A 72,089-nucleotide genomic window follows, 5' to 3' on the forward strand; every position below is an offset into this window, starting at 1 on the left:
ACGGTAAGGATTACCCTACATCGACGCCGTACGTATGGAGGACGGTCACCACCATAGGAATCCAACCGCTCCCATAATCCCAATGCATTTCTCTATGAAATTTCTCAGTCAAAACACAGCACCAAAATCCACGAGCAGCCTCTTCTTTATGAGAAGTTCTTCAGTCCAACAGATTAGAGCATAAGTTACCATCCAGCCAGGGGATATATTCTACTCTGTCATCTTCATATAACATCCAAACCGTCCAATAGTTTGGTCCCACCATGATGATGACCTTAGAGAAGATTCAGAGTAATCCACTCATAATGTGGATAATAATTGAAATTTTCTATTTATTAATGGCTATATTTTATTTTCTGTAGACGAAGAGCATATCGGTCTAATTTCGGTATAAGAAGATACATCGTGGTGGGGCCAACCAAATGGACGAGTTGGATGTTACATATATATGATATGTTACAAGTTACCTGCTGTGTGGATGGAAGCTTTCGGTCCAACCGGTTGGACTTCGCCTTTTCTAGGGAGCTCCGCAAAACTACTTGATTTGATTAAAAGGGTGGTGTTTGGACTACAGTGAAAAATTGAATTTCTACTCTTAGTTAATTGTCTCTTTATCATAGGTGCAAGATCCAAGCCGTCAATCAAGAGAACCACAATAATTTAGTGCATCTTGCCGAAAAATTGGGTTGATCCGTTAATCGAGTAAGCCACACACGTGTACAAATAAAATGGACGGTTAAGAAAAAGAGCCCAGCGATCCAGGCCATCCATCAAGTGGGTCAGATTTTTAGCTTTGGAATGTCTCTTAAAGTGGGTTATTGCAAGGGAAGCAGCCACAGGAAGTGGGGTGGGAGGAACATGAGGTGGGCCCACTTCTCATCTTGTGGGCCAGTTGAGAGGCCTTTTGGAGGTGCTGGGAGTGTTGGAGTTGGGCTGATGCTCTCCATTCCTCAGCTTTTCTGTGGACGATTGCCATTCTCCTCATCTGCTTTTCTTCTAGATTTGATCTCATTTTCTGTATTTTTACCTGCATACATCGCACTAAAATTTAGAGAAGAAAGCCATAAATGTAAGCCTATCTGACCGTTAATCCGGTGGGACACCATACAGATGGGCCGCGGACCAAATCTCGCGGTGATTAGTGACAGAACCAACCATAGATTTTTTGTCCATTGATGAATGATTTGGAAAATGACGGGTTCCTATACTACTACTGTACAACAAGCTAATTCTACAAGTTTGTGCGTGGGCCCCACCTTGATGCGTGCATGACATCCACTCCGTCCATCATCTGAGCCCCATCATATTCTCACTGCTGCAGAAAAATCAGACTGATCTGAAACTTGGCTGGCCACAAATGAAAAATCATGTGGTGTGGCCCACCTGAGTGTTGGAATGCCTGATTTTTTTTGCGACCGTTCATCCTTGTGGGGACAGATTTCATGGAATATAACGATGCCGGTGGGCCCTAGTACAATCTGAAAGGTTTTAACGGTGGGCGTCCGCATCCCAACTGTTCCCTGTGGTGTGGCCCACCTGTGTTTTGGCTTGGGCTGCATGAAGTGGATGTGGGCGCCATGTCACAAGTGGGGTCCACCAAAATTTTTTATGATAAGCTTATTCAGGATTGTTCATTTGGCGTGACGTTGCCATGGATAAAAATCGAATCGAGATGCATGGATCGGATGATCCTAGCCATCTAGACAGTGGATTTTAAATCAACAGTGGGAAAGAAAAACAGTTAATGGTCAACATTAATTGCTGGAAAGTAATGAAAATTAATGGCTAATCTTCTGATAGGTATGATTTTCAAAACATATTCCATCCACAATGAGGTCCACTAGTTGGACGGTTCAGATTGACGGATAATCCTTCCACTTGCAACTTATCACCTCCCCATTTCATACCCATCATCAGGAATCTAGCAGCATTTTACAATTGGAAGTTTCAAAATTTTCAAAAGTCCATTTTGAAATGGGCGCTGAGATTCCCGCCAACATTTTATGGACGGTGGGAGATTGGTCCGCACCTGAACCTCGGTAACAACATGGCGCCAAAACGCCATTTGACTTTTGTAATAAAAAGCCAATAACAGTAATTAAAATTTTCAACGAATAACATTGAATATAGGGCCATCACATGGTCTCAGAACATGCCATCCGTACGTGGGACCAGACATTTCAAGTTGTGGGCCCCACTGTAGAGGAAGCACAGCACATGTACTGAGAAGACAAGCCTGACCGTTCATTTGGCGGGCCTCTATAAATTAAATGGTTGTAAACAAACGGTTGGCCACTCCAATTTCAAAAATAGTAAAAGGTCCACTGATCTAACGGTTACGTTCATTGGACTAGTGTTACTTTTGGGCAGGGGGCCTACATTTTCGACGGACCGGATCGATTACACGTCCACCACTCTGTACGGTAGATATATGTGCATGTGTATCACCATAGTTTGCCAATGTATCATTTTATTAATGGCATTACTAGCAGATATCCACTCCATCTAAACCGAACAAAATGTGGGCCCCGCTCTAGATGGGCCATAGCACAAAAATCAATCGGAACGGACGGTCCTAACCGCCTAGTCAATGGACATTAAATATATTGAATTTGGAAAGTTTCTGATCATATATCCATACCGTCAATTTATTTTGCATTGATATTCCTATGTCCAACCGACAGGAAGCTGATTGCGTGGTGGGCCACAGACCACCTACCTCCCTAATGTGTTAACGCGGTAAAGTTCTGTGGGCCCTACCATCATGTATATGTTATATCCATACCGTTCATTTATTTTGCAAGATCATTTTAGGACATGGGCCAAAAACTGAGTTAGATCCAAACCTCAGGTGGACCACACCACAGAAAGAAGTGGGGATTGAACGGCTACCATCGAAAACTTCCTGGGGCCACAAAAGTTTCGGATCAAGCTACCATTATTGGTGTTTTCCCTTCATCCATGTCTGTGGCCTCATGAACGGTATGGATATAGCACATGTACATCATGGTGGGGCCCACAACTTTGCCATGTCAACACACCAGGGAGACCAGGCAATCCACTTCCTCGACCATAACCTGTCAGACTGACAAATTCTCAAAATAGCAGACATGTGAGAGCTGAAGGAAACACTCCGGGGCTCGAGAGCATGGTTCTTCTGTCATTTAACGGAAAGACCATGGGTACTTTCGTCAATGCCGTGAAAAAAGGTGCCCAGCGAAAGGTCCTACCTGACTCGGCTGGCAGTGTACTTTCACACCGTCCATCCCGTTGAAAGCTCCTTTCAGGGCATGATCCCAAAAATGAAGAAATTCCAGATCACAGATGGACCATAGTACAGTAAACAGTGGTGATTGACCATTAAAAACTTCTTGTGGGCCACAAAAGCTCTGGATCAAGATGATATTTGTGTAGTCTCTTCATCTAGGTGTTTGTAACCTTATCAACAGGTTGGATGGCGAATAAACATTCCGGTGGAAGTTTTTAATGGTGGGGATTCAACCACGACTGTTTCCTATGGTGTGGTCCAACTGAGATTTGAGTCAGGTTTATTTTTTGAATCATGACCTAAAATGAGCTTTCAAAATGGTTGAACAGTGTGGATTTAAGGCATATACATTAGGTAGATCCAGGTCTCGCCTAATCCGCTCCCAAAAATCAAATCCTAGCCATCCAATTGGTGGCTGTCTAATGGGCCGTTATAAATCAATGGTCATATCGTGAAAGATGTCTTATCTAGGGCAGAATATGAGATCCGGTGTGACTGACATCAGATGGCTTAGATTGACCGACAAACTTAACTACTGGCAATGTTAATCCTGGAGAATCACATAATAGCTATATCATGGCAAATTAAAAAGTTTTCATTTCAAATTCATACTCTGGCTGTGTGATGGTTGATACACGTTAACTAAAAATATTGGACAAGTCACATAGGTTTACAACAATTAAACCGTCCAAATAGCAGGACCCACTGAAAATAGGCCACACTCCAAGCAGATTGATTGCACGACTCAACAAAAGATTAACAGGCATTTGTTAGTTGATTTTGGACCATTTACTATTTTCCAATCAGTTAGTAAAAGAAAGAAAATCAGTGGAATTTCTGGTTTATGACCCATCTAATAGGGGCCCACCGTTTGGATGGTTGGATACACACACACACACACATATATATAGAGAGAGAGAGAGAGAGAGAGAGGTTTGAATTGAAGTACCTCAAGCTTTCTTGATTGGGCCTCTGCTTTTGCACTCTGGAGGTTCACCCAAGCTTGAATTTTTGCTTCCTCTCTCTGATACCTGCAACCCGTTTTGATGGCGCAATTTCAGCAATACAACTAAAATTTCTCAGCTGAGGTTTGCTCTTGAGTGGCGTTTGGCAGACCCAATAAACAGAATTTGGAACCCAAATCATGATAGAAAACATTTCTACCCCCAAGAAGAAACATATTCTATCTTGATAAATGGGTAAATAGAGTGTACTTTACAATGAAAGAAAGAATCAGCATTTTCTAGATTGGGCCCCACACTTATGAGTAATTGAAACTGTTGATCTAGTGGTCCAATTGTGGGATGGGCCATGCCCCAGTCCATCAAATGAAAATGGATAATTGCTACTAATGATCCACACTGGAATCTGATCAGATGGTTAAGATGATCCTGCTCGACATAAGGTGGCCCCACATGTACAGTTGATGCTCAGATGGTTAGGATCATAGATTATGATCATCAGATGGGGACATTTTCAAGATCAATGGAACCCACATTTTCTAGATTGGGGCCACCTTTGAGTAACCAAAGACAATGATCTAGTGGTGGATTCTGGGGTGGGCCATGCTCCAGTATCCCCCCCGGTGAATGATCTTATCCATCAAAATGAAAATGGGCAATTACAACCAATGGTCCATGATGGAATCATCCAATCGAATTCCCCACATGTTGGGTTTGTTGGGCTGAGCAAAGGCTCCCTTGATTAGGATCATCAGATGGGGTCACTTTCAGGGAATATCCAAATCCACTATGGACCATCATATGAACGGTTTGGATCAAGAAGAGGTGGACCCCACAAGAAGAAATCAGTGAAGCTAGAAAATGCAATCCAATCCACAATCATAGAACTCCAGAATTCAATCACATTCACCTGACACAGCTCTTGGTCTTCTCCTCATCTTCCCAAACAGAAGCTCTAGACTCCGCGCCGCCCTTCCTGCAGCTCATTTCAAAATGCCTCAGGCTTTTTGATATATCCTCTTCTTCCTCCTCTCTCGAGCTCCAGTTTGACACAACTGAGTCGAACTGTGACCCGAGCTGAAGCTTTGCAAAGTGACAGTCCTGGAGCTCCGAGATATCGATGCTGGCGTTTGGGCCAACCAGAGGCCCGGACCTGTCGGCGGGTGTGTTGTGCCTGGCGGGTGAAGAGCTCTTGAATGGAGTGTGGCATCTTGATGTAGTTGAGCTGCCGAGTGGGGTCATCTCTGTCCCGATATCTCTGTGCCGAACCTCAGCCACAACTTCGGTCGCAGCATCTTTCATGGTATCACAGATTGAATTTCCAAACAGAAAGCCTTCCTTGGTTGGCTCAGAGTATCTGAAATTCGGGAAAGCCGGCTCTACATTGTCTGTAAATTTATCTGTAGAAAGACAATGCAAATGGGTATTAAAAAACATGAAAAAAAATAATAATAATAAATCAAATGGTACTGAAAAAACCAAAAAAAAAAAAAAAAAAAGGAAACTGAAGCCTATCTTCTCTGTAGATTCATGTGTACAAGGAGAATTCGAGCTGGTTTCTGTAATACCCATGAATTCGAAATCGATTCTACATTATATATGGTCTGTATCTGCATACAAGAAAGGTATATGGGTGTTGGATCAATGGCCATTAGGCCCTCTTAATCCTGACCATTCATGCTGGAGAGACCCAGGTAATCCCCAAAATGATTTGCTAATCAAAGCCTTTCGAAATCGTTTTCAATACTATTATTAACAAAAATAGCAGTTCCTTTTTCTAAAAGGCATTTTCAATAGTTCAAATCAAAGGGTTAATGTGGATTAATGGAAAATGGAAATTTTCAGGAAACTAAGGTCTGTCTTATCTGTAAATTCATGTGTATATGGAGAATTCAAGCAGGTCCTTCTAATACCTATGAAGTTGATTCTACATTGTATAAGGTCTGTATCTGCACGCAAGAAATGAATGAGGGTGATGGATCAAATGGCCATGAGGCGCTCTCGATCCTAACCATTCGTGGTGGAGACCCTGGTAATCCCTACAATGGTTTGCTAATCAAGGCCTCTTGAAATCGTTTTCAATACTACTATCATCGATCATCATAAATAGCACCTAGTTTTCTAAAATCTATTTGCAACTGATCGAATCAAATGGTTAATGTGGATTAGCATTTGCAAAGCATGAGGGAGGCGTTTCTCTTTGAGGCATTGAAGATCCGAACCATCAAAATGGTGGATTGGAGTCTATAAAACTGGATTAGCAACCCTGTTGCAATACACTGAAAGAAATTATAAGAAAAATCCAAGAAAACCCCTACTGTCTGGAAGAGCCCACTACCAAAGTGATCCCAGTCTCACGACACTTCTCTCCTCATTTTTGGATGTCAGTCGACGGTCCAATTGTAGAAGATTTCAATGGGAACTTTGAGAAATGCAAACCCCAATATCAAAATTCAAAAAATATATATTTAAAAAATCTGAAATCGTGGTAGAACCAACTTGGGTACTTTCAAAAACAAACAAACAAGATCAAACAGTCAAAAAATCCAAAGAGAAAGTTACTTGTTTATACAATATCTGGAAAAATAAAGCTTTCTGAATAAAGAAAACAGCATTTGGCATTTTGATAGATGTAAAGAACAAGATCAAACAGTTCATGAAAATTGAAATTTTCAAGCTAATGTGGGGCAAGAAGAACCCAAAGATCCCACCTTTTAGAAGTACTTCTGCTGAGACCCCAGGAAAAGCCGAGTTAGAAGACTCCAAAGACAAACAACCATTAAAGCTAGTAGCTTTTTCATCTGCAGTTCTCACTTTCTCTGAAAAGATATCAGCTTTGGGCTGAAGCGCCTCACTTTGATTAAGAGCCTTTAGAGGTTCTTGAGGTCTGATCAGATGGGCAGGAGATTCATGGCAGGAGCTGCTGCTGCTGATGAGCCATTTCTCTGCATCATCCCACTTTGAAGGGAAGCTCTTTCTAGAGAGATTCCCAACATTAAAGCTGAAAACAGCCCTGCCAGGGGTGGAAGGAGCTTCTAATCTCCTTTGCACAATGCCATTCCCTCCTCTCCTCCTCTGAGTGGAGCTGCTTTGAAGAAAAGTTCTGCTGTCTATGCTGCTGTTTCTGGACATTGGAAAGGCCTTGACAAAATCAGATGTTTCTTTGAGATTGAGCTTGCAGAGAGGATCTGGACAGGTGTCTGCAAATGGGTTGTCTTTGTTCTCGCTGTAGAAGCTTGGGTTCCCCTCCAATGGTGATTCCTGAAAGTCCCACCCAAAAAAAAAAAAATCAGTTTTTACACTTTGAGGTGAAAAGTAAAAATTAAAAATTGAAAACGAAAAAAATGAAGGAAAAAAAAGTAAAGTACTGGCTGGAGCAGTTCAAAAGGGGAAAAACAGGAAGGACAACGAAGAAAATTTTAAAATGTTAGAGCAGCAAAAGAGAAGAAATCCAGATTTCAAATATGAGACTTTTACACTATGAGAAGAGCAACAGAAGGAACAGAGCTCTTTGGAGCAGCTCCGAAGAAGAAACCCAGATGGGAAAATGTGATATTTTTGCACTGTCAGATGAAAAACACAAGAAAAGGGACTGTTTACAGAAGTTCAAAGAAAGAAATCCAACAAGGGGAAAATGATATTTTTACCATGAGAGATGTAAAACAGCAGAAAAAGCTCCAAGAGAAAATAACCCAGATGGGAAAAGATGAAATTTTTATACTGTGAGACGGAAAAAAAAAAAAGAAGAAAGAGGACCAGTGAGGCAGCTCAAGAGAAGAAACCCATGTAGGAAAAGATGAGATTTTTACATCATGAGATGACAAACAGAAAAGGAGACTAGATGAGAGAGAGAGAGAGAGAGCTGAAATTTTTTTAACCCAATAGCAAAAGTATGAGATTTTTACAATGTAAGATGAAAAATGGACGAAGCAGAACAGTTAAGAGCACTTCAAGAGAAGAAAAGCCAGATAGGAAAAGATCAGATTTTTACACTGTACGATTGAAAATAGGAGAAAAGGGACTAGTGAGGCCACTTCGAGAGAAGAAACTCAATAACAAAGAGATGAGATTTTTCCCATACTAAGCTGAAAAACAGAAAATGAAGAAACCCAGATAGAAGAAGACGAAAAACAGAAGAGAAGAGTTAGAGCAGTTCAAGAGACAAGAAACAGGTATGAAAAAGATGGGATTTTTACCGTTTGCGAAGGGAATAGAGAGGAAGGTTGCATGTATGTTGGGGTCTTGATGTCCATTACTGATATGGGGCTTGAAGAATCTCTTCCATCTGTAGCTAGTTTCCCTTGTTGAATCATTTTCATGCAAGAAGCTATGTTCTGAGAAAATGACAAGGTGTGGCAGATTAACAGAAAGTGCTTCGAGTTAAAGGAACAGGCAATGGCATTGACTGCTGCCAGCTCCGATCAGATCAAAAGGCTAGCTTTTGTTGCTTTTTTTTCAGCTTTTCCATAGCACCCGTTCGAGAAGAAAAAATTAAAATGAAAAACAGCTATGAAAATGCAAGGATAAGGACAGAAGAAGAAGAAAGGGGGGGTTTTGAAATGATGAAATGACTGTTTTTATGTTTTTATTTTTTTCCATGGGAAGCTTCTTGTGTTGATCCTCCGATAAATGTATGTATGGACGTGTCACTGGGCGTATGTATGCTGAGTACTCAGGCGCATGCACTGTATGTTTTCAGAGAAGAACTTTGATACTCTGGCAAAGTGTGATGGTTGATACTCACGCGCTTGAAATTATGGTCAGGTGGTTCCTTATGGCTCAGCTGGTAGTCGGAATGTGTTTCAACACTGAGGTCTCATGGGTTCTACTCATGTTACTTTTTTGAAAAAATAAATAAAAAATCATGGACCAAGTTTAGATGTATCATGAATTAAAGATTGAGGGCCTGTTTGGATTGTCAATTAGAGAAGTAATATGCTATGAGTGGATAATGATTATAATTATCATTGTATTTGGAAGTAAAACAAGGTATTTGAATGTACATTACACCACTCTTTCCAGTCCACTTCTAACTATAAAATGCAGGTAAACCATTGCCGCGGGAGTATACAAGTGTATATTATTATTATTTTACATGCGTTGCATCTATACACTCCATTCATTTTGCATTATCAATCAATCCATTCATTTTGCAATATCAATTTATATTGGGATTTTAATAGTAGAGCCTATTTATTTTACCCATTACCACTTTAATAAGGAAAATCTACAATGAATAGGAATTAATTTACTCATGAATATGAGACATTTTCTTTACATTATCAAAAAAATCGGTGAAACAAACATGGTGTTGGATCTTGAATTGGTGGTGTTGGGCTTTCTTTTGAGTTAGCTCTATTTAAAATTTTAAAAGATCTTTTCAATATAATTTCTTTCAGATTTATTAAAATTTCATTTATTGATTCTCTAATATGGTCTATCGTAGAGTATTTATATGGTACCATTTCAAAATTTGAGTAAAGCCCTTAGCATTTTGATATCTACCGTATCTATTTGGCCTTTCATAACTTTTATAAATGCAGCCAGAATGAATCGCCATAAGAATGACATGTATTACCAGTTCTTGAATCCACATTTCTACTATTGTGTTTTGAGTGTATAGGTAGCCTTAGTAAGAGTTTAAATTCAAGATTTTTGGCCAAACGACCTTCTTAAGAATTCAAATTCAAGATTTTTTTGCACCCAAGATATCACTCTATTATTTAAACTCGGTCGTTTGAATTTTCAGTCCAATAGAATTCAAAATCAATGTTTGACAATTTTAATTTTGAAAGTCATTTATACAGGAGACGGAGGCAGACAGCTATAACTATTGTAGAGTAATAAAAATTTAAAATTTTTATAATTCATCTTTTATTAAAGCCAGGTTTGTGTTTGTTTTTTTTTAAATACTTTTTTTTACTTATTTTAAAGATTTTCAATTGTAAACGCATTTTAATATCCATCAAATTTCATAGTGCCAAACACAACTTAGATTGAATATCCTAATGGCTCAAATCCATGCTGGTAACTTATTAAACATATTAAGGTTTGAGAAATAATTAATACATGTTTAATATGTAAAAAACCAGTTACGATCAATACTCAATTTTGATCTTCTTGAATCCCAGACCCACAAAAATCTGCTGAACAAGTAGCATTTTAGAGTCATGATGGGCCACGGAGCTACTGGCCAAGGTACTAAAAAAGCTTCATCCCCCCACAATGTATATATTTTATCCACATGGTCCATTCATTTTTCCATATATCATTTTAGTGCATTATTTTAAAAAATGAGATAAGTGAACACGTCACAATAAACAATAATGATTAAACCTTCACCATTAAAAACTTATCAAAGCCCGATTTAATATTTATGAAACACTTATCATTAGAAAATTCCTAAGATTCACTATGATATTTATTTTTTACCATCCAACCTTTTGATTGGATCATGTGAACTAAAATGAAGGAAAAACATAAATATCAACTTTATTTAAAACTTACAATAAATTTTTAATGGTAGGTATTTAATCAACCATGCACTTTTGAAGTCTTGTTTGTTGCATAATGTTGATTTAAAAATATATTTTAATAATAAAATGTAATATATATATATATTATAAAAATATTTTAAAAATATTTTTTTGTGGGTTTTGGGAATAGTTCCACATTGAAAAAGAAAAAAAGTTTTTTGGATTTAAATGAAAATAGTAGAGTACTATAATATTTGTTTACCTGATTTAAGGACTAAGGAGCTTGCGTATGCACTGGAATACCCACGCTCGGGGGCACGGTCTCAATCACAAGCTCGATGCAAGGGCATGGTCATGGGCATATGAGGCAATGTGGCAAGTAGCACACTCTATACTTGATGAATTAGACCCGTATCAAAATTTAGATGAATTTTCATATTTTACAAAAATTACAAATTTGTAATTTTTCAACATTTTCTATTTGAGATTTGTGCTTCTGCCTTATTTTTATTTTTATCATTATGCTAATGGGCTAAAAAGATAAAGCACTAAAAGGGGATGAATAATATAAATCACGGTGGGACCGAATCAAGTCCGTTAGTGAGGACCATGCTGGATTAATGTAACACTTGTGAAAGGTCATTTCAATCGATCCGTACATACAGACATTTGTACCTGAATTTCATCGGGAAAGTGGTGAAATTTTTAAATTTTTGTACTCAAAACAGACAAGGTCTGTTTGTAAAATGTACAAGTGCAGTTATTTGATATATTTATGGACTATGACGATAGTACTCGTGACCACTTATTTTGTATAATTGTGACATTACTACCATGATCTAAACCATTCAATTAATGGGACCCACTACAGATGGTGTATATATCCAAAATTAGAGTAATAAGACTCTCCCACCATCTCTTTAAAAAATGTTTTGTTTTTTTACTTATACATACCGTCCACTCGTTGGCCACCACTCCTTTGATTTTTGTCATGAATTTATTGTAAATTTTTTGTATGAGTCATCTGCAATCAACCCCACTACTTGAATGGCTTTGATTGGGCTAGATGTATGCCAGGTGTATGGGGATCAGTTATTCCTTCAAAAGAGCAAATGGATGGACGGACTCTGCCAAAAACTCTGATGAATGGACAGTTTCGCATTTGGCTGATGGAGAACGATTTGCTAGTCTGACAGAGTACGGAGTTGATATGCAGGAAACGGATTGGCTACTCCCCCTGCCACCAGCCAAGGGCTGGTGTTCGGTGCTCCGTGGGCCCCATCATGATGTTTGTATTTCATCCATTCCATTTATCTAGTTTTCTAGATCATTTTATGCTATTAGACCAAAATTGAGTTATATCCCAATCTCAATTGGACCACATTATAAGAAACAGTGTTTAATGAAGTTTGACCATTAAAATTTGTTTGAGGGCCATAAAAGCTTTGGATCAAGCTGATACTTGTTCTTACCCTTCATCTGGATCTTTATGACCTAAACAACAGATTGGATGCCAAATAAACAGTACAGAGGGCCTTAGGAGGAGTTTAATTTTGGATATCCAATCAATATTGTTTTCCTGTGGTGTGGTCCACCTGAGATTTATATTCCTCTCATTTTTGTGATCAAGCCCTAAAATGATCTTTAAAAATGGATGAACGGAATGGAGAAAAATATACATCATGGTGGGGCCCACAGAGCACAGACCACGAGCCACGGGGCTGGTGGCAGGGGGAGTAGCCAATCCGTTATGCAGGCGCTTGGAAATTGTACACGCGGCAGGCTTTTTAGCTATATGCGACCCACTATAAAAGGATCAAAGTTGAGAAATCATATTAGTTAAACATTTCTAATATCTAGTAGTGGACATATGTTTACTGAATACTAATTAACCATTAATTTTATTTTTATTTTCCATTCAACGGTCCATTTAATGTCCACAAATCAGTTAATTGAATAAGGTTTCTTTTCTGTTTTATAATCCATCTAAGTTGTCACCTGAAATTTGGATGGTTTTGTTTGATTTACACATATCCCACGTGCAAGATTTCTAGGTACCTGCATATGAAGTATTGTAGTCCCTCAGAGCATCAAAGCTTTTCTCTTTCTATAGTTTTGGGTGTTTGGGTTTCAATGATAGAGAAAGCAGTGTCAGTGGCCTTACATTCCTTTAAAGAGGGTTTGATGGTATGTTTCCTATCAGTAAGCTATTCCTCTGATGCACTTTTTTAACTTTTTTAGGTACACAGCAACACACCTCTTTTTCTTTGTTACATGATAGGTGGGCCACGTCTCAGAAATACACACATGATCAATGGTGGTGGAATTGGTATGAGATGGTCCAGTCCTGGGTGAGGCCCACCACTTTTTATCATTGAAAGTTTGCGCGATCAGACGGTCTACACGATACAGGACCTCCACAAAATTAAAGATGAACGGTCCAGATCTAGCGATCCACATAACTATTTCCGGAGCAGATGGGTCAAATTACCTCTTTGATTCTACGGTATAAATGACATCGGATTACAATTTATGACTTAAATGATCCCGGGGACAAATTAAATGGACAAATATCCATTAATCTCCTACTAATGATTGCCTACCGATGAATCCTACAAACAATTGGGATCTAGTTGTAATGATCTGGTTATATACAACGAGTCAACTCGTGTCAGTCAGGATGACTCAGCCTTGACTCAGGGTGCACCATTTCCGAGCAAGTTTGAACCCGGGTGCACCATTTCCGAGCTACTTCCAAACCAGCTATCTGACAGAAGAGCCCACCTCCATGAATGCATTATATGTCCAGGTGTGTTCCTCTCCACCCTTGGATAGACCATGCTCCAAAATCTCCTCAGTATGCCAACTATGTCTACTCCATGCAGGGTTTGGAAATAAACGAATTCATTTTTATTAATATTTATATCTTTTAATATTTCTACCAACCTTTTATCTTTCTATATATTTATATTTTTAAAAATAAATAAATTTATTTTTATTAATATCTATATCTTTTAAGATTTTTACCAACCTTTCATCTTTTTATGTATTTATATTTTTATTATTCCAATGAAAAAAAAAGTTATAATATTCTCAATATAGTCTTATGTAATTTAACAATGGAAATATAACAATAATATGTTAAGAGTATTCCAAAAGAAAACTTGAAATATTCACTACAAATGAGTTTGTGCTTACGAACTCCACACCTGTCATGCATATTTTTGTAGTTAGCATGATTATATGTACGTTGGGTCGATGCGCGCATGTGCTGATATTTTTAAGATAGTTCGCAATTATTGATATAGAGTACGGGTGAAAGAGGTCACCGACACTACCATCTCGGTGGATATATAAGCCATTTTCTTCTTCCAATCTATATGACATAGAATTGAAGAAAAAACCAAGCCAACACATTAAACTCTTAAAAAAAAAACCTCATAAATTTAGTGAAATGCACGTAACATACTCTACACTCAGTTGAGCAATGGCCTAAGACCAGTAGCTCTGATATTTCAACCATGTTGATCCACGACCCATAATCTAAATTACTAAACCACGGGCCTCTGCAAGTCGGACCAAATACCTTGCGATGGACCAAGCAACAGATCCAGTCAGTCGCAAGTACGTGATTTTGGCATAATATCCTTGGGTAAAAGATCTTACAAATGAATGCACATTTGCACTGAAAGCATGGCAGAAAGATCACAATGTTGTGGGTAGGCCCATTTACTAAACGGTCTAAGAATTTTGCCCCAACCCAACTTGATCCGACCCATTGAATTTTAAGTGGGTTGGACTCAACTGAACTTGCTTAAATAGGACTAAGCATGAGGGCGTTTGGCAGATGGGTTTAAATGAGATTCAATGGGAGTGGGTTTTAAGATCCCCATGGATCATTGCAACGTTTGTTTGGGACTCACATAAGGTATGTGTAGTGAAGCTCCTTTTTGGAATCAGCGTCGGGGAAAGGGTTTCCGTAATCCTACTTTGAGTTTCTTATAGCTAGTGGTCGGTGCTATGTGGACCCCACCATGATGTATGTGTTTTATCCATGCCGTCCATCCATTTTAAAATATAATTTTTGGGCTTGATCCCAAAAATGAGATAGATATAAATCTCAGGTGGACCACACCATGGGAAAATAGTAGTGAATGAATTACACCATTAAAAACCTCTTAGGGCCAACTGTGCGGTCCACTTGAGATTTGGATCGAACTCGATTTTTGGCTCATACCATAAAATGACATGGAAGAATGGGTGGACGGCATGGATGAAATGCATACATCATGGGGGGGCCCACAGATTACAGATTGACAGTGGCAAGATGAGTAGCCAATCCGTTTCCCAAACATGAAGTGGAATGGTCTCCCAGCCATGGGATTAGACATCAATCATGACACAGTGTAATCATTACATTTTGGTAATTCCATCCCACTTACACCCATCTAATCCATGCTCCAAACAAGGGTGCAGTTAGTTGCACCAGGTACCATGAAATTTGATTGTATTTAATGAAATTTTGGTGTAACCAAACATGCCATAAACTAATATTTTAATTTGGATTTCTGTAGGGTGGTCCACGGCAAGTCATCTCGTGCGACCCATTGATAACCTATCTGGGCAAGTCCTATGGGGTGGGGTTCATCTCTAGCCCGGCCCACTTGCTTCGACAGGACTCATATTCGACCCGAGTCCAACCCAATACCCATTTAGCATGGCTCGGAGGGTTGGGCCATTTAGACCCATGGGCCAACTCGGCACACTCCCAGCCCTAAGAATCCCATTTAGGTTGGGAATGGGCTGGGTGGGGCCAGGCTCGGCTCGAGTCCTCAGCACCTTGGGCTAGGTTTGGGCTGAGCTTTGAGAGTCATGGGTTGGACCCGGGCCCGAATTTTGGGCCCGATTCTCAACCCGCTAGATGTTGGCTTGCCTTCATATTGGGCCAGTAGTTAGGTCCGGTTATTAGTGTGCTAATGGGCCCATATTCCATGGGCTGGACTTGGACGTGCGTCAGCCCGGCCCATTTTCGTACGTAATAACATTATTGGTAGTTTATATGATACTCAGGCGGCGCATGACACTTGATACACAGGCACCAAAAACTTGTACACGTGACATACATCACTTAATTAAACGGAAAAACTATGGAACCCACCGTCGATAAGACATGGTTCCAAAATCAGGTTGGTATAAAAATCCTAACCTCTTATTCACAGACACATTTGAAAATTTTCATTTTAACCGTCCAATAAATGTCAACCAATCCGATGGTCAGATCATTAAATAAGAGTAATTTTTTGTTCACAATACATCGAAACTGGAAAATATAATTTGTACAGAAGAATATGACTTACTTGTATGCCACGTATGCAATTTCGAAGTGACTGCATATCATCCATCACGCCTTGCCGGAGTATATGTTTCCTTTAAACTCGACTCACATCTAAAAGAGTGGACTTCTTACGGCAAGGTCTGGAAAAGAAGTATCGTGTCCAACCGGTTGCACCACAAAATACCGTCCAACCAATCAATAAATTTCAATATATTACATTTGTATGAAATCCAAGTAGTCCAATTGATCGGTCCCATATTAGAAATATTTTTTTTTACTGATACTAATATCAGTCCGATCCTTATCCATCACACTATAGAAAGTAGTTTATAACCGCTGATAAATAATAAAAAATAGTGTCGTCCAATAATAATTTTATTTGAATAAATATTTATTTAAGTAAATCTCATGGTGGACCCAAACTATTAGATAGATTGGATCAAAATTATAAGCTAAATGTTGGAAGTTATCCACTGGGTGAACAATATCTTGTAGTTCAACCGATTGGACTTGAGAGCTTACTATGAATAATGAAAAGGGGTAGTTATTTGATACTCTGGCTGGTATGACGATTGATACGCAGGCACTTAGAACTAGTACATGTTGTATATATTAGTTCAAAGTCAATTGACTAAATTTTAAGGCCCACTGTAAGTTTCAGGTTGAACTATCCAAATCTGATTCTTGGACAGTTGTTGTTGAAATAAGACCATTGGATTTTTATTTTTATTTTCAACCGTCTAATAAGTGTCCATCATCTGATAGTGAGATAATCAAATGAGTTAAACTGTTTGTTCATGATATATCTAAGCGTGTATACACAACATGAACAGTTTAATATTAATTATTTATATGACACGTGTATAATTTTAAAGTAATTTCTAAGTGCCTGTGTATCATCTATCACACTTTAACAGAGTATCAATTTTTTCTTATAAAATAATATCCTTTGATAAAATTGAGAGAGAATGATGGTACATACAAGAAATATGAATAGACCCACCAACCAATGGCCCACATACAACCATCACACCCGTAGAAAAAGAAAATCATAAAAAATTGCATGTCCCAAAGATCTCTCCAACGGATGGTGAGATCTAAGGTTCTGAGTCCCCCAGGACATCTACAGTGTCCAGAGAGGTTTATTTGTCCAAGTGGGGCCCATTTTTAGGCGATCCAAACCGTTGAGCAGATGAGAGCCGTTATCGATAGATCATACTAAAATCACCCTGATCGGACCATCCTAGCCGTTTCGATCAGTTGACTTCAAGCAAATTGCCGAGAGAAAATACGCCAACCGTCCACAGAGAATTGTAAATTTTGGGTGGGCCAGGCACTCCAATAAGGAAGGCTTGTTAGATATAATCCATCAAAGGTGTGGATCATCAAATCAACGGTCTAGATCACCACACCGCAGGCCGCACTTGTGTAGAGCGATCCTTATTTGATCAGTTTTTGGCAGGCCCACTAACCCATACTTTCCACGCACTGACGCTCGCATAAGACAACGGCTCCTTCTTTTAAAATAACAAGATGGTGAATGATCACATCCGTCCGAATGTATAGTAGGTAGCTACAGTACATTCGAGTTCTATGGACCCTACACATGATGTGTATGTAGAATCCAAGCTGTACATTTGATGAAACTTATCATGGAAACCATACTCATAAAAAATTATCCCTGTAAAAAACTCAGTTAGGACACACCACAAGCAGCCATATACAATCGTGCCTCAGCTTATATATTCGCTATTTGTAGACCATTTAAAATTTTGAATGGCTTGATTTTTGGTGTCCTTTATTCCTGGTGGGGCTCACCAGATGATAGGTTTGGATGAAATCTACACAACAAGGTGGACCCCACATTCCATTTTGAAGTTTCTATGGTGGGCATTCCCTCCCCAATGCTCCTATTGTTTCCATTGATGTGGTCAACCTGAGTTGCGGATCAGCTGCATTTTCGAGGTATAAACTAAAATTGGAATGCAACATATAAAGGACGGGATGGATGGCACTCACACATCACGGTGGGCCCCACACATCTGGAACGTATGGGATCATTCCCCCCAACCCTTCATTTCTCTTTAATTAATCTCTCGACCTAAAGATGAGAAACCTTCCAACGAAAACATTATTCTAACCGTTCCGTTCCATCAAAACACCTGAAAATCCTAACCATTCATTTCTTTCAGTCTCCTCCTTCCTCTTCTTCTTCTCCATTCAATGGCAATTAGATGTTCTTTTCCTTGTCTTGGGATTCCATGCAGCAGTGATATGAACAAGAATCACGTGACCAAGGTCTCCATGGCCCACCAAAGTCACGTGCCACCCAAGAGAACATCTACCACCATCATCAGATCCTTCAAAATAAAAAACAAGGTATGAATTTTCCATTTGAAGATTTTTCTGAGAGTTTTGATCTTTTCTTTTAAGAATTTTGTTTTTGTTTTGTTTTTTTTCAAGGAACAACTTCATTAGCACAACCATGTGGACGATCCAAATGGAAACATGGACAGTTCAATCAGTCAATCTGAACCTTCCCTTATGGTCATCTTACTACCATGAAAAATAAATAAATAAATAAATAAAACCGATCGGACGATTCTAGCCATCCAATCAATAGCATATAAATTGGACGGTTGAGATTGTTTGTAGGAAGTAGATCAAATAATTAATCTTAACCATCCATTTGATGGGTACCATAATGGATTGCCTATGAGTCCGAAGAATAGCTTTGATCAGATGTTCCTAACCATCCCATCCATGTGGTGGAAAACGGATGGTTATAAGTGAAAAATGCCAACTTTGGATGGATAGGATCATTGGATCAGTGTACTTTTGCATAAAGTTCATTGAGTGTGAAATAGACCTAATGGTCGGTCCAGATCTATCACCAATGGTCGGGGTCACTGAACCATGGACCATCTGTCAGAATGTAAATAGGGGCTACTGACCAGGTCGCCCCTGGTTCGTCTGGTATGACTCGACTCAGGACCTAATGAGTCATGTTTGACTCGCCGAGCCTTAAAACCATGCCATCAACATATTACATGATCCTGTACATCCATTCGAGGAATTCTGACCGCACATTTGGAAACCTTTCGACTCTCCAACTTAGTGGCTAGGATCTTGGGTCCCTCCCATACATGGTGGCCCCACCGGATCTTGTAGGAACAAACAATAAATCCCAACCATTGCCAAGAGAAAACATTACTAAAATACCTTCCACTTGCAATAATTCAACTAAACTTATAAGATGAGATGACTATAATGGAGGTGGGCCATTTTAAGGGATAAGCATTCATGGCGGCCGAGCGTAAGCTTTGTGTACATACACTTAGAAATTGTGCACGTGGAGTAACAAAATACATTAAAAAATAAGTCTAGGGTGTATTATAGTTTCACTATTTTAGGCATATATATCCATGCCTTATTGATGGTTAAATCAGTTTGTAAGAAGATTATAACAAATCAGCTTTTAGGATATAGTAAGCCTCTAGATCTTCTGAACTGAATAAATATGGGCCACAAAACTTCAAAATCGTACCTCAAACATAATTCTATAACATAGATTCACGACTTCTTTATTTCCTGCAATTCATTCTATGATTTCTTTTGTATTTGCAATTTATTTCATGAAATTTTCTACAATTTCTGCCATTTTTTAAAAAATGACTCAGAGGAAAATGGAGAGAGGAGATTGTTATATTTGGAATGGCCCACAACATTTGAATTCAAAATTCATTAAAAGACACCGATCATATTCACTAAGATTTGCTATGATTCACAACTTAATGGTCACTAAAAGTCACAATATTATTATTATTATTATTATTATTATTATAATTTTTAATCTTGAAAAAAAACTAACAATCCCTTAATATTTTTAAAATTAAACAAGTTTAAAATATGTAAATAAGATATGTACATAAGAGAAGATGTCATGTAGACTTAAACTATCACTTAGTGTAGATATATCAAAATTATATGATAGTCCTTAGTGATCATAATCTTGACCTAAGTATTCTATATAAACACAACTGAATATTTTACACACATATATGTTCAATTTTCATATGGTCTAAAATCAATAGCACGTTTATGATCTTTTGTTTAATTCCAAATTTATAAGTTCATTAGAGCAATCAAAACTCTTAAATATCATAAAGTGGCCCACTTCAATACTCATATGGGTGAGTCCTTGCTCCTTATAAATACCCTTGCAACTATAACACTCTTCAAAGAATTCATTTAAATGCAAATGTTCATCCTCCTTTTTATCATCACAAGTTTCCAACACTTAAATCCATGGGGAAGATAGAAAAGAAAATGTACAATGTTGTTTTAACGACTTATTATTATACAGGGATGAACGTGATGAGATTGATCACCGTCTTCCTCAAAGATAATTACTTTGAATCCACAAAGCTTTTCTGGACTCTTCATTGAGAATTTTCGAATCCACGAAGAAAAAACAAAAAACTAGAAATAATATTCTAAAAAATTCTAGATGATAAAAATGAATTTACAACTATTTAAATAGGGATACCAAGCTTTTGAAGAAGTTTTGGAATTAAACTACAACTAAAACTTTTTAAAATTCATAACTTACTATAAATAGTAAATTTATTATTTGTAGTAAGTTTCCTATGTGGCTTAACCACATTACTCTCCTAATTTTTCTAAATACTTTTTATGTTGAACACAACTCCTAAAGCCCAATGAATGAAGAGTTACAATCGAACTAAAACTTATTATAAATAGTAAAAACGGAAATAAAATTAATTTTCGACCATCGATCTGATGGAATTTCCCAAATTTGGAGTGGGTGGATAAAGTAGCTTCTTCTACCCCAAAAGCATATATGGTACGTTGAGTAACTCATTCCGGTTTGTGAAATTTACATGTTTTAAGATTCTGACAGTTTTGATGATTTTCAGCTTCGATTGGGCCTTCTCTGGTCCATCTTGGACATGAAAGTATCCGCAACCTGCTCTACATCATTTTGTCAAGTACTTTGTCCATCATACCTACTAATTTAGGTTGAGTTGAACTCATCCAGTGTATAAAATTGTCTAAGTACTTTTCCTTTTGATGTTCTACTAACATTCCTTTCTAGTCCTTTGGTGAACGGGTGGGTCCGTTAGATTTTGGATGGATTGTATATATTGAATTGTTTTTAACACCATCATTAAGTAGTTACCTCATAAAATTGTGCCTTAAATTGATGTGTCTAGATTTTCTATTATAAATCATATTATATGCTTTTGATAGTATTGTTTCAGTAGATATAACCACAATTAACATCACTACGATCGGGCTATCGAACACGGGGTCAGAAGTGAATTACGAGTCGGACCAATCTACGAATCGAGCGAGCTCCCCTTGCTCCCTATTGAGTGAGATGAGATGCGACTCCTAAGATAGGATAGATAGATGCCTGTGGGTGGGGCACTTTCACAAAAGACTGATCCTATTCCTCTTGGAGATTATGTAGTTTGACTCATGATCCGAGTCTATATGGACGGCAGCAAAAAGATGGATAGGCCTGCCTTGTCTTCTAAGGAGAGAGATCGGAGAGCAAAGCGCCAATGGCGCGCGAAGCGCATGCGGAACGGGCACGGAGAAAAAAGTGTGGAGGAGAAGCAGCCGAGCTCATTCCCTTCGCTTCCTGGGCCCAAAGCAGTGCAATGTTTCCTGGATGTTCTCAAGGGTAGGGCACTCGAAAAGGATGATATTAAATTGCTTTCTGAGTTCGATCAATATACGATAGAGGTGAGGCGTCTTGGGTAATAGGGTAGCTCCTCCGAACCTTCAATTTGTTAGTTAAGATTCCAATTGTATCAGTGAGGAATTGAAAAGGGCGTTTTGCCTCCCGAATCCCTTACCGTAAACAGGGCCGCCCTTTACACTCTAAAGCTGGAAAAAAAAAAAGTCTCTTCCCTGCTCTTATCCAAAGTCTCAGTTGACTCTATGCTCCTCCTTTAAAGGGAATCAATCTCATACCCATCATCAGCTCGCCCTAATCCATCTCCTTCCCATATTCGCCGTCTGTATAATCGCAGGTAGGCTCCTCCGAATAGAATAGAATGGAGGGCCTAACGCCTAGTAAGACGAGGAAGGAGTGTTATGAAACGGAGGAAGAGGTGCTGGCATTACTAAACAGGGGCTCAAGACCTCGACCAGACATCGATCTCAATTTGCCATCCGCCTGGAAGCGGGATTGAGAGTGAAAGGGACCAATATAGTGGTCCTAGCAGGGTAAGGAGTTGCCGTCAAATCCCAGGGCACAACCCTGGACAGGCGGTGGAAACTACTAAGCTAGAGTACGGTAGGGGCAGAGGGAATTTCCGGTGGAGCGGTGAAATGCATAAAGATCGGAGCCCATTCTGTCTCGCCCGCCTGCCAGCCCGTTCTAAAGAATTCATGGGCCGGCAGGCCGGAGAGGTTGCGGAAGCCAGGTCAATAATGATATATCTAATAACATGTTTTACAATTATCATATCTTTTTATTACCGGCTATTAAAGCTATGAATTTGAATTTCATAGCATGCTAAGATACACAACTCTACTTCTTGGATCTTGAAGAAACAATGATTCCTCCAAGTGTAAAAATACATCCACTAATAAACTTAAATTCGTTAGTAATATAATTTACATCACCAACAACCTTTTTTAAATTTATTTTTTATTTTTATTTTAAAAAATCCAACAAAATATTCAACAAACAAGTCATTAATCAAATGTTATGATTGTCTAATCAATCTAATTCTACAGTTATATCCTATCTTCAGTTGTCCACATGATTTCAACAGTTCTATTTGAGTAACATGCATTGTACCTATACAATTCTGAGCGCATTCAAATGAACCATCACCATCTGCTAGTGTATCAAGTAGCTTCCCGCCATTTTAAATTTGAAATACCACCATAACCAAATTGCAATTTCATGTGCTTCAAGTTGGATTTGAAAAGATCTGAATCATAATTTTGGGGTGGGCCACACTTGGGTCATTTCCATATTATTCAATCATTGCAATTCAATTCAATTAAGCATCAAAATGCAGCCTATTTCTCTCTAAATGGCAGGCCAAGATAACCTAAGTCATCTAGGACTATGATGAAATGGCCCATTCATAGACATTGTATGATTACCATCCATTTCTTGGATTCGCCCGTGACAGGTTTTCGAGGATCAATCGAGCGGCATAGTCTGTTACATAGACGACGCAGGGGAGGTGATCTGCGAAGGATACGATGAGGGCCCACGATACAGTGGGCCACCTTTGCCTGAACTTAACGACCAAAGGTAAGAATTACTAATCACAATGTATCACATCATCATTCGATCAATCGCGAAAACACCAGCTTATTTATTTCATCTCATCAGTTTCAGATTGAATGGGCTCAGAGAACTTCCAAATATCGATTTCCTGCATCCAAACCAGCTACGAATTCAAGTCCTAAATTCTCAATGTATCAAAATGGGTGTCGCCAGTCAAGATGATTGGCCCGATTTCAATAATCCTTATGGCGTCTAAGCCGAAGAGGAGTGGATTCCATTGGATAGGTTGAATACATTTCCATGTGAAGAAATGATTTCAAGAGAAATCAAAGAAGAGGTACAGATTATAGAGTTTAGACGATCGTATAACCTCTTTTCGCTGTAAAAACAACATGTTTTCATAGCACTTCAAATCTAATGTTTAAAAGCTGGCTAAATTATATGTAGATGACATTCTCTATAAATTGTAATTGTTAGGGGTGTGTTTGGATGTAGAAGTGAATTGAATTGCAAAATACTCAATTAATCACAACTTGGATGCTAAGAACAATGCTGATTTGGTCATTTCTAGTTTGTTGGACTAACCATTTGAATTCAATCAGTTACATTGGACAGCTAAATAGACGTTCCAGCATACTTTGAGGGCGAAAACCATACTAAATGCATATCTAAAGCAAACAATAAAAAATAAAAAAATTTATATATTTAGAGCCTGTTTGATTTTCCTAATTATGCTTTAAATGTTTGAAAAAAATTGCTGCCTCAAAAACTACGTGAATCCCACCTAAATACACTATAAAAAAATGTGGGGCCTACCATGTTGAATATATCATATCTATTCCATCCATATGTTCCAGAAGCTCATTTTAAGCATGACTTGAAAAGCGAGGCAAATCCAAGAATCAAGTGAACCACACCACATGAAATAATGATCCCAATGGATCTCAAATATTGAGAGCTAAAACCTTCTTAGGGCCCACAATGACGCTTATTTGTCTTCCAATAAGTTCATAAAGTCATACGGAAATGGAAAATGAAAACATAAAAATCAGCTTAATCCAAAACTTCTATGGCCCTCAAGAAGTATCAACCATCCGTGTTCAATTTCCACTGTTTACTATGGTATGGTTCACTTAAGCTTTGCATCTACCTCATTTTTTAGGTCATGCACTAAAATGAGCTGGCAGAATGGATGAACGGCATGGATATGACATAAAAATCACAGTGGGCCCCACATATTTTGTGCTGGAGAGTTTTTCTTAACAATGGACTTGTCAACTTAATAGCTGTAAGTGTAAGTAATTATGACTATTTTGTAATTTGAAAATCAAATGGTCGCTTAGAGCTTTGCTAAGCCCACACACGTGTGCAATAAAGCTCACATACACACCACATGTGACCACATGGCATGACAGGTCTGAGATCCAATCCATCCATTAGAACGGAACCACCATATTGATGCCGAAGCCCAAGAATTAGATTGATCCACTGGTCAGGTGGACCACAGTTTGTAAATCAACTGTACAGCTCCCAAAGTGGAACTTTTCTAACCCATCCAACTGTTTCCAATATTGGGCCCCACATACTTAGTGAACCGGATTTACTTTTGGGAGACCATGTACAAGGTCAGACCAACCTAATGGATGGATTGGATCATGCACCAATGTGCTATGCTGGAAGATGTAGGGTGTACATAAGCTTTATTTCACACGCCTTCTTATATTTATATTATAAGATCAAAACATAAAATTTCAACTAAAATAGGTTGAAAAATAAGATCAAGGCATACCTGATAGCTGGGATTTTCTATTTACCTATGGGTTTTCACAATCATTGTACCAAAATCAGGTTGGCCCACTATAATGTGGGTCCTACAAGCATGAGAATACTTAGTTGTTAAAAAAAATAAAAATCAGTCCACACCCCAATATTCAACATAGGAACAGCCATTTATTTGGGCCAGCTCATGTTCAAGGTGGACCCCACTTGATGAATCACCCAGGCTCTTCTTGCAGCCAGCCATCCTATCTCATTCCAGAAAAGTACCATTGTCACAGTCCATCTTATGTTTAGCTCAACAAAGCTTTGTTTTGCAAGCTGCTGATTTCCAACCATCCAAAACAATTCTATGAGGAATTGCAACGGCCTCGATTCCCCCACAACGTACAAGTGGGCCCCATGGCTTGGTGATACATACATAAAAAATTCGTGCCATGTTTGGATGCATTATCAAATTGAATTGCCATTGCCAATCTAATGAAGTGTACACCATTTACATCTTGGGTTTGAGCTATTATGTCTGGATGCAGTTTCAAATTGAATTGCCATTACTAGTTTTAATGTCGTTTGGATGCACTATCAAGTTGAATTGCAATTCAAAAAGCAGTGGAAATAACCAGAATGCAATGCATGTCCTTTGCATTCATGTCAAGGGTCTACACTCCAAACTGCAATTACTTACTTTCAAGTTGGACTTGGAAGAAACAGCAGTTAGATTATAAGAATGCTGCTTCACTATTGCATACCAAGGAAAATGTTATCGAGTGTTTGGATAGAAAGAATCCAAAACGCGGACACACAAAAAGCCCTTAGAAATCTCTATGGTCAATATACGCATGGTTGATTTCTATGGAAATGTTGAAAGGTTAATCGTCAGTGATGAGAGGCATCTCTCAAATCATGAAGATGCCCATGACTTGGCTTTCTAGAAATAATCAAATTCTACAAGTTCTTTTCAAAATACCATATCCATGGAAATTGATTTCATTTCTAACCATTTCCAGGTGTTAGGAAATGTGGAACACCTTAGAAATAAAATCAGTTTCCATGAAAAACCTAGATTTCCTAGGTTTGAGGGGAAATTAAAAAATAAATAAAAAGAAAATTTTAAAACCAACCTTCCATTTCTCATCTTTTCCTAAAAACTATAGACATTAATTTCTCGAAAGACACTAAATCTCGATTTCCATGGCAGAGAAGACATACGAGGTGACCCTGCACACTTTAGTTTTCCTCCATCCAAACAGCCCTTGTTCTCTAGGGAGCTTTGGGAAAGATTTTTCAGAATTCTTGGAATGGCTTGAGCGATGCCCAAGTCTAACGAGGGTTTATTTCTCTCGTGCCATGGGGAGAGTCGGTAAGAAAGGGACAGAGTGGAGGATGGTCTTGTTTGAAGGTTTATGGGCAATCCAAAAGCAGCAAACGATTGGTGTTTTTGCATTTGTAAAAGGTGGGGAGGTTTTCGGCAGGCTAAGAGAGATGTAATAGATTGGGTCTTGTGTTCCCACTCAGTCCTAGGTTGCTTCGTAGTTATATTCTTTGGACGTTTTCAACCTGTTAAATTTGAAAGAAAGGAAGGAGACGGGAAAAAAAAAAAAACAGAACTTTGTTCTTTGATTCACTTGTGCATCCAAACAGTCTAATTGAGTGTTCATGGAAAGCCACATCCATTAAATAAAAAATGATGGATACATAATAAAACACGCATATAAATGTTGTGCCCAAAACAGACTCCGTATTTCTCCCATATATTGGCATAAATACATGAACGAATATTGTACAAACATTCCAGGGAGAGGTCATCTCATTACAATACCTCTGATGGAAATTTCATGGCATAAAACAGCCTTGTTCTGCATCTTTAACAAATAATTCACAAAATCTAGACAAGAACACGAATGAGGCTGCCATCCCAAGATAATAAAACAGGAAAATTGAAAAAAGAAAGGGGGATGATTCCTAACTTACACATTCGACATATACAAACATGGCATCATGACATTGATTCTACATATTGGCCCTACTGATTTTCTTCAGCGAGGTCAGACTGTGACCGGCTGGGGATGATGGTAGGTGGGGACCACTGATCTGGGACCATAAGAAAATATGCAGACATGGCCTTCCTGAACCGCTTTTTGTATTGCTTGGGTGAGATCACGGTCGGGGACGTGTTGGGCCCGCCCAAGAGGCCGGACGCTTTCACCCATGTCTCAAGGTGCTTGTCCCATGTGTACTGCCTCATGAAATCAATGATCCCCAGCACCAGCTCGTGCTTCTCCTCGTCCACACCCACCAGCAACGAGTAATCCATTACATCGATCGACTGCAGCAGCAAAATCATGAAATAAGGTACATAGTATTCAGATTAGTCAGAAAGATCTGAAATATCCTTAAAATAGTTATAAAACGATAGCACCTTCCATGAAAATTATTAAGTATCTTGCAATCGGAAAGGGTGCATTGGTTGCAACAAATATCATGGTATTTCATGATTAATCAGTCCAATTTGGTGCAGAACATCATGCAATTCCATGATATTTGGTGTAACCAAATGCACCTAAAAGAAAAGGAGAGGAAAAAAAAAGGAGAAGAAGAAAAGAAAGGAACAACCGTGAGAATTTTCTCAATCATATGCGTTCACTGTGCATCAGGTAAATTCCGGTGATTTGGGCGGAATGGATGGATGAGATGCAATAACTTCAATCCGGACAATGAAGTTTTCTGCTGGGGATTTTACAGTGGAATTATGTCGTGATTTTGCTCCCAAATGCAGTTTCAGTGGACCAATGGTGATTTGAGGAAATTGATGTCACATTATGCAGTTTTCCACCAAATTGTCATTTGTTGAGATGTCTAGATCACAGCTCTAGGCATCTCTAGGTGTTTGTTGTTTGCCACACAAACAGAATTCACTACTACGAAATCCTGGTTCGTGGTAGAGATGAGAACATTCATGTGTGGAAAAGCTTGTCTACACACTACACCTGCCAGCATGGCACATACATCAAGATCTAATCCATCCATCAGGTGGGTCCCACCGTGTACATGTTTTCCCAGAAATAAATCCTGGTCCAATCAGCATGCAAGCCCCAATTTGGAAACAAGTGGATGGGTTAGAGAACTTTTCGCCAAGTTTTTCAAAGCCGCACATCTGTTCTGCAAACTCTGGCCCACTTGACCATTGGATCGACCTGCATCTTGGTCTAGGGCATCAATATAGTGCTCTATTCTGATGGATGGATTGGATCTCGGACCTATCGTGCAATGCTGGCAAGCTTGGGGCATGTACATGAGCTTTGTTGCACACAAGGAGCGTGGGCTCAGCAAAGCTCCCATTAATCCCAACCAAGATTTGGGGTGGAAAAAGATGGACAGCGCTAGCCTGTTTATGTAGTTAACATTTTTTCCCTGACAGCCCAAACACCAGCCACGTAAAGCATGGATTGAAGAATCAGTGACTAAGAGTCAGGACTAGGCTGAGTTGGGGGCCACTAATCCAAGCCAGGCATATTTTCAATGCTGACCTATGGTTCTGAACCAGATTGGACTCAACCGAATCTGAGTCGAATTGGACAAGATGCATCTGACTCAGGCAAGTAGTCAGTCCATGATTTAAACGCCTCAGAGGCACTTGGAAAGCAATGGCAAGTTCAGTCCTATGCTTACAGCGAGAAAAGAAGTATCATTCCAGACAGCTCTCTCCAGCAACCTCTTCGCCTTATTCCCAACAAAAATTGGAGAAGTCGGCATTGCTTCGATCAGGTTCTGATCTAGAAGAACTTTATTGCTCCCACTCGAATCCGGATTATACCGTGACCGCGAAGATCCCTTGAGATCATAAAGCCGCGTTATGTTCCGCCTGAACAAAAGATTCTCCATAACCAGAACGTCCATCTTCGAATCCTTCCCTCCTTTCATGTGCTTTGACGAAACCTTTTGCACCACATCATAAAGCAAAACATTATGTTCCAAGCAACAGCAGAAATCCGAAAGGCAATATATAAATAAAAAGGAACTCAGAAAGTCTGCATTTTCGTCATACTTAACTGTCTTGCTGGGTGTTTTTAATCGACTCAGCGGAGTCCAAATCAAAAGATCAGAAGAAGATAAAAGTTTATTTCAATTTTTCCACATTGACAAAAAATACGCAAAAGTAATTTCCACACTGCTGACTTCTGCATGGGCCATGTAAGCATGGAGCTTATGTTAGGATCAAGATGCATCGATGATATCTGAAATTCAGTGGGGTTTTATTTAATTTTCCACATGGTTGCTTTCATATGAGAGTTTTTGGCTACTTTACAAAATCTCAAACATTTGTACAGTATGTCCATGAAATTCTTGGCAATTTGGGACTTGAATTATTTCTTCTATAAGAAAGGGTCACTAATCTAGATGTTAAGTCATGTGAGGTCCACATTTTGCCCATCCCCCTCAAAACTATCTTCTATCATATGATCATAGCCATCTAATCAACAGCTGGACATCTGAAGTGAAGAGAGGAGAAAAGTGAGGAAGTAACTTTTTGTGATTTACGCAACTTTTCCTAGGAATTATTTCCCTAGATATAGGTCTAATCTGCAAAAGCAAAATCTAATACTATAAGACATTGGGTGGTAGGCTTAATATGATCAACTTGAAAGCTGAAGCTGTTGTCCTTGGGTGGTAGGCTTAATATGATCAAAGCTTCTCTGTCAAATTTTCCTATTTACTATCTGTCTTTGCTTCAATGTCTGAAATCTGTGATTAGTAAAATAGATGTACTCCGCAGAGATTTTTTGTGGTGAGGAGGGTCTGGCTCTAGGAAATTCCATCTTCTCAATTGGGTGGATGTTTGCTCTCCTTATGATGTAGGGGCAGCAAACATCAGAAATTTGGATCTTGTTAATAAAGCCCTTTTGGGGAAATGGGTCTGTAGATTTGGGACAGAGACAGAGTTTATGGAGCCAGATTATTGCTGCTAAATATGGGACTGAGACTGAAGGTTGGTGGACTAAAAGATCCTCGCTCTATAGAGCTCACTACATCCGGAAAGGGATAGCAAGGGTGGCCCCGTCTGTTAAAGATAAACTCCACTTCTCTCTTGGTAATGGTAGGAAGATTAGATTCTGGTTAGATTCGTGGTGCGGTTTCCTGACTTTAGCTGAATCTTTTCCGGGGCTTTTTAACCTTTCCTCCAACCATGATATTTTAGTTAGTGACTGATTTCTTTCAGACCAGAATGGGGAAGTTGGGAGTCCTCCATTTCAAGGAAGTCTTCATCAATCTGAAATTCAAGAACTCACCCTTCTTCTTATTCGTCTTCAGCTGTTTATGCTGATTGAAGGAGAGGAGAACTCCATGTGTTGGTCGCTGGCTGATAATGGTGTCTTCTCGGTTCACTCCCTCTATTCAGCTTTCATATTGCCTGCCATTTCCGGAACTGCATCTCATGCGGGTCCGGTCTAGTTCTATGGAGTGCCTCCCAAAGTTGCTGCCTTTGGATGGCTGGTGGGGCGGAATAGAGTTCTGACGGTGGATAATCTTCGGAAAAGAGGAATGTGCCTGCCCAATACTTGTCTACTGTGTTTAAGGGCAGAAGAGTCTGCTGACCATTTGTTTATCCATTGCCATTTCTCTTCGGATATATAGTGGAGTGTTCTCTGGGCTATGCCTTCCTCGGTGGACAGCCTGTTCTGTTCCTGGCACGGCGAGCATGGAGGAGCTTTGGGTAAATGAAGATGGTGTGTTCTCCTTCTCGCGGTTATTTGGTCTATTTGGGCTGAAAGAAATAATTGCTGCTTCAGGAATAGCAGGCATCTTTTTTTCTTCTTTTTTTTTTTGGAAAAGTCACGCATGTATTAAGCTGAGAAAGATACAAGAGAAGAAAGGGGGGGCGTGGTGGGAGGGCCTAGAAGGGCTGCCAAGACGGCAACCGAGCCTAGACACCTAGAAAAAGAAGATCATAACCCTTCAAAGCAGGCAACAGGGCCGCCCATTCTACAATGAAACCCTTTGCCTTTGAAACCACCACGGAGGAGGGGAGAGCGGTGTCCCGAAAACATCTGCTATTCCTCTCATTCCAAACCGCCCACCACACGGCGAGGACGACCATTCTCCACAAACGAGCTCTGCTCTTTGGCTGTTGTTTTCTCGAGGGTGCTTGTCCGTTTTAGGGTTTGGGCTCCATAGTCCTTTCATTTTTTTGGGCTTGGGTTTCTGTTTCCGTCTCTTTGGGGCCAGTTGGGTGTTTGTTGTTGTTTCTTTCTTTCTTTCTTTTCTTTCCTTTTGCTGTTTTTCTTTTCTCCGTTTTCTTGTAGTTTCTCTTGTTTGTCTTTTATGTTTTTTTATTTTTTCTTCTAATAAAATTATGAATTCTCAAAAAACAAAAACAAAAAATACTATAAGACATTCATGATCCGTGTGTTTTTGTTTTGTTTTGTTTTTTGTTTTTTTTTTTGTATGTGTGTGTGTGCGCGCGCGAGACTTACGCTCCATTTGGGTAACAGATCCCAAAAAAATGGGATTAAGGCGGGGCTCCATACCCTCCACATCAAATTCACATTGCAAAAGCAGGCTTTCAATAAAAATCAACAGTTCCAGAAATAAGATTGAGCGGAAGAAACAGTCGCTTCTGCAATGTGCCTATGACATGTTGGGTATGTGACCGGCGAGAACTGGAACTAGGCTTAATCCCAATTTCTGCGGGATCTCCTACCAAACGGAGCCTCAATAATTTTCACGATATCAAATGGTTAGCCCTTTTGGAGCATTCCCATTTCTTCAGCCAAAATAACAGTTAAAATAAATAAATAAACCTCCATTGAGTGCTTGAAAACCTAACCGGTCAAATCTATTTTCAACAAAATGAGGATCAAGGGAATATTTCAAATTGTCAAAAACTCGAGAAAATCAAGTACTCAGAGAACTTACTCAGTGCTTGAAAAACACAAAACCAAGACAACAAAACTTGAGAACTGGAATTTTATAATAATAATAATAAAAAACTCAATAAAGCAGTCAGTTCTCATAAAGTCTGAATTTGTTTTGGAGGTTTTAACCTTTGGTTCAAAATCATGGCATTCTTCTTGCTTTCAAATCTTCATGATTACGTATGAACTTTCCTCGATGCATTAAGAAACAGAACTTAAGATCATAGAAAAGACTCCAACAAACAATACATACCTGATAAATCCCAAGAATCTTTGCTAGGCATGTGGGGCCTCCTCTGCCAATCGACTCGGAGAGATATTTAAAATACTGTGGAGCAAACTTGATAAAGGAGTCTAGCTCCGTTTTCGTTACCTGTTTGATGATAAACCTATCATCCAAGGTCTTTGCAAAAAAGACATTGCTCTTCCCACCTTGTGCCCCCCATTTTTTACAACGACTAAGTGACCGTATGAAATCCAGCTCCGACGGGCAGCAAGTCCTCCTTAAAGCTTCAAAACACTTAGCATAGTAGCATGTCACAACATACTTGACCTTACCCGGCGGACCATCATCATCAACAGGAACTTTGACTTGCATCATTTTCGTATATGTAAGCGGGTCCAGAACAAGAGAGGTCCGGCTCCCAGACATGGATAAAATGCTCTCTTCCACTGACCCAAAATTTCTGAAAGATTCGGATGAAGTCTCGTCAAACGACCGGAGAGGGTGGAAACTCACCGAGTCGTAAAATGGCAAGGAAATTGAAGAGTCTCCGCTATCTTTCAGTCTCTCCTCCTCCTCCAAAATTCGTTTTCGATACTCGGTTGAAACAAGAGCATATGCAATAACGCTGGTTGGTTCATCATCATAAACTGGCACAACAGTCTCATTGACACCCACAGGCAGCTGGAACCGCCCCCCACCACGGCGGTCCAACTCCCAAAAGGATGATATATAGACTGGATTATATTCACTGAGGACTTCTAATTTTGGAGTGGGAATCTTGTTAGAAGAACGGTGAAAGTCTAGAAGGGGCGTTCCAGTCCAGCTCGGGAGGTCATCTAAATGACCGCCCCCCTTGAAAGGTACCATGGGCACAAGAGACTGGACCGCCCCTACTCCCCCTACATCTTCTGTCTTGGGCATGGCTGCCACAGCTTCGACTGTAGATGAGTTGAGCATGTGTGCATCAGGAACAGCAGAGCCATTTTCTTGTGACATTACATTTACGGGGTGATTTTTGCCTATCCATGCTGCCTCCAAGTTGTTTGACAAATTTGTGATTATCGGAAACTGCCCATCTGAGAGGACCCTACGAACAACAGCACCAGCTTCAACAGGATCAGGTTGGTCGCTGGTATTCATGCTCATTGAAAGAGAACCTGAGTTTTCCTTTCTGCAATTAGGATCTTGCTCGCTGATTCCTCCATGATTTTTGATTGGATTGGAGATCCCTTTTCGAGTTTCATCCGATTTGGCATTTGGGGGAAGAGACTCGGAGTTGGCAAGAGTTTTGTTTGGCTTTGGAGCCAAATTCGACTCGACAAGCTTCTCAATAGAGCCAGGTGGCTTCTCCTTCTGTTTTGCTATGGAACTGCTGAGGTCATCATGAGGACTGTTGTCTGCACCAGTCGCAAAGACCAAGCAACGGTCCCATACATATGCTCGGTACAGAAAGTGCCTCCTCAGTCGATTGATTTCAAGAATATCAATGACTGGTTGCCCCTTCTTTGGCTCCTTCTTCACAGCTTTCTGGAGGGACTCCTGTAACCATGTCCAAACTCCAAACAGCAATGAGGAAAAGAAAAAATGACATTGGGTACGCTACTGAATAAGAGGAAATATACACTGTTTGATTGAGCATTTTCTCGGTCCAATAACATGTACACGTGGGGCCCATAACTTGGTGCACCAGATTGTTCATATTCTAGGCCATACGGAGAATGGGAGATACTGCAAAAATCTCCCCGATCAGATAACTGTCAACCATCCAATTGGGTTTCCATTAACGTGAAGGCCATAGCCTGTAAATAGAAATTGCCCATTTTCAGTGGATAGCTAGGATCATCTGATGGGGAGACAGGGTATGATTATGAACCATACAATGATGGGGCCATAAAATCAATGGCTTCAATTATGGAAAGGTGAGCTATAGTTGAACGATGCGTAAGCAAAGCAGCAACAGATAAGGGTGGAAAAGCTTGGGAGAGTTTGTTTCAAAATGCTAGAAAGTATAATAATAATAATAATAATAATAATAAAGAAGCTAGGAAGCAGCAGCACAAGAACAAAGCACGGTTAGAAGCAGAAGCAGCACCTTGATAGAAGGATCGGGCAACTGGTGAGCCCCATATGTCCATGGCTGGTTCGAACAGAGAAAAGCTGCTTTTTTTTTTTTCTTTTTTCTTTTTGGAGAAGCGAGAAAAGCTTCTTATTTTCAACCAAGCATCATATAATACCTCTACAAAATAAGGGAAAGAAATAAACCATGCTGTGTCACCTCGAATTCCGTCTTCTCCTTTTGCAGCGCTGCCTCCAATTCTGCAATGCGGCATCTTGGTTCCAAGAATTTCATTCCACTGTCAACTGATCCAGTGCCAAATCTTTTCTCCACGATTTGGCGCAGAGCATTGAATACTTCGGTAAAGAAAAGTTCGGCCCTCTCAGCTAGCTGTTACATGGAAGTTTATCCAATGAGTGATGAAATTTTCAAACAGTAATGAACTTTTTAGTGACCACTTTAGGGATCAGCAAACCTCATCTGCTTCTTTCTGTATCCAATCCTGATGTTCGTAGTTGAAATCGAGTTTAGGTGGCGGCAGGTAAACGGAGTGAACATCAATGGATGCATACCGAAAGCAAGCGACCATTTTCCCAAACCTGTATGTTCACGAATAGTCATGTGATTAAAAAAAATAAAAATTTTAAAAATTTTAAACAAAAAAGAAAAAAAGAAAAAGAAAAAGGGTACGCACGGAAGGGGATGAAATTTCAACCAAAACATGAAAGTAAAACGAGTGCCACAATGGCTACTTCCAAAATAGCCACTGAATAATACCCTCCACACAATTCAATGGAAAATACAGGTCATTCATCAGGTGGTCCCCACCGCATGTGCTGTGGTCTAGAAATCAGGGTGATCAGGTCATCAGGTGAATTACAACATTGGTGAATGTAGACCATTGGCCAATGTTTTTTAACAAGAGCTTTGGTAAGCCCAAATGCATGTGCGCGTGCATGTGCCAGCATGGCATGATAGGTCCAAGATCCAATCCATCTATTAGAACGGCAAAAGGGGCGGGGACACCCTATCGTCATATATATATATATATATATATATATATATATTGATGCAGTAACCCAAGAATCAGATTGATCCACTGGTCAGTTGGGCCATAGTTTGCAAAACAAATGTACAGCTCTGAAAAACTTGCCTGAAGTTTCCTAACCCATCCACATGTTTCCAATATTGGGGTCCACATGATAAGTGCACCAAATTTATTTATGGGGAAAAATTGTACAAGGTCAGAACAACCTGATGGATGGATTCAATCTCAGACCTATCATGCCACGCTGGCACATGTGTGGTGTGTACATGAGCTTTATTGCACATGCATGTGCACTTAGCAAAGCTCTTTTAAGCATCCATTCTGTACTGTGTGACACATCTGATGGCCATGCCACATCACATACACATTAAGTCCCACCTGAGGAAGAACCAGGATCCCACATAGAAGTGTACCATTGGCACAAGAGGAGAGTAAGAAAGATGAACAAAGACATACCATTACCCACACACACACACACACACACACACACACACACACACACACAGAGAGAGAGAGTTACCCATAGAACCGAAGACAGTCTCTATGTAGAGAATGACCACAGCTAGCCACCCGGCTTGCAGCAGCATGATTTGAGAAGCTGAGCTCCAGAAATTTACCAAAAGACAAGCCCCAAGCAGCATCAGACATCACAATTCTTCGGGTTGCAGGTGGGAACCCATTAGCCCGAGGACACCGCAGGCACCTGTGCCACATCCAGATCTTGCCATCGTGTTCTCCTGGCAAGGCATTATCCGGGAGCTTCTTAACGGATATTGTGAGGCTGCCCTGCCGATGAGTATAGCAATGAACGTGCGCTTCTGTTGGCATCTCACACGAACGACAACGGAAATTCTGGTAGGAACAACTAGCATTAGCAATCTTCAATTGGCTGGTTGTGATTGAGAGAGAGAGAGAGAGAGGAACAACTAAGATTAGTCTTCAATTGGTTTTGTGATTGAGAGAGAGAGATGGGGGTACTTCACCGAGGAGACTGACACAGTGACTTTAGAGGAGATTCGCAAGATATATGTGCAAGATCCGGGCCATTCATCAGGTGGGGACACAACGGATGCACTCATCAGTTGGGCACATGATCATTGTCGTCATCATCATCTAAGCCTTATCCCAATTAGTTGGGGTCAGCTACATGAATCATGTTCTGTCATTCCTCTCTATCAAGGGCCAAACCTTCCAACGTCTAATACATAATATGCATGGCTGACCCACCTGACGAGCTGACCAGCCAGATTTTTGAGACAGTGCAAGCTCATGGTGGAGCCTGCCTAATGATCATCCTGGATCTCGTGCAACCGACCATGTTGGCAGATGTGCCACAACTCTCTCCTCAATCTGCCTTCACTTGAATCTCCTTAGGGCCTGTTTGGATTGGTGAACAAAAGGCAACCATGGAAAGGAAAACGGCTTCTGTAGATGTAACATTTCCCCACTGAGTACAACAATAAGGGGTTGTTTGGAGCATGGGATTAGATGGGTTTAAGTGGGATGGGATTAGCAAAACATAATAATTACATCGTGCCAGGGATTGTCTGTAATCCCATGGCTTGGAGCCATCCCACCTCGTGTTTGGAAGAGAAGGCCTCTGGAATGGAAACGGATTGGCTACTCACCTTGCCACTACCGGTTGGTGCTCTATGGGCCCCACCATGATGTATGTGTTTCATCCATGCCGTCCCCCCATTCTTTCAAATCATTTTATGGTATGAGCCCAAAAATAAATTTGATCCAAATCTCAAGTGGACCGCACAGTGTTGATTAAACGCCCACCATTAAAAACTTTTTGGGAGCCACAAAAGTTTTGGATCAAGCTGATAACTGTTTTTTCCCTTCATCCAAGTCTTTATGACCTAATCAACAGGTTAGATATCAAATAACCATTACAGTTGGCCCTAGGATATTTTTAATGGTGTAATTCAATCACTACTGTTTTCCCATGGTGTGGTCCACCTAAGATTTATATCTACCTCAATTTTGTGGTCAAGCCCTAAAATTATATTTCAAGATGGATGGACGGCATAGATAAAAGAAATACATCATGGTGGGCCCCACATAGCACCAACCACTAGGCACATGAAATCCAACACTGGACTGCAGAAATCCCTTGCTTCAGCGCAGATTCCAAGTAGGGGCTTCACAGCCCATGCCTACGTGAGTCCAAACAGGACCTTGCAATGATCCATAGGATCTTAAAACCCACTCACACCTAATCCCCTTTAAACCCATGCGCCAAATGCCCCCTAAAGTAACCTATAGAAAACTGTTTTCCTTTCCACAGTCTTCCTAAAAAAATAAGAAAAAAGGGTGTTCTCCTTTTCTTCCAGAAAACTTCATAATCCTCCTTTTCACACTCCCTGAGAGACAGATTTCACTTTTTGACCATTTCACATTTTCCTGAAAATCACGGAAATTAAAACAAACAACCCTTTTTTAGGGATTCCTTTCCATGAATTTCCTTATCGAAGGTTTTCCTCAGTCGCAATCTTTTCCTTTCCAAATATACTTTTTGGATTCAACCAATCCAAACAAGCCCTTTGAATTTTTCTCACAGAAAACACATGGAAACATAAAAGCATACTACCTGATCAAAGAGATGGTCACGTAAGAATCTCCCCAAAGGCTTGTCGAAGCTGCCATAGTACTTGATGCGGAAGAGATGCGCACGCTCGCATACGGTCCCTTTCCACACACACCGGGTGGATAGAGAAACAAGAATACTCTGATGATCAGAAGGAGATGGGGGGAACTCTTCCTTGGCTGATGCTGGATCATCACGTTGGTTATTATCTTGATGGAAGGAGCTCAAATCCGAAGAACCCAGTTGATTTGCGGTCTTCTTCCGCTCATCATTCTGGATAACAATAGCCATGACCCCACCTCCATCTGACATCTCATGGTCCCGGAAACCATTACTAGGGGCCACACAATCATCTGTGATTAACCCACCTTCAGCCCCAAAATTTCCTCCCTCACAACGTGGTTCTTCATAGCTCAATTTACTACGCACTTCAAATGCAAAATACGAAGAGAACCCATCATAACAATTAAAGGCTGAATGCCCCAAAGGAGACGATGAAGAGAAATGACCCTTCTCAGAAGGTAGCTTGTGGTAAACCGATGAAGGGTTCACAAATCCCGATGCAGCTTCTGTTAACTGAGAACTCGGACCTTTAGATGCATATGGCATTATTGCCTCCTCCATTTTGGTAGTGGACGGGCTGTTCAAGGGTAAGGATGGGTCCGACATAAGGACATCGTTGGCCCTTTGGGTATCTTTATCAGATTGTGGCTTGCCACCAGAAGGAACCGTGAAACCCGGTATCGTGGAAATGGACCTGTCAATGCAAGAGGGTTTGTCTGGCAACGCGACAGTTATTGGGGATTTCAAAGGAAGTTCCGGAAGAGAAGCGCCTTCATCTGCAAGAAAAGAAGTCTCCAAAGCCAAGTGGTAGGCCGCAAAAACTCCATACTGGATGACATGTTTCACTTTCTTCAGCTCATCACCATTAGCTCCCTTGAGCAAAACCTGCAACAGATGCATAAAAAAGCTCTGTGAGATCCTTCTTATGATGGTATCTTTTCATACATGTCTGAGATTCATAAGAGAAAAATGCAACAATCGCAGCAATGCGTGTATTTCCTGAAGTAAAGAAAAGAGAAGGTGGTCTCAAGTCCAACTGGTTGGACCCCAATGTATGATCCACCTAGCAGATAACTTCCAACCTATTAAGTGTATGTGAAATCCAATCATTCCAATAGGTTGTATCAAAGGATCGCCTAGTGAAAAAATCAGACCTATCTACTCATCGTGTGGGCCACACCATAGAAAACAATTTCTAGCCATCGATAAATAGCAAAATACAAGTGTAGTCTACTCAATGAGTGCATAAAGTTTATTTTACCTAAAAGATCTGGTGGTTTGGGTGTTGGATCTTCGAGGGTGAATGATGCTTCACTTGGGAAGTGATGATGGAAGTTCCTCGGAATTCTACCTCATTTTTGTGAGAGCCACTACACAAGGTTATCCTCATGATAGAATATTGGACGGGTTGGATGTTTCACATGCGTGTGAAAGGTTTGAAGTTATCCACTGGGTCTCCGCTTGTTAGATGAGCTGGTAGAGACAGTGTAGTGTGTGTGAGTGATCCAGGGTTCAATCCCTGGTAGTGTTATCTTTCAAAAAAAGAAGTTATCCACTGGGTGGACCGTTAACTCATAGTCCAACCAATTAGATCTGAGACCTTCTCAAGGAAATAAAATAAAATAAAATACAATATTCTGTATATTTCTAGAAGAACCCTGTAACCGCCACTTGCAAGAATAAGATTTTGAATCCCACTCTCCCCGCAAGCTGCATTTCATCATGTAGGCAAGTGTACATGCCATCAAAAACAATAAATGTCGAAAAAGGATGGACTTTAAGAATGTTGACATTTTCAGGACTTACAGTGCAACCGAACGGCTTGGGGCAGCCTTCGAAAAACATCAACGTCTTGACCAATTTCTTCCCATTCTGCCCAGCACTGCCATGCTCTTCCAGAAACTTCTCCACGTGGAATGATTCGCAGTGACCCAGCTTCGGCGATGACAGACTATCAATGGAAGGGATGATTTGTGCACCGGTGCAGCGGGCTATACGCTCCAAGAGTGGCCGTTTAATATTCAGAACAAGTGAGATGTTTTTTTCAAGCAGGTATTCTTGGGCATGACGGGAAACAGATTTCTCTACCAAGAGGACATCAGGCTGATGAGCATCAATCCTTGTAACTGCCATCTTCAGATGATCCATTTCCTAGAGAAGATTCAAGGTGTGAGAACAATAGAGAGACAGAGAGAGAGAGTGGAGAATGGAGATTTATATGTTCCTCGACCCGAGAATGGGTATACTATCTTCGGTCCTCAGTTTGTACAACTAGGACCATAGATCAGAGATTCATACTCAATGATCTGGTGGGCCCCACAATAAGAATCCTAACACCCAAATTGGTAGCATCAAATGGATGGTGAAAAATGGATGCAATGAATATTCCACTTGGCAGGAAAAAAAAAAAAAAAGAAAGAAAGAAAGAAAAAGAGGAAGTTTGGAAGGCCTGAATCTTCCAATCTGGGAGATTTTCGGAGATTGACCCATCCACGGTGGGGCCCAGCAGATGAACTGTCAGGATCTCTGAACCACAAGGAGTACATGTACAACTGAGGAACCAAGTATTATTATATTCATATCCTTGAGAAAAAAGATCATATAACTACTGGAGAGAATAAATAAATAAATTGAGGGATTGAAGCACCTGTTGCAGCAGGGTATCAAAACTCGACAAGTGATTCGTAACTCGCTGGTATTCGAGAGCTCCTCCGAGTATTAGAAAACGGGGATTGTTTATATTTGATGTCATACGTCTGTGTGCCACATTTTTCTTACAAACAACCCCCTTCACCACCATACTGAGGAAAATAGGGGAAAGAAGCTCCATCAGATGAGCGCGTAATTACAAAGGTAACAAGGACAAATTTTGCATTCTACTTTCGCATAGTTAATGTATGAGATAATTTCGAAAGTGATTGTCACTTCTAAAGTATATAAATCACTTATAAATTATAATGTAATAAAATCACTTTCTAAAGGAATTATAGAGTCCTGACACATCACGACTGAAGAGCATCCTGATGCCCAGACCATACAAGTGGTCAGTGGTCCGTGATCCAGACCATTGATCGGATGGATCCACCATGGATGAAAGGTGGCCTACCAGATTGGAAGTCCCAAGCCGTTCAAACGTCATCCATTATTTCCCTTGAATGTGGAACCCTTGCAGGTTTTTTTTTTCTTTTCTTTCCTTCTTTCTTTCTTGATCATATATTCATAGGCCATTTTGGGCAATTTGGCAGATCCACACTTACCCTGGGGCCCATCACATAAATGATCTGGACCACCAATTGATAAGCCCCCACCTGCAGGACACAGTTCCTGTCCCAATGCAACAGGGCATGCGAGCACTTGATATCTAGAAACCAATCAAGGATCTGAACTAAGTTTTCCAAATTCTGCAAAGCCATGACAAAAACTCAAAAGCCAAACTTACAAAAGAAACACCAAGTCAGTAAATCTAACCTCCCACTGCGGCGCCCACAAGCTATGCACTTGACCTTCACATAACCACCAGGATCCATCCCTCCTCCTTTGCTCATGTCTGGCTTAAGGAGAGTCGCTGCCTCCCACGACAAAGACGTGATTATATCCAACCAGCTTTCCCTGTCATCTTCTTCGCCCACAGGGAGATTCTCAGCCTGCAAAAGCTGAGCTACCAAAGCCCTGAAATGCCCATCTACGACATTTTTCATGGCCTTGCGGTGCTCTTCGCTCGACCGTTCCTTACTCCGGTACTCCCCACTGCCAAAGCTGCTCGAAGAGCGTAGAGTTTTCCATTCCCCCGATGCATCCTCATCGTCGTCATCATCAAATATAACAGCTCTCTCATCCTCTTCATCTTCCGGCTCGGGAGGGAGCCAAAGTAGCCCGTTGTTTTCAAAATCCACTGCCTCAGCGGCTGTGTTCTCCACACCATATATAGAGGAGGAAGCATCCAATTCATCACAATTATTGTGTCCTTCTGCTTCTTCCCCAATCTTCTCAGGCCTTGCCAAGACTTGCGAACCCAGGCTCTCATGTCTCAGAGAACTCAAATCTTTAGCATCGGCACTTTCTTCTGCAGGATGCACCTTATGTGATCGGTATGCATGGTCGATATCATCAAACTCAACTTGCCCATAGTAGTCATCTGATGGCTGAAATTGCCTCGTTTCAGAATCTGAACGATATGCACAATATTCATCGTCGTCATCATCACTCCTGTGACCAAAGAACAGAACAATAACCAAACAGTCAACAACAATGATAATTGTAAAGCTATCCAACAGTTTCAAAAGCACATTTTTAAATGCTGGACGTGGAATTAATGTCTCAGACATGGCAATCACAAGAAACTCAACAAGATGACAAGTCTCCGTATTAACATTTTACAAGGTAACAAAATTTGCAAAGCCTATATGTGGCCACATGCACCAACATGAGCTTGTCCAGGTTGTGCATGAAAAGGGGCTCATCAGGTAAATGACATGGCCCACCTAAACAATCCATTGGTTTTGTAAATGTGTGGTCCTTTTGACAAGTTGACTAGCCAAATTTTGGGCCATTATTCCAATGAGGCCCACATGATGCATAGTTCAGATGTCCGATGCGCTTGCCAAGTGGTACAGAAGTATAAGCAGAGATATGCATGCCAGCATAGCAAGACTCTAGAACGACAAAAACGCATTATTACTGATTGAAATGTGAGTACATGTCTGAATCACATGAGTGTAGCTTAGTTGATTCATAGACCACAAAAAAGGAGACATGAGCATATATACCTGTTCCCAAACCGGTCAGGAGACGGATCACCAATGTCAGCAACAAATTCCACGTTCCTTCCAGATGTCACCATTTCTTGCTTATCGGGATCAGGACCCACTTCCACTCGTGCAGATTGGCCCAGGCTAAGACCGTTGTCGTATTGGACGTGCTGATAAGAGCCGGTCGAGTAAGGCATGGAAGAACCAACTGTGCTGCTGCTGTTACCTGTGGCTGTGCCACTAGACTTGGTACTGACCAAACTTGTCGCTGAAGGGGAAGGGCTAAGATCCGGACTAGACAATTGCATCCCATTATCGATCCCCACTATCCCCTGTTCCCATTGCCTGAAACAATAGTTACATACGCGGATCCTCTCCCACTCTTCCCGGCCACTCTTCGGGTCATCAGACGGAGCGGGGATTGAGTTTGCCGTGCACTTTGCACAGAAGATGCGCCCGCAGAGACGGCAATGGTGTCTACGGTTGAAGATTGTGAATTGGGAATCACACTCATAACATACCAGACAGCTATGATCAGGCATCCAAAAGTCCCTTGACAGATTCGCAGGTTCGGACCTCCGAGGAAGCCAGGATTTCACCACGCCGACAAGCTCAGAGAACCTCTGGTCAGGGGTTTCCATCGACAAAGGACCCTCCGAACCCCACTCATCATGAAATGCTCATCGGCCACTCTTGAAATCAAATTCTCTAATCCCACACTTTTCAAAACCGTCCACCGATCAAATACAAATCACACACTGAATCCAATTATCAAAAATTCCCACACCCTATAATTCTCATCACCAGATATCCGCCAGCTACGATTAAAACCTTTTGAAATCAAAATCGGACAAAATTATGATAAAGACCTTTTCAAATCAAAATCCAACAAAATCCTAATTCAAACACCCACTGCCAGTTATACTGCAGTTCGTGATCCGCGAATTCAAAGTCCAAAAAGAAAATGAATCTGGAACAATTAAACTATAGCTCTTCTTGTATCACCTACAAAACCTCAATCCAGCTCCACAAAACCCTAATGTTGAAACTCGATTTCGAAACCAAGAACGCCCAGTCCCCACTCAAATGAACCGAATCCCAAAACCCCGAAACAGAACAGAACCCAAAACCAATTCCAAATCCAAATCCCCGAAAACACCCAACTCCAATTTCGCAAAGAAACCGAACCTGTTTCTCACCAATCACTTTATGCAGACCGAGAAATTCACACCAAACTCAATCCGAACTGCCTACTCAGGTCAAATCCAATCCCCAAACACTTCAAAGATAGAAAATAAAATTCTTACAAAAAAAAAAATAGAGGAGGAATTTCCCTTCAATAGTCCTCAAACACCATCAAAATCTGATCTTTCCATCAGACAAATGCATGAAAGCCAAAACCAATCTAAAATCCCTCTCTTCAAATGAAAATTCACAACCAAACCAATCAAATCCAATTCAAATCACAATCAGATCACGGAACCAAACCAAGAAAACCACACGAACCTCTCTGCCGATCCCTGCCAATCTACGCCACGAAAACGCAATCCGTAAAAGACGCAACAGACCAGACGACTCCAGGAGCAAAACCCATGAGCAGAATCCGGTAGAAATCACGAAAAGCGATCCGGAGACAATCGAGAAGGTTTGAAAAACAGGAAGAGGGGGTTGCTATGGAAGATCAACCGGCACCTGTAATTCCTCGCATTTTCGGGAATTTGTAATAACAAAATCTCTGAAAGTGAAATTTCCAATCCAATCACGGAAATTACAGCAATAATTTCAATAAAAATTCAGGAAATTCTATCTACCTGAGGATCGTTCTTTTTCTTTTCTTTTTCTTTTTTATTTTTCCTGTGGCAGAGAAAGAGAGTCTTTATACTGGAAGCGATCTATTAACCCCAGAGGTCAGCAGCGTACACCGCGGGATCACCATTTTAAATTGTGCTTCCGCGATTGAAGTTGGTGAGTGAGTAATCTGAACCGTTCAAGTGGCGGATTACATGATGGATGCTGGACAAGGGAAAGATATGTAGATCTGTTTTTGTTCCTGGACGCTTGATAAGTGGACCTGAAACGTAAACCTTTCTTGAATGGTTAGGATCATGTGCAGTCAGAGAACTGACCCCTTATGGCAAGCGGCCCCATCCTTCCCGCCGAGTGTGTGGGACATATGGTCCGTACAGTAGGTGGGCCACGCGATGAAGAATGCATTTCTCGGAGATGAGGCGGATCCAATCATTAGGTGGGCCACACCTCTGTGTTATTTAGACCGTTGGACATCCAATGAGTTCGATGGTGTGGCCCACTGATCAATGGACCACCCTGACTTTCCTGCACAAAGCGAGCTCATGGTGGGGCCCACGGGTTCGACTGCTCGGGACGCGGATTAGATACTGACAAGGTCAGCAGCCAAAATTGCTACTTAAATGACGTCACCAGGCTATGTGGACCCAACCATGATGCATGCGCTGTATCCATACCGTCCAATCATTTGTAGGGATCGTTTTATGGCATGATAGAAAAGAATGAGATTGATCTAAAGTTCAAGTGGACTCACCGTAGAAAACCGTGGGATCAGTCACACCCACCGTTGAAACATTTATAGGACCCACCGTGATGTAGTTTTTAGATCCAACCTATTCATGAGTTAACATAGAGAAAGATGAAGTGAAAACAAAAATATCAGCTTAAACTTCTGTGGCCCCTAAGGAGTTTTAAATGGTGGATGTCACTCTCCCGCTGTTTTTTGTGGTGGGATCCACTTGAACTTTAGATCTATCTTATTCTTTTTTCTCATGTCATAAAACGATCTCTCCGAATGGGTGGACGGTATGAATACAACACATGCATCATGGTGGGGTCTACAGAGTTTAGTGACGTCACTTCAGTAGCGATTGGGCTACTGACCTTGTCAGTATCTACTCCGGGCCGTACTGCTCGATGGTCCTGCAAAGCGACGCGCTGAGAAGGCGTGGCTGTCCCCAACTGGCTGAAGGTAATCGATCAGTTATGTTTTGTCTGGGGCCCATCTTATGGTGGTGGGCCCCAGTTTTCGAGCGGTTACAATTCAACGGTTCATATCCTCCGGTGACAAGTGGGATCTGGTGCACTCCCTTTTAGAGAAATTTAGAGGCGATTTTATTAGTATTATTATTAGTTAAAAATCGAAATGGGGAATCTGGAGATAAATCAACGGCTGTGAACGGCTGACACTGATCGTACGATCACAGCTGCATCGCATGAAGGGTTGAAAATAAAACAAATGGAAGTCCCTAAAATATCCCCAGCAGCTGGTGAGGCAACTCGAGAGCGTAGCCAGCTCAATCATATTCCCCACACGTTCTATGCTACACGTGTATTCATATGGGTCGCTCATCATGTATGAGACAAACGGATGGCCAATAGTCCATATTCATTTCAATGTCCCGATTGGTCCCTTAATTCGGACCACTGATCAAATTTAAGGGCCTAAAAATCTCAGCCATTGGATATAACCCTTTGATTTGTGGCCTAGAGCTAGACAGTTCAGGAGAGTGATGTAACAACGGTCCACATTCAATTGATATGGGATTTGGTCACTCGAATATTCCAATCTGAAACGTTCCTTTTGGGAATTATTCATCCGTGATGGAACTCAAAGAATCAATGGTCTGGATTACCGAACCATTGGCCCTACTTGCCAGTACCAAAAACCGCGTGTGTATTATTAAAAGATGCGGGACATGCATCATAAAATGCGACTTAAGAATTGAGCCGGAAATGAATCCAGTACAACTCTTGTTTGGGCACAGGATGTCTGGGCCCACCAGGATGTCTGTTTTACATCCACCGATGGAGCAATCCTGACCATCCAAATGATGGATATCAAATGGAGGGCCCAAAGTAAAACATTGAGTAGTCTCGATTCAAGGAACAAAATAAGATGGTTACTATTGTCGGTGCCACTTACGTCACGTGTTAGGATACATTTCTGACCTGGTCAGATTGGACGGTCTGGATTGCCATAAATCTAAGGGATGCATACGTGCAGACGAGGATTTAGATAAACCCCAAAAATGTCCTAATCAGAGAAAGTCCTATCTCTTGATCTTTGGTTAGTCGAATATGGACGTGGATTGCTAGCTGACCTCAACATCCTGTGGGCCCCACCTAGATGTATGTGTTTTAATCACTCCGTACATCCTATTTTATCTCTCATTTCAGGGAATCAGCCCAAAATTGAAGTATATCTAAACTTCAAGTGGACCACACCATAGGAAAATAGTAGGGATTGAATCCTTACCGTTGAAAACATCCTAGGCCACAGGAGCCTTGGATCAAGCTGATATTTACGCTTTTCCTTTATCCAGATCTGTGTGATCCTATCAACAGGTTGGATGCCAAATAAACTTCAACGGTGAGTGTCACTGTCCCACTTCTTTCTTTGGTGTGGTCCATTTGAGGTTTGGATCTCACTCATTTTTCGTCCCATAGGATAAAATTATCTCGAAAAATGGATAGACGGTGTGGATATAATAAATACATCTTGGTGAGCCACGGAACTTTGCCACGTCAACACACCACCAAAGTCGGTAGTGCATCGCACATCACGCAATCCGCTTCCTTAGAAACATCCATCCATCCATCCTTGTACAAGAGTTAGGACACACTGAAATTAAGTGGAGGCAAGTAATTCTAACCGTCCAATCAATGTCTCTTTTGACATGAAGGCAATAAACGGGCCATCTCTATCTCGACCGTACATCTTCGAGTCATCGCGAGGTATGGATGAAAGGTTGCTATCAGGGGAGCGGGTGGTGCGGTGCACACTTTGGTGAGACCTCGCGGGTTACCTAACGTTGTGTGATTGCGTAAATAACACTCAAACCAGGGTCGGTTTGAAGTTTCGGACCAGGAGCAATGACTGGCAATCATCGCACAATCCCAGCTGCATCCCAAAAATGAATTAATCCCGAGAATACCCTTGCTATTTGAGTAATTGACAATTCGTGCCAGCGTGGTCCATCGTTCGCTGATTTCGACCATTGATCTGATGGGCCACACCGTTGGTTGATTCTTCCCGCGATATCTCCCGTATGAGAAAATCTCAGCACTAATTTTGGGCCCAATTTATTTGAATCTGAACCGTTGCTGCATTTCTCATTTCACCGTTCGTTTGTAGGAGGAATTATATAATCCATGGCCCATATAAGAGTGTACACGAGTTGGAATTCTGAGAAGTGAGGCCTATGATTTGGTAATCCAGGCCGTTGGTCTGTTCAATCCCACCGTTGATGTAGCCATCCCAAAAATTCCCTAGATTTGAAAGAACAAATGACCAATATTAGGACCATTGTTATATTTCTCTTGTTGAGCGTTCACACTTAGGCCAGACATCAAAAGGTTACGGTTGTCCTCCCAAGGATTTTTTTTTGAGGACTAGTACATCAACAGTGGGAAGGGACAAATAAACGGTTTGGCTCACTTATTCATGGCCCCACATGTTAGAACTGGAAAGCCATGTATAGTGTACTGGTCAGGATTGTTCTATCAAGGAGATCTTCGCGATGGTTGGCTACGGCTAGCTAAAGGTGAGGACCACTCGAACATGGCATACTGTAATATTTTGTCCAACCCAAACAGTGTCCTGAGGCATCCACGTAGGATTTGTCGTAAGACCGTTTACTTAAACAGCTCGTATGTGGGGTACCACCAACAAATTAACCCAAGTTAGCCCAGTAAGGCGCACTAGTCTGGTTATGATCGGACCGAGTGCGGGCCGTCAAGCCAGATAACTTGTTTGCACTTGGCAATAGCCTATGCGGGCCGTGCAACGACCAATGAAGGTCAGAAAAATATAAAAATTGGGGAAACCGCAGATCTCACTTGGCTTGTGGTCCATAGCGGACCACAAACTCAGTAGACGCCTAGAAATTAATTTTTCGTGCCGTCCTAACGGCACTAGCCGAACGCAACTCACCCTAGCCTTGACCCAAAGGCTAGAACTTAAATCTGGCACTTTTTAAATGAAACTGAGATATTAGGCTTTACAACCGTCAGATCTCTTCTACATTTACGGTGAAGGCCTAAAATATTTTTTTACGCCCATCCACAAAATCTGGAACCTGATCGTGAAACGGTGACCGTTGATCGAAAATCGGACATTTGCGATAAAACCCCACATCTGTTTGCCTTCAAACTTTGCACGGCCCTTCATCGGGCTATGAGGCTCCTATCCTATAAATTTGGTGGCCAAGGGGGCATTAGAACCGCCCCAACAGCTAAAATGGACCCCACAGGACTATTTAAATATTGGAACCGTACGATAAAACCCCGCATCCATTTGTCTTCAAATTTTGCACAGCCCCTCATCGGGCCATGAGACACCTACACACCAAATTTGGTGGCCAAGGGGGTGACAGGGCTGCCCCCAAAGCTAAAAAGGGACCCCACAGGGCCATTGAAAGGAATTGTTGGAACTTAAGGTCATTTGGCCCAAACCTAGGAAATAAAGCCCTAAAGCTCTCTCACTCACTCACTTCCACAAAAATCTCAACAATAAAAGAGAGAGGAGAGAGTAAGGAGAGAAGAGAGAGAGAAAGGTGTGAGAGAAGGAGGGAGAGAAGGTGGGTCATAGTGAAGTTGTGGCCCTAGGGAGTTCGAGTCTTGCAACTCCTTACCTCTTCCTTAAGGAATCCTTTACCCACAACCGGAAGAAAAACTCACCACCGATTGGGTAGGTAAATTCCTCATCTTTTTGGAAACCCCTTATGTTGAGAGAGGATTTGCATGAAATCCTAATATGCAAATGCATTGCCTCAGGATTCCGGCCAATCAACTCCGAGTTCGACACTTCTAGGTCATTTCCTAAGATCTCAACGATCCATAGGTGCGGACTATCATTCTTAGGTGCCCTATGTAACATCCTGAATTTTCACTGTTTTGGATTCCCTAAAATTCATTAATTTTTATTTTTTAATTTTATTTGATTAACCTAAATATTACTTAATAACCATTAGCACTCAATGTCAGTGTATACAGGGGTGGTACCAGTAAAGAGTCGCACCAGTCCGATTAATCAGCCGTAGGAAGCCAATGAATCCACCCGATCACTTGAACATCAGGTGTAGCATAATGTCCCGCTCAACCAGAACAGTGTCTTGGGGCGTCCACGTAAGATTTGCCACATGACCGTTTATTTAAGCCACTCGTAGTGAGGTATCACAAATAATTAGACCAAGATTAGCCTAATTGAATAGGTCAGGCGGGTCCTGATAGAACCTGGTGCGGGCCTCCAAGCCAAATGACCGTTAACACCTAACAACAGCCCGTGCAGGCTATATCGCGATACGGGAAGGTCAGAAAATTATAAAAGTTTAGAGGAGCATAGATCTCACTGGGCTTGGGGACCATCGCGGACCACGGACCTAGTGGACACCCAGAAATAAACTATTCAGGCTGTCCCAACGACACTTGCCAAATGCAACCCACCAATGTTAGAATTGGAATCTGGCACTAGTAAATAAAACTGAGATTTCAGGCATTTCAGCTGTCGGATTTCTTCCAAATTTGCAGTAAAGGTTTAATGTATTTTTCTACGCCCGCCCACAAAATCTGGGTCCCGATCGTGGCATGGTGACCGTTGATCGCGAATCAGACCCGTGCGACCAAACCCCATATCCGATCATCCCCAAATTTTGTATGGCCCTTCATCGGGACATGGAGCACCTATCCTATAAGTTTCATGGCCAAAAGGCCACCAGAACTACCCTGATTCTCCAAACAAGCTTTAGACCGCTCGTTGGTGGGCCACTAGTTCCAAAACTATAGAATAATGTTCATCTCATTGGGCTTGACGACCATCGCGGGAATCGGACTTGGGTACAGTCCAGAACCGGTCAACTTGAGCCGAAGGACGAGTGCATGAGAAGTGCAAATACCCTAAAAGAAGGAGTTGGAACTTAAGTGAATTGAGTCGTCCACTCTTATGCAAAGTTGAGGATTTCGGACCGTCAGTTTGCGACCAAACTTTACCCATGGAGTAAGGATATTTCCCTTCTCATATCTGTATAGCCGCGGCCCTGATCGACTATCGGTGACCGTTGAACAGACTTCTTATCATATCTGTCGATCGGCGTATCCAAATAGCGGGCCGATCATATCCATACGTAGATCATCATTAAGGCTAGCTATCCTACGGTGTATATTGACTTGTACACCCCATAGTGGGCCCTACAGGCTAGAAAGACCCTCTCATAGGTCTAGTATAGTAAAAACCTAGCACTTGGGGCCATTTGCACCAAATCTGACATTATAAAAGGGCCTCATTTGGGGCACCCCTCTCCCCATACGAATTTGCCCTAAAGAAGGAAGGAGAGAAGAGAGAAAAGGGAGAAGAGAAAGAGGAGAAAGGAGGAGAAAGAGAGAGGAAGAAGAAAGGAAAGGAGTATGTGGTATGAGGTGGGGCCCAAGGAAGCACAACCTTGCAACTCTCTACCTATTCTCCAAAAAAACCTCCATCAAACCTACCCATGCCAAGAAGCAGAGGTAAGAATGATATATTTCTCTTCAATAGAGCAACTTATTGTAGATTGCTAGGCATTAATGTTGTCTTTCTTGATTTTGATTTAGAAAATGGTGGTTTTACCCAAATCCCCAAACCTTAAGATCTCAAAGAATGGAAATCTCCCCTTAAGGTGCGGACTATTATCCTTAGGTGGCCTAGCACCAATTATAGTTGGAGTTTAATGATTTTGTTTGCTTGGTATGTTGTATGGAAGAATCTAGAGGAACCTAAGAATGATATGTTGTTGGATTGTATGGAATGACATGTTTAGTTCTCCTTAATGTTAAATCTTGCCTCTCATGATCTAGTGTATGGATGATTACATGCTCATGTTGTTTGATTTCCTTTTCTCTCATATGTGCTGCTTCTTAGTGTGTTGATTCATTATTCTTGTGTAATTGATCCCTTGAGGTGTAGAAAGTGCTTAACTTCCTCACCAACCCACACCACACACATACACCTTATTCATGATATTTATAGTTTGCTTGCTAGAGAAATTTGAATTGTATGTTGAGCAACATGAGAACATGGTGATGAATATGCTTGATGTTACATTGGTAGTTGGCATGCTATGAGTCATTATTCCTACCCTTGGGTTGGTCAGGAAATGAGGAGAGCGAAGGTGGTTCCGTTGGTAGGACCACCTTGAGGCTAAACCCAAGGGTTTGGGCGAGTACGTGTGGGCGGCAATAGTTAGGCTACATGGGTCGCTTGTACCCGATGTCGTTCCGCCACATACTTGTCTAGGCTCGTGCGGTTTAGTCCACTGGCTGATCCACCTGGTTTGTTAACCTTGTTTGCTCACATATGTATGGAAACTGAAACACCCTACCACCGTTTTAGCCTATCGATACCGGATGAAATATTGATTTGCAGTCTCGTGAGCCGGGCATGGTAGAATGGGACACTGTGTCCGAGCTGTCGACCTACGCTTGGGTGACGCGCCTCCCCGTAGTGACCGCGAGCGACCCCACATTCAGCACCCCCCATGTGCTTGAAGTCGGGGATGGAAAAAATCCGACGGGATCAAGGATCGCGGGGTCTTGGCCTCACACATTGGGGGGTCTTGGCCTCGCAACTAGTTTAGGGCATTTGATACGTAGGGTGTATCAGATTCCCAAATCTACTGGATGAATAGACTTAACTAAGAACCTGATTAACATCATCATTGCATGGCATTAGCTAGGTTGGCGACTCGGCAGTCCAGGTCGCACTGAGGGAGTGTTGGCATTAGCGATCATTAGATATTGTCGCACGAGGGAGCATTGTGGTGAGGGCATATATCATATTATCCTGCACGCACGCACATTAACAAGACTAGATAAATGTTTATGATTGATTGCTTTTCATTAAATTCTTATTATAATTGATGCTTATTGCAACTTATGGCTAATAGCACCCACTGAGTTGATCACTCACTCCCACTCTGGGACGGTGTTTTAGAACACCAACCAGACCCGTTCATAGATGCAGGTGATGCAGATTTCGTGGAGCCTGGTGATGCGAGCTTCGAGGAGGAGGACGAGTTCTCTTACTTTCAGCTGATGGATGGTTCCCTGTCGGCCTAGTAGATAGGATTTGGATCGCTGAGTTGTGGACTCAGCCCTATTCTTTTGGATATGATACTCCTTTTGTGATTTTGTTGGGCAACGCCTGATGCGACCCTTTTAATATCCTTTTGGACATGTATATAATGATCTATTGTCATTTCAGCAGACTAGTTGTGATCGTGCTTCATGTTTCAAGTAATTCCATGCTGCGCCTTTAAACCTAAATTAATCACATATTAATGAAAACCGATTATAAGTGATCCCGGGAACTCGGGAGTCGAGCGTATGCATGACCCCCGATTTTTAGGGTGTTACGAGATGGTATCAGAGTAATGGTTTGGAATTAATTGGTCTATGGGTTATGAACTCACTAACGCATCCGCTGACTTAGGAAGGGACCCAATAGTGATACTGAAATGATAGGAACCACCCCAGACACCTGAATCGATGAATCCTTAGAAGGAAGGTAAGACTTTCAACGAGTTCGGATCGGGGAACGAAAGAATATAGCGTCGCTAAAAATTGGGCCCGAGCATCTTACAGTATATCGGCTCCTTGATAGGAACGAGCCGAAAATTTAGTGATTAGAGGGTCGAAACCATTTTCGTATACCAAATGGGCAAATACCGGACTAAACTTGATAGTTCCGACCCAATTGAGGATAGAAATCTAGGGGTAAATGAAAATTTACTGAAAGTAGTAGAAATGAGAATAAATTATATTTTTACCCCTAATCAGGGGGAATCTTATGAAACCAATAAGTTCATTACATAGATGAGCTTATCCTACCCCAAAATCATATATAGTACTTTCCTGGGGGCCTTACCGGTGCCCGGAAAATCGAAAAACTAGGAGTCCCAAGCAGGACCCCGGCGTGCCCACGCCCAAAATACACTGTGGGCCAGCGTCCCCACACCCAAAACTCTAGGGGCCCTGCGTGGCCACGCCCAAATCTCCAGGGGCCCAGCGTGCCCACGCCGGAATTTTCTGTAAAAATTAGTTAACTTCAAAAATTTATATCTCCTTCGTTATAATTCTGATTTAAATGATTCAAAGGCCAGATTGAAGCTTAACAAGTCTAGTTTTATATAAAAATAAAATAAAAATTATAATATAGTTATATTTAGAATGAATTGACAACTGTTTAAAAAAATTATTGGTTTTAGATGGTGGTTACTTTTAGAATTTTTATAATTTATTTACGACTCCAAATTATATGAAATTTGGTGATATGACTTAAAAATTGATGATAAATTATTGTAAAAATTTTAAAAATATTTCAGTTACTAAAAGTATAAGAAACGTTGTAAAAATTAGGGATATGTAGAGCCTATTTCCCTCTACTCCCACTCCAACATCCTCACTCTCCCCATCCTCAAACTCATCTCTTCAAAATCCATCTTCTCCTCATCCAAACTCCTCATCTCCTCTTCCTCATCTCCAAACCACCTTCCCAAACTCTTTCTTAACCATTTTTTTTCTCTTAACCCCGTTCTTAAGTCCATCTACAAAATCTCATTCACAAAGCCAACATCAAACCCACTCTCTCCAACTAACTCCCATTTTTTTCTTTTTTTTCATATCCAACCCAAACCTATTTCCAAAATACATTCCCCAAAAACCAACATCACACTTCATTCCCAAATCCCACTCCATTCACTCAGTCACTCTCAAAACCCATTACAAAAAAAAATAAATCCATTCTCCTTCTCCATTTCTTCAACTTTTCTCAAATCTCACTACCCACTTTCTCAAATTTGCATCTTCTCAAATCCTATTTTTCAAAACCTATCTCCAAGACCATTCTTAAAACCCATTTCTCAAACCCGCTTCTAAAACCCACTCCTAAGAACCGTTCACAAAAACTCATTTCTAAAGGTCATTCCCCAAACCCTTTCCTAAAACTCAATCTCAAGCCCCTTTTTAAAATCCCTTCCTCATATCCAATCCACCTCTAGCTAAGAAAGATGACCTTCCTTGCAACCATTGCCCCCCGCCCCCCTTTTTTTCCTCCTGGTGATCCTTTCCCTCATGGGAAAGAAAGGACCGGCTCGCGAGGAGGCGGGCTGAGCCAGGAATCGTCCTGTATAATTAAATTAGATTGTTTTTAGTATATATATATTTTTTTCCAAGTAGTTTCTAGCATGGTTAGATTACAACTCCTTAGAAGGATTGAATTTTTTACTTAAGATCTTGTAAGTTCGTATTCGATGCAAACTTCGCTAAAACATTATTAGTTCCTAAAACTTCTTCTTCTTTCCTTTTTTGCATCGTTCTTAGCGTCATCAGCCCTCAAAATTTCTGAGATATCTTAAAACTTTTGATTCTTCCTTTACCCGAAATCAATGAAAGCAAAGTGTGATTTGCTCATAGCCCACGCCCATAAGATCAAGATGACAATATACAGAAACATGTTTAGGACCTTAAGGGGTGTTTAGCACATGGTATTTGATAGGATTAGGTGGAATAAAATTGCATTTGGTCTGTGTAATTACATCCAGCATTTGAAGCGGATGGAAAGGGTAAGATTAGGTGGGATGGAATTGCATTTAGTTCCATGAAATTGCATTTGTTCCCATGCATGAATTCCATGGATTTTGAAATCTATTACACATGTAGGCCCTACATTGAGGCATGCGTTAAACCATGTCATCCATCCATATGCACCATTTACATATGACATTCTGATTATATATGTGTACAAATGAATGACATCCGTTGTGAATTTGGTCTGCTGATTACAAATTTCATGGTCCACCGAACATGATTTAGCTTAATCCAGTATTTTTCGTGGTAAAATTATTATTTTTATCCCAAACATGGGATTGAATGGCTGCAATACCATGGTATTTCCAGACATGCAATCATTGTGAAATAATGATGTTAATCTCATCTAATACAATTCAACACCATTCAATTCCACTCACCTCTCTCAAATCCAAGGGCTTCGTGGGGCCAATGTCATATATGGATTGTATCCATGCCGTTCATTCAGTTTTTTTGAATTATTTTAGGGTATGAGCCAGAGAAATAGACGGCTGAAGTGAACCACATAGTGAGGACTGAACTCCCACCACTAAAAATATTTTTTAGGTATATGTGGAAAATGACATGTCAAAGAATGCACTCTACATGTTTCATAATATGGGGTGGTGTGAATGAGGCCTATTTTGAGATCATATAACAGTCTCTTCAATAATTTGGTTAGGGGCCGTGAAGCCCGTGTAGCGATTCATGTGTATGATCAGATAATTCGAGTTGGGATCATGCCTGATCCTTTCACTTTTACAACGATGGTGAATGTTTGCTTTGAGAATGGGATGATGCATAGGCCAGTTGAGTTTGTTGCAGGTGTAGAAGATAAGGGGTTTGAGCCAAAATGTGGTTACTTGTAATTCATTGATTGATGGGTGGTGTGAGTTGGGTAAGACAGAAGTTGCATCAGACATTTTGTTGTTAGTGGGTGAGAAGAGTATTTTGTCGAATGGGGTTAGTTATACGTCGTTGATTAAAGTCTATTGTAAAGAAAGTGAGATTTAAAATATATATTTGTATATACATGATATAGCTCGTTTGACTTTATCGTCTAATTTGCTTGCTCGGCTTTACCATTTGAGGTGTGCATGTAATAGTTGTGTTGGGTTTAGTACTAGATGAGACCATATCAAGATGCGAGGGTAGTCAATGTGAGGCTCCGCCATGGCCAGCTCCTAGATCCTAGTGTGTCATATCTCGAGTATTTCCCTAAGTGCAGACTATGAAGCATTCGCACACCCCCTCGTTGCGAATGAGTCAGCCTACCATGATAGTATAGTCACGCTATTTTAGAGAGGAGAGTAACATAAGAGAGCCTTCAAGGTAAACGAATTTGTTATACTAGAACTGAAGAATGAGGTTTATTTGATTAGTTATAAATGAGGACCCGTTTTCCTTATGTAGACCTAAGATCCTTTTAGCTACCTTACATGGATAGTTAAGATAAGGCTTACGATGTCATCTTGCGGCTGAGAAAACTTTAGAAACCATCTAGATAATCCTACGTAGTCTCTACATTACATTCTTTTACCACTCTAGAATTTTCTATACACGTAGGAACCTCTTAACCTACAAAATGTACCAAAATGCCTAATTTCATGGAATAACCTCTTTGAAATTTCTGGTATATCCATAACATCAGTCAACAGATGAAGATTGATGCCCTGTGGGTTGCCAATGAACCAAGTGTATTTTTTTTTTCATATTTGAGTTTTAGTATTTTGTTTCTTTGAAAAAAATTACGCTTAACTATGATAGAAATCGTCTTGTATGATTAAAATTAGATTATTTTTAGTATATTTTTTTTCTACTTCAAATAGTTTCTAGTACTGTTGAACTTTGACTCTTTAATAGGGTTGAGTTTGATTTTTTAATTCTTTCTAAGTTCGTATTCGATGCGGTCTTCACTAAAATATTATAAGTTTTTTTTATTTTCTTATGGAATCAAGATTCATACCACATTAAGGAGATGATGTTCTTCATCTTTTCGTTCCCGCGGCCTTTCTAGGGTCACCATCCCTTCTAAACCCTAGAGAGAACTCTCCCATTCTAGATCTACTTCAAACCCATCTCCAAAAACCTATCTTAAACCCTATTCACAAATCCAACACTAAACCCATTTCATTTTTCCAAAAACATTCTCATCAACAATCCATTTCCTCACCGAGGGAAGTGGCATTCCTAGCAACCGTTGCCTCCTTCTCCATTCTGTGATTCTTTCACTCATGGGGAAAAAGCACCCCCACCCTTGTCCGACTCAGAAGAATAGAAGCTTAACACACGGATAATTAGTAGTTTGTTTTGAGTTAGTTAGGATTATTTCCATGTATTGAAGGATAATTAGAACTTTTGCTTGACTAGGTTATATTTTCCTTACATTTGGAATATCTATGCTGAAATCCATATTGTAGGATGTAACTGGCCATACTAATGACACTTTGAATCCAATATGTATGTATGGATTGCCTTGAAATTTTCTTGTTGCCTTGTGAATGCTTGTATGTATGATTGCCTTACTGTGTCCTTATTAACGTTATTAGCACTTCAAACCACCAAAATACTTTAAAACTTTCGACTATTCCTTCATTCTTGAAATTTATGAAACTAAATTGCAGTCTGCTCCTAACCCACTAGACATGAGATCGAATTGGTGATATACATCTAAGATTTTATACTACTAGAAACCTTTTTAAGATAATTATTTGACCATAAGCACCGTGGGAGATTTAAATCACTAAGTTAGACAAGAATTAAAATGAGAACTTTTTTGGACCAAGACCCAAAGGACAACCTTATAAATAGGAGATTTAAACATTCCAATAATGGCCGTTTCCTAAACATTTAGATTGATCGGACTACGGAATTACGGAAGTATACACCTGCGAAGCATTCGCAGCTTGAATCAATTCTCAATCCTGGGCGACTACCAATGGACTCACTGCTTTGACCGAGCAGAAGATCAGGATCCACCAGGATGAAGAAGGGATACAATGATCTTTCTACTCTGGTCAAGTAGATGATCGACGTATCGGGTTCAAGCCTACTACAACCGTCTCTCCGTATTGGTCTACCATTGAAAATAAATATTTTTATTCTAAATAGAGGAAAACCGTCGCCATGAATCTAAATCTTTATAAATAAATTTTAGTAAACCATCAGGGTGAAAAAAAAAAGTTTTAAGGGGGGTAAACTAAAATGAGCCAGCCTAATATAGATAGTATACACCCTACCATGCATATAAACTTGAAATCAACAAACCTGGGCAAATGAAATAATGAAGCCTTTACTTACTACCCTTAGGCAATTTCGGGGACGAAATTATTTTTAAGGGGGACAGATTGTAACATCCTGAATTTTCACTTTTTTGGATTCCTAAAAATCCATTAATTTTTATTTTTAAATTTTATTTGATTAACTTAAATATTACTTAATAACCATTAGCACTCAATGTCAGTGTATATATGAATGGTACCAGTAAAGAGTCGCACCAGTCCGATTAATCAGTCGTAGAAAGCCAATGAATCCACCCGATCACTTGAACATCAGGTGTAGTATAATGTCTCGCCCAACCAGAACAGTGTCTTGGGGCGTCCACGTAAGATTTGCCACATGACCGTTTATTTAAGCCACTCGTAGTGAGGTATCACAAATAATTAAACCAAGATTAGCCCAATTGAATAGGTCAGGCGGGTCCTGATAGAACTTGGTGCGGGCCTCTAAGCCAAATGACCGTTAACACCTAGCGACAGCCCGTGCAGGCTATACCGCGATACAGGAAGGTCAAAAAATTATAAAAGTTTAGAGGAGCATAGATCTCACTGGGCTTGGGGACCATCGCGGACCACGGACCCAGTGGACATCCAGAAATAAACTATTCAGGCCGTCCCAACGACACTTGCCAAATGCAACCCACCTATGCCAAAATTGGAATCTGGCACTGGTAAATAAAACTGAGATTTCAGGCATTTCAGCTGTCGAATTTCTTCCAAATTTAAGGTAAAGGTCTAATGTACTTTTCTACGCCCGCCCACAAAATCTGGGTCCCGATCGTGGCACGGTGACCGTTGATCGCGAATCAGACCCGTACGACCAAACCCCATATCCGATTATCCCCAAAATTTGCATGGCCCTTCATCGGGACATGGAGCACCTATCTTATAAGTTTCATAGCCAAAGGGCCACCAGAACTACCTCGATTCTTCAAACAAGCTCTAAACCGCTAGTTGGTGGGCCACTAGTTCCAAAACTATAGAATAATATCCCTCTCATTGGGCTTGACGACCATCGCGGAAATCGAACCTAGGTACGGTCCAGAACCGGTCAACTTGAGCCAAAGGACAAGTGCATGAGAAGTGCAAATACCCTAAAGGAATGAGTTTGAACTTAAGTGAATTGAGTTGTCCACTCTTATGCAAAGTTGAGGATTTTGGACCATCGGTTTGCGACCAAACTTTACCCATGGAGTAAGGATATTTTTCTGCTCATATCCGTATAGCCGCGGCCCTGATCGACTATCGGTGACCGTTGAACAGACTTCTTATCATATTTGTCGATCGGCCTATCCAAATGGCGGGCCGATCATATCCATACGTAGATCATCATTAGGGCTAGCTATCCTACGGTGTATATTAACTTGTACACCCCATAGTGGGCCCTAGAAGCTAGAAAGACCCTCTCATAGGTCTAGTATAGTAAAAACCTAGCACTTGGGGCCATTTGCACCAAATCTGACATTATAAAATGGCCTCATTTGGGGCACCCCTCTCCCCATACGAATTTGCCCTAGAGAAGGAAAGAGAGAAGAGAGAAAAGGGAGAAGAGAAAGAGGAGAAAGGAGGAGAAAGAGAGAGGAAGAAGAAAGGAAATGAGTATGTGGTAGGAGGTGGGGCCCAAGGAAGCACAACCTTGCAACTCTCTACCCATTCTCCAAGGAAACCTCCACCAAACCCACCCATGCCAAGAAGCGGAGGTAAGAATGGTATATTTTCCTTCAATAGAGCAACTTATTGTAGATTGCTAGGCATTAATGTTGTCTTTCTTGATTTTGATTTAGGAAATGGTGGTTTTACCCAAATTCCCAAACCCTAAGATCTCAAAGAATGGAAATCTCCCCTTAAGGTGCGGACTATTATCCTTAAGTGGCCTAGCACCAATTATAGTTGGAGTTTAATGATTTTATTTGCTTGGTATATTGTATGGAAGAATCTAGAGGAACCTAGGAATGGTATGTTGTTGGATTGTATGGAATGACATGTTTAGTTCTCCTTAATGTTAAATCTTGCCTCTCATGATCTAGTGTATAGATGATTACATGCTCATGTTTGTTTGATTTTCTTTTCTCTCATATGTGTTTCTTCTTAATGTGTTGATTCATTGTTCTTGTGTAATTGATCCCTTGAGGTGTAGGAAGTGCTTAACTTCCTCACCAACCCACACCACACACATACACCTTATTCATGAATTTAGAGTTTCCTTGCTAGAGAAATTTGAATTGTATGTTGAGCAACATGAGAACATGGTGATGAATATGCTTGATGTTACATTGGTAGTTGGCATGCTATGAGTCATTACTCCTACCCTTGGGTTGGTCAGGAATATGAGGAGAGCGAAGGTGGTTCCGTTGGTAGGACCACCTTGAGGCTAAACCCATGGGTTTGGGCGAGTACGTGTGGGCGGCAGTAGTTAGGCTACATAGGTCGCTTGTACCCGATGTCGTTCCGCCACATACTTATCTGAGCTCGTACGGTTTAGTCCACTGGCTGACCCACCTGGTTTGTTAACCTTGTTTGCTCACATATGTATGAAAACTGAAACACCCTACCACCGTTGTAACCCATCGATACCGGAAGGAATATTGATCCATAGTCTCGTGAGCCGGGCATGGTGGAATGAGACACTGTGTCCGAGCTGTCGGCCTACGCTAGGGTGACATGCCTCCCCGTAGTGACCGCGAGCGACCCCACATTCAGCACCCCCCATGTGCTTGAAGTCGGGGATGGGGAAAACCCGACGGGATCAAGGATCGCGGGGTCTCGGCCTCACACATTGGGGGGTCTTGGCCTCACAACTAGTTTAGGGTATTTGATACGCGGGGTGTATCAGATTTTCAAATCTGCTCGATGAATGGACTTAACTAAGAACCCGGTTAACATCATCATTGCATGACATTAGCTAGATTGGCGACTCGGCAGTCGAGGTCGTACTGAGGAAGTGTTGGCAATGGCGATCGTTAGATGTTGTCGCACGAGGGAGCGTTGTGGTGAGGGCATACATCATATCATCCTGCATGCATGCACATTAACAAGACTAGATAGATGTTTATGATTGATTACTTTTCATTAAATTCTTTTTATAATTGATGCTTGTTACAACTTATAGCTAATAGCACCCACTGAGTTGATCACTCACTCCCACTCTGGGACGGTGTTTTAAAACACCAACCAGACCCGTTTATAAATGCAGGTGATACAGATTTTGTGGAGCCTGGTGATGCGAGCCTCGAGGAGGAGGACGAGTTCTCTTACTTTCAGCTGATGGATGGTTCCCCGTCGGCCTAGTAGATAGGATTTGGATCGCTGAGTTGTGGACTCAGCCCTTTTCTTTTGGACATGATACTCCTTTTGTGATTTTGTTGGGCAACGCCTAATGCGACCCTTTTAATATCCTTTTGGACATGTATATAATGATCTATTGTCATTTCAGCAGACTAGTTGTGATCGTGCTTCATGTTTCAAGTAATTCCATGCTGCGCCTTTAAACCTGGATTAATCGCATATTAATGAAAACCGATTATAAGTGACCCCGGGAACTCGGGAGTCGAGCGTATGCACGACCCCCGATTTTCAGGGTGTTACAGCCTAGCACCAATTTTAATGTGAATTTAATGATTATGAATGTTTGGGTGATGTATTTGAATAATCTAGATAGAACCTAGTCAAGACCTTATATGATAGATCTTCTCAAATGACATGAAATGATTATTTATTGTTGTTGTTCCTCACATGCTTGGGCATGAACTTGGTGATTGCATGATTCATCTCATACTTGATTTTTGAATATTGTTTCCTTGTAAGCATGTATGATACATTAACCCTTGTTGTATTTTTGTGTTATGAGATATATAATTCTTGGTCTCTTCGCTAACCCCACACAACACACATACACCTTAATTTCGTAATATTTTTAGTATTTGTATTTATAGAAAAATCTGAAATTCTATGTTTGATGTATGAGTGCATGACATCACTTGTGTTAGATGATAAATCTTGAATTGCTGATGTGTTATTGAATACCATCAAATTCCTAGGTTGGTCAGGGAACTGAGGTGAGAGAAGGTGGTCCCGTTGGTAGGACTATTCTGAGACTAAACTAGTGGATTTGGCAAGTACGAATGGGCGATAGTAGTTGGACTACATGGGTCGCTTGTACTCGATGTCGTCCTCCCGTACTCGCCTAAACTCGCACGGTCTAGTTCACTTATTGACCAACTATGTTCATTAACCATGTCTACTCATGCCCGTATAGAACCTGGAACACCCTTCAACCACTGAAGCTTATTGATAACCATTTGAAACCGATCCACTAGCTCGAGAGATGGGCATGATAGAATAGGACACTGTGTTCGAGTTGTCGGCCTACGCTGGGGTGACGAGCCTCCCCGTAGTGCCGCGTGTGATCCCTCTTCTCAGCACTCCCCATGTGCTTGAATCGAGGATGGGGAACCCGATGGGATCAAGGATCGCGGGGTCCTCGCCTCGTACATTGAGGGGCCTCGACCTCGCAACTAGTTGAGGGCAATGATACGTGGGGTGTACTAGTTTCCCCAATCTGCTGAATGAACGAAATTAATTAAAAACTCAGCTAACATGATCACGATTGTATCGCACTAGTTAGGTTGGCGACTCGGCAGTTGAGGTCGCAATGAGGGAGTGTTGGTCATACGCGATCGTTAGACGGAGTCGCTCGAGAGAGTGTTGTTGCGAGGTCATGCATCATATCATAATACATGCATATGCATTAACAAGACTAGTTAGAGACCTATGAATGTATGTCTTTCATTAAATTCATAATATAATTGATGTTTGTTGTAACTTAAGACCAATAACACCCACTGAGTTGATCACTCACTCCCACTCTAGGACAGTGTTTTAAAACACCAACCAGACTCTTCGGTAGTTGCAGGTGATGCTGAGTACGAGGAGCCTTGCGGCACGAGCCTAGATAAGGAGGACGAGTTGTCCTATTTCCAGTTGATGGGCGGTTCGCCGTAGATTTCGTTGGCGGACTTGGATCGCTGAGTAGGGGACTCAGTGCATCATTCTTTTGGACATATCATTTTTTTTTTGTAATTTTGTTGGGCAACGCCTTATGCGACCCATTGTTATATCTTGTGGACTTGTATACACTTAGCCATTTCCATTTTGAGTAGACTGGTTGTGATTGTGATTCGTATTTCAAGTAATTCCATACTACTCATTAAACCTAATTAAACGTAAAATAGTAAAATTAGATATAAGTGACACCCGAGAACTTGGGAGTCGAGTGTATGCACGACCCTTAATTTTCATGGCGTTACACATACACATATCAGATACCGGTCATCCATGGCCCACCATGAATATGGACTGGTCCAAATTGGCCAGTCCAATCATGTAAGCACACGTGTCCTTTTAATGGGTACCAGTGGTCAATTTCTTATAACCGTCCATTCAATTTGTACTTGCCTACCCATCTATACGCGAATTGCAATAAGTTCCTGCCGTTGGAAGCTAGGTCGGGCCCACCGTGATTTGTGTGAAAATCCACTCTGTCCATCCGTTTTTCCAGCTCATTTTAATTCATGTGACCAAAAACGTGGTAGATTCACAACTCAAGTGTGCCACACGACAGTAAATGGTAAGGATAGAATGCCCACCATTGAAACATTTGTGGGGCTTTTTAAGTTTTGGATAGACTATTAGTTTTGTGTTTTCAATTTATCCAAATGGGAATGACCTTACGAAGGGTTTGGATGACAGATAAACATCACAGTGGACCAGAAATGTTTCAACAGTAGGCATTTCCCTTCCCACCGTTTCCTGTCATGTGGCCCACTTGACTTTTGGATCTGCCTTACTTCTTATCTCATGTCCTAAATATCCTGAAATTAAGTGGAAAAATGGATGGACGTGGTGGATTTTCCACAAACATCATGGTGGGCCCCACCTAAATATCTATAATGAAAAGTGGGAGCGGATTGGGTGCGGCCTGGCCTCACCCACCACACTCGGCCCTGACATGGGGCCCACCTTGATGTACACACTGTATATCCAAACCGTCCATCCGTTTTTCCATCTCATTTAATATCATGAGCCCAAAAATAAGAGATCCGAATCTCAGGTGGAAGACACTAAAGTAAATAGTGTTGATTGACCGTTACAAACTTCCTGTGGCCTACAAAAGTTTTAGATCAAGCTGATATTTAATTTTTCCTTCATCCAGATCTGTGTAACTTTATCAACAGGTTGGATGGAAAATAGACCTGGATGAAGGGAAAACACGAATATCAGCATGATCTAAAATTTTTGTGGCCCCAAAAAAGTTTTCAACGGTAGGTGATTATCACCTCTGTGTGGTCCACTTGAGCCTTCAATCTACCTAACTTTTAGGCATCCAGCCTAAAATGATAGGGGAAAATGGACAGACGGTGCCGATAAAATCCATAAATCACGGTGGCCCTTCAGAGCCCCTGCTGTTCTTATGGGGTGGTATCCAATCCGTGTGCATAAATGCCTGCCATGAGACCTACCCAATCAACGGCTCGGGACTTGCAACACAACATTGACACACTTGTAGAATATCTTAACCACGTGTGCAGCAGAACCCACTGTGGGAATGGACGATGTGCGATCCAAAAATCAGGCCAAGCGGATAATCTTCACTCAATGAGAGTAGGACCGGCTGATGGGCGGCCGTCATCAAGCGAACGGATGAGTGATCCTAACCACAAGTTCCAGAATTTTCTTGATTAGAAATGGACAGTTAGAAAAAAGTTTAACCAATGATTCAATGGGCTAAAACGATCCAATGGTCCGGATATATCACATCTACAAGCCAGTTTAAACATGTAAGGAGATAAGGTGCATGTTAAACAACTAATGGCTAAGATGAGGAGATACCGTGATTGCCTACAGACAAGCCTTAGTAGCAAGGTGGCTACTAAAAGTCCTCTGTGAGCCCATCATAATGTATCATATCCTCATCATCTATCCATAATTTTTAGATTATTCTATGGCATGAGCCTAAAAATGATCTAGATCCATATTTTATATGGACCACATCGTATAAAAGAGTGGTGATCGAACACTCACAGTTAAAACGCACCCTGATCCATAGCTCAAGTGGTAGACCGAGTGAAAGATACCTCGTTTCAACACTGAAGTCTTAGTATCAATCCCTAGTGGGGGTGGCTCACGGTGAAGTGTGATATGACAATGGAATGCACTAACAAGCTAACAAAAAAAAAAACACTCACAGTAAAAACTTATTAGGGGACGTAAAAGTTTTAGATTGAGCTCACATTTATGTTTTTTCTTCGTCCAAGTGTACATAACCTAATCAACTGGTTATATGACAAATAAACATTATAGTGAGCCCCTTGGGAAGTTTTTAACCGTGGCATTCAATCTCCTCTATCTTCTCGCAGTGTAGTTCACCTGAGATTTGGATCTTATTTTTGGGTTGTGTTACAAGCTAATCATTACGCATTTATTGATGTAATTATATATTGATATTGTCAATTCCGGGCATTTACCATGCTAAATAATGTTGGGTTATGTTGCGGGTCAACCATTGCATATATCATAATGTCATCTATACATTTAAATAATTAACTTATGAATTATTTGTTTTATAATGTTGTCATTACCTGTGTTAATTGGGTTAATAATATGTGTAACGTATAACTAATTAAACCATTAAGTTAGCTATTCACTCCTACCTAAGATGGTATTTTAAAACACCAAACAGGCAATCTTATTGATATAGGTACTATTGAGATCTCAGACGGGTGAGTTTATATCAGCTTGCAACACCACTGTTATGTTTTGAAGTATTGGACTAAAATTGAAAATTTTACACTTTAATCATTTTGACTATATATATTGTGTCTTGTATAATCTTTATTTGGACAGACGTTATTCTTGAAATTGTTCATGTTAAATATAAGACATCTATTTCTTAACTCAGTTATCTCTACCTAACTTTTGATGCCACTAAATTAAAAGTATTTTGATTAGTAAATGTTAACCGAACTGTGGGTACCTGGCCCACGTGCATTTTTGCTAGGTCCACGCCCGATAACTCGAGATCGGAGTTCTCGAACTCGGGTGTCGATTTTCGAGACGTGACACGACCCTTAATGTGTTGATTGATATAATATTGAGCATCATGTCACACCTTTTGAATTATTTATTTATGAGATGTAATAGGTAATGACTTAATTTAGATCAAGGGACACTGGCGGGGAGTCGCTACGTATCGCAACGAGTTACGTGATTCGGATAATGACTTGTGATATAATGACGATATCTTGCCTTTGTACAATCTACTGTGTGAACTATTATTAATAATCATTTTACTAATCATATATATTCTATGATAAGTAGTTTACAAAGGGCATTGGAGTCGCTTGTTGAAAGATTGCTAACATTTTGCGAAAATTAGTGTTGAAGTTTCTTATTGAGAGAGTGTTTGACTGTGAGAATCATGCGCATCATATTATAAAATTTATGCACCTAAAAGACTAGATAGTAAATGATTATTTTGTTATGCTATCATTATCGACACTTAATTGTGTTGATAACATTTGTAACTTGCTTAATATTTGTGCACTATATTAACATGCTTAAGGCTATTACACGTAAAAATATATATATTTGTCGTGAATTTTTTTATCAATAAAATCTTCCGAGTAAAATATAGGGAGTATTTTTTCACTATGTTAGCATTTCACAACTTCTATTTGACATATACATATGATTCAGGAATGTAACCAATTGGTGGTACACTCGAGGCACCTTAGTAGATCTCTAGCTTTTTCTCACTTAGTAATTGTATTTTTCATATACGCTACATTTATTGTAGATTATATGATTTTCATATGAGTGTACACAACTTTTGAAATTATATATTTCGAGTGTTAGCCCTATACTTCTAAATTTAGTTATATCCATTTTTGCTATTGATTTGTTAGTTGAAATGTGGTTATTTTGATTGTTGGTGTATGAAATGAATGTAAATTTTAATAAGGACGCTCATGGATTTTTATTAAGCTCACACCTGATAACTTAATATTAGAGTATCGATAATCAGATGCAAATTTCGGAACGTGACAATAAGGTAAATCTAAATCTAACATGGACTTCACATTGGAGCAGTGGTGATTGAATGCACGCCATTAAAAACTCCATAGGGCCCATTATAATGTTTATTTGCCATCCAACCTTTTTTATTATGTTAAATAGGCTTGGATGAGGGGAAAACATAAATATAGCTTAGTCCAAACATTCGTGACTCTTAAAATTTTTTAAGTGGTCTGCAATTTACCTAAGATTTGAACCTATCTTATTTCAAGCTATTACCCTAAAATGACTTGGAAAGATGGAGGACAATGTAACACTCCAAGTTTTCAGGGGCCGTGTAAGAACTCGGCTCCCAAATTCCCAGGTGTTGTGGGTGCCCTAATGGACTTCATAATTTAATTACATTTGGATGATCTCATAAACAATGGAGGATTTAGCAAGGCATGAAGCATAAGTACGTCATAAAGCAGTATCAATTGCTACCAAATATAAAAATATCCAAACCACGAATCCAAAATCATCTTAATAGGGAACTAGTTCCACCCATACATGACCCAAAGTGATTAGAGCCTTGGCCCATACCCCGCGGTAGCCTGAACTCAAACTAAAAGATTTGCCGAAAGTCTGGAAGCAGGGAAGCTCATCTTCCCTATCCATGCTCACCTCGCTCGGCTTATCAAGCTCCGCCTCACCTGCATCTAGCAAAGAGTCTGGTTGATGTTTTAAAACACCGTCCAAGAGTGGGAGTGAGTAGCTGACTTAGTGGTTACTATTAGCCTTAAGTTACAACAAGCATCAATTATACAATGAATTTAATGAAATGCATACATTCACAGATCCCTAACTAATCTTGTTAATGCATATGCATGTATTATGATATGATGTATGTCATCACAAAAACACTCCCTCGAACGACTTCGTCTAACGATCGCGCATGACCAACTACCCTCATCGCGACCTCAACTGCCGAGTCGTCAAATCCTAACTAATGCGAAGCATGGATAATATTAGCCGAGTATTTAGTTAATTCCGTTAATCCAGTAGATTGGAGAAACTTGTACACCCCATGTATCATTGCCCTCAACTGGTTGCAAGGCCAATGCCCCTTAACGTGTGAGGCCAAGACCTCGCGATCCTTAATCCCGTCGGGTTCCACATCCCCGACTTTAAGCACATTGGGAGTGCTGAGCAGAGGGATCGCTCATGGTCACTACGGGGAGGCTCGTCACCCCAGCGTAGGCCGACAGCTCGGACACAGTGTCTCATTCCACCATGCCTGGCTCTTGAGTCAGTTGATCGGTTTTAAATGGTTATCAATGGGCTTTAATGGTTGAAGGGTGTTTCAGGTTTGTAATGCCCTGAAAATTGAGGGTCATGCATACGCTCAACTCCCAAGTTCCCGGGTATCACTTATATCCAATTTTACTAATTTATGTTTAATCAGGGTAATGCGCAATATGAAATTACTTGAAACATGAATCACAGTTCACAACTAGTCTACTGAAGTGGAAATAACTAAAGATATAAAAGTCTAAAAATATGACTATGGGTCGCATAAGACGTTGCCCAACAAAATTATAAAAGTAATATGTCAAAAAAGAATGATGTGCGAAGTCCCCTACTCAGCGATCCAAATCCGTCTACTAGGCCGATGGAGAACTGCCCATCAGGTGGAAGTAGGATAGCTAGTCCTCCTCGTCCAAACTCACACCGCTAGGCTCCTCGTATTCTACGTCACTTGCAACTACTGGAGAGTCTAGTTGGTGTTTTAAAACACCGTCCTAGAGTGTGAGTAAGTGATCAACTCAGTGGGTGCTATTAGTCTTAAGTTGTAACAAACATCAATTATATTATGAATTTAATGAAAGATAAACATTCATAAACACATAACTAATCTTGTTAATGTAGGTGCATGCCTCCGTAACAACACTCCCTAGAGCGACTTCATCCAACGATCGTATATAACCAACTACCCGTATTGCGACCTCAACTTTCGAGTCGCCAACCTAACTAGTGCGATGCAGTCATGATCGTGTTAGCTGGGTTTTTAATTAAGTCCATTCAAACGGCAGATTGGGGAAACTAGTACACCCCGCGATGTCAATGCCCTAAACTGGTTGCGAGGCCAAGGCCCCCCAACGTGTAAAGCCAAGACCCCGCGATCCTTGATCCGGTGGATTCCCCATCCCTGACTTCAAGCACATGGGGAGTGCTGAGCAGAGGGATCACTGCCGGTCACTATGGAGAAACTCGTCACCCCAGCGTAGGCCGACAGCTTGGACATAGTGTCCCATTCCACCATACCCGGCTTTCGAGTCAGTAGATCGGTTTCAATTGGTTATTAATGGGCTTCAATGGTTGAACGGTATTTTCGGTTCCATACAGGCGTAAGCAGATAGGGTTAACAAACATAGATGGTTAGTGAGTAGATTAGACCGCACGAGTTCAGGCGAGTACATGACAGACGACATCGAGTACAAGCGACCCATATAGTCCAATTACTGTCGCCCATACGCACCTGCCCAAATCCACTGGTTTAGCCTCAGGATAGTCATACTAATGGGACCACCGTCTCTCACCTCAGATTCCTGACCAACCCAGGGTTTTGATGGTATTCAATAACCCTTCAACAATCAGGGTTTGTCTACTAGCATAGGCAATATCATGTGTTCATATTTTCCAATATAAAATTCAAATTTTTCTACAATGCAAATGCTAACAATATTATGAATTAAAAGTGCATGTGTATTGTGTGGGTTAGTGAGAAAGCCAAGCATTTCATATATCTCATAATACAAAAATATACAAGGATTAGTGCATCGAACATGTTATAAGGAAACATCATACAAGAATTGAACAAGGAATGTACAAGCAATCATCAAACTCATACCCAATCATGTTGAGAACATCAAACATTCCATCAGCATTTCATATTGATTTGGGAAGGACCTAAAGTATAAGGTCTTGTCTAGGTTTTTCTAAATTTTCCAAATACATCACCCAACAAGCAAAATCATTAGATTCATATTAAAATTAGTGTTAGGCCACCTAAGAACAATAGTCTACACCTATGAATCGTTGAGAGCTCTAGGAAACGATCTAGGGTTGCCAAGCTCGTGGGTGGATTTGTAGAGATCCTGAGTCAAATGAACTTGCATGTTAGGGTTACATGCAGATCATAGCTCAACACAAAAGATTATAAAAATATGGGTGCTTACCTCCCCAATCGATTGAAAATGGAGCTTGGAGTTGTTGATGCGGGAAAAAGGAAGGAGATTTGCTAAGGTTTCAAGTTTCCTTTTCTCCTCCACCAACAACACCCTCCTTCACTCTCTTCTTCCTCTCTTCCTTCTCATTTTTCTCTCATCTCCTTTTGTTCCTCCTAGGACAAATTCGTATGGGGAGAGGGGGTGCCCAAATAAGGCCTTTATATAGTGTTAGGTTTAGTGTAAATTACCTTATGGGATGAGTTTTCACTATACTAGCTCTAGGGGTGTTTTTCTATCATTTTGGGGCTACTACAGGGTGTAGGAGTCGACACCCACTGTTGGATAGTTGACCCTAGCGATGATCTACCCATAGACACAAATGGCCTGTCATTTGGATGCATCAATCGACGGGTAGGATCAGAATTCAGTTCAATGGTCACCGACTATCGATCGGGCTCGCGACTATACGAATTTGTGTAGGACATTACTCTAGGTTGTTGCTAAAATTTGGTCATGATCTAACTGTCCGAAAGCCACAACTTGAGCAAAGACCGAACGCAGATAAGTGACCTAAGTTCTTGGTTTGTTTCAAGTATATTCGCACAACTCATGCACCGACCTTGTAAGTCCAAGTTGAGCGATTCGAGTCACAATCTCGACTGGATGTTTCACGATGGATGTCAAGCCCAGTAAGACGAACATTATTCTATAGTTTTGGAACCAGTGGCCCACCAACGAGCGGTCTAGAGCTTGTTCAGAAAATCGGGGCATTTCTGGAATGAATCAGGTATTGAGATTTCTTGTGGGCAATGATTTGGGTTTGGATTAACTATGTTCATAGTGTGGCCTATTTATAACTAGTGAAAGTGAAGATTTGGTCATGCTTACTCTAAACCGTCGGTTTTAGGCTAAAAGAGTAAATGAGTTTATTTGGTCTATTAGCCAAGATCTAGGCCTTACCTGATTTGGCTTCGGTTATATCTTTAATTTAGTTATAATTGTCTTGATTAGTTAGCGATGGGCCGGTTAGATTTGGGCCCTATGTGAGCAAATCATGGGGCTAAACTTGATGTTCAAGTGATCGGGCGGATTCGTTGGCTTCCTACGGTTGATTAATCGGACTTGTGCGGTTCTTTACTGGTTCCACCCGGGTATA

General features: G+C 40.8%; 3 protein-coding genes across 4 annotated transcripts; 1 reads left to right on the forward strand and 2 right to left on the reverse strand.

The window, feature by feature from the left end:
• Positions 1–641: 641 nt before the first annotated feature.
• LOC131251773 (uncharacterized) lies at positions 642–8,707 on the reverse strand. The gene is made up of 5 exons (XM_058252714.1): positions 8,427–8,707; positions 6,942–7,491; positions 5,141–5,630; positions 4,218–4,299; positions 642–1,027 (listed from the first exon to the last, which is right to left on the reverse strand). The coding sequence occupies exons 1-5, from the start codon at positions 8,547–8,549 to the stop codon at positions 806–808; spliced, it is 1,467 nt and encodes a 488-aa protein (XP_058108697.1). The 5' UTR covers positions 8,550–8,707; the 3' UTR covers positions 642–805.
• A 9,469-nt stretch (positions 8,708–18,176) lies between these two features.
• LOC131252182 (uncharacterized) lies at positions 18,177–23,850 on the forward strand. 2 transcript variants are annotated; one of them, XM_058253047.1, is made up of 3 exons: positions 18,177–18,420; positions 23,226–23,350; positions 23,438–23,850. In XM_058253047.1, the coding sequence occupies exons 1-3, from the start codon at positions 18,265–18,267 to the stop codon at positions 23,580–23,582; spliced, it is 426 nt and encodes a 141-aa protein (XP_058109030.1). In that variant the 5' UTR covers positions 18,177–18,264; the 3' UTR covers positions 23,583–23,850. The 2 variants fall into 2 exon arrangements, with proteins under 2 accessions (XP_058109030.1, XP_058109029.1); XM_058253046.1 differs by having other exon boundaries at positions 23,432–23,844.
• Positions 23,851–26,755: 2,905 nt separating this feature from the next.
• Positions 26,756–44,617, reverse strand: LOC131251774 (1-phosphatidylinositol-3-phosphate 5-kinase FAB1B). Its single transcript, XM_058252715.1, has 11 exons — positions 42,769–44,617; positions 41,471–42,208; positions 40,650–40,803; positions 39,809–40,153; positions 37,943–38,887; positions 35,867–36,198; positions 34,774–34,897; positions 34,518–34,688; positions 32,270–33,781; positions 28,772–29,038; positions 26,756–27,428 (listed from the first exon to the last, which is right to left on the reverse strand). The coding sequence occupies exons 1-11, from the start codon at positions 43,389–43,391 to the stop codon at positions 27,126–27,128; spliced, it is 5,514 nt and encodes a 1,837-aa protein (XP_058108698.1). The 5' UTR covers positions 43,392–44,617; the 3' UTR covers positions 26,756–27,125.
• Positions 44,618–72,089: the final 27,472 nt, after the last annotated feature.

This window comes from Magnolia sinica, chromosome 7 (genome assembly GCF_029962835.1).
Source record: "Magnolia sinica isolate HGM2019 chromosome 7, MsV1, whole genome shotgun sequence".
Lineage (NCBI taxonomy): Eukaryota > Viridiplantae > Streptophyta > Magnoliopsida > Magnoliales > Magnoliaceae > Magnolia > Magnolia sinica.

What these genes read in the sequence shown, in the direction of transcription:
- LOC131251774 (XM_058252715.1), bottom strand. Translation starts at nt 43,391, where the DNA reads ATGGAAACCCCTGACCAGAGGTTCTCTGAGCTTGTCGGCGTGGTGAAA. An exon ending in CCAAGCCGTTCGGTTGCACT is followed by an intron (nt 38,888 to 39,808) that starts GTAAGTCCTGAA and finishes CATCTGTTGCAG; the next exon opens with GTTTTGCTCAAGGGAGCTAA. An exon ending in AGGAGAAGACGGAATTCGAG is followed by an intron (nt 33,782 to 34,517) that starts GTGACACAGCAT and finishes ACATGGTTACAG; the next exon opens with GAGTCCCTCCAGAAAGCTGT.
- LOC131251773 (XM_058252714.1), bottom strand. Translation starts at nt 8,549, where the DNA reads ATGAAAATGATTCAACAAGGGAAACTAGCTACAGATGGAAGAGATTCT. An exon ending in CTCTATTCCCTTCGCAAACG is followed by an intron (nt 7,492 to 8,426) that starts GTAAAAATCCCA and finishes TGGGACTTTCAG; the next exon opens with GAATCACCATTGGAGGGGAA. An exon ending in CCCAATCAAGAAAGCTTGAG is followed by an intron (nt 1,028 to 4,217) that starts GTACTTCAATTC and finishes CGATGTATGCAG; the next exon opens with GTAAAAATACAGAAAATGAG.
- LOC131252182 (XM_058253046.1), top strand. Translation starts at nt 18,265, where the DNA reads ATGGCAATTAGATGTTCTTTTCCTTGTCTTGGGATTCCATGCAGCAGT. An exon ending in CCTTCAAAATAAAAAACAAG is followed by an intron (nt 18,421 to 23,225) that starts GTATGAATTTTC and finishes CGCCCGTGACAG; the next exon opens with GTTTTCGAGGATCAATCGAG. An exon ending in CCTGAACTTAACGACCAAAG is followed by an intron (nt 23,351 to 23,431) that starts GTAAGAATTACT and finishes TCATCTCATCAG; the next exon opens with TTTCAGATTGAATGGGCTCA.